This window comes from Rhipicephalus microplus, chromosome 6, assembly GCF_043290135.1.
Source record: "Rhipicephalus microplus isolate Deutch F79 chromosome 6, USDA_Rmic, whole genome shotgun sequence".
In the NCBI taxonomy this organism is placed as follows: Eukaryota; Metazoa; Arthropoda; class Arachnida; order Ixodida; family Ixodidae; genus Rhipicephalus; species Rhipicephalus microplus.
Window position 1 is genome coordinate 167,895,279 of NC_134705.1, and position 59,050 is coordinate 167,954,328.

General features: G+C 44.1%; 1 protein-coding gene across 2 annotated transcripts; it reads right to left on the reverse strand.

Moving 5' to 3' along the window:
* Nucleotides 1-26,363: 26,363 nt before the first annotated feature.
* On the reverse strand, nucleotides 26,364-54,925 carry LOC142765646 (uncharacterized). Of its 2 annotated transcripts, XM_075866986.1 has the most exons (8): nucleotides 54,756-54,925; nucleotides 44,272-44,408; nucleotides 44,163-44,212; nucleotides 43,434-43,514; nucleotides 41,883-41,915; nucleotides 33,102-33,125; nucleotides 27,457-27,489; nucleotides 26,366-26,631 (listed from the first exon to the last, which is right to left on the reverse strand). In XM_075866986.1, exons 1-8 carry the CDS (start codon nucleotides 54,894-54,896, stop codon nucleotides 26,459-26,461), a joined length of 672 nt encoding a protein of 223 aa, XP_075723101.1. In that variant the 5' UTR covers nucleotides 54,897-54,925; the 3' UTR covers nucleotides 26,366-26,458. The 2 variants fall into 2 exon arrangements, with proteins under 2 accessions (XP_075723102.1, XP_075723101.1); XM_075866987.1 differs by lacking the exon at nucleotides 33,102-33,125 and having other exon boundaries at nucleotides 26,364-26,631.
* Between the last annotated feature and the right edge of the window lie 4,125 nt (nucleotides 54,926-59,050).

The following is a 59,050-nucleotide window of genomic DNA, read 5'->3' on the forward strand; positions in this document are numbered from 1 at the left end:
TGAATTCTTAAACATTTTCACGCCGACTCAAGGAAGGATATTTTCGTTCAGCGTTTTCTGAGTAGCACAATCAGGGCTATAAAAAAGAAATCCCTTACTTTGACAGTGCCTATTTGCGAACAAGAACCTTACGCTCCATCAAGAGATTCTCAAACGTGCTAGTAAGATCACTCTTGATTTCTTTATTTACTGTCATTGTTATATTCAATGGCTTAGGTAAGATACACACCAGTCATCACACATCAAACACACCTTGCTCAAATGTCATGCCGCAAAATACGCCTCGTCAATTCATACTCAGTCTTGCTACTCGCCCATACATATGGATGCAATACAACTAAAAAAAAGTGGCTCTCTATTACCTGACAGTTTGCAAATTTTAAAGGTGACGTGCTCTACTTCATCAACATTTGAAAAAATGACAAATTCCGTGCTGACTGGCTAAACATGCATTCATGGCTTTTATTACTCTGAAGATTTTATAAAATGTGAAGCATTATTTAGCGAACTTCGGCGAGTTTGACCATATCTATCTATCTATCTATCTATCTATCTATCTATCTATCTATCTATCTATCTATCTATCTATCTATCTATCTATCTATCTATCTATCTATCTATCTATCTATCTATCTATCTATCTATCTATCTATCTGTCTGTCTGTCTATCTGTCTATCTATCTATCTATCTATCTATCTATCTATCTATCTATCTATCTATCTATATATCTATCTATCTATCTATCTATCTATCTATCTATCTATCTTGCTCGTTACGATAATCGTATTTATACCGAATTTGGTATGGCATAACATGACTGTATGAAAAGCATGGCTCACTAGTCCTAACATGAAGATCATCACATGTTTGTCATTATTGTCATGATTTGTATGTTAGGGTTTTGCCGCTCTTGCGGTGGTTTCGTCCATAGACTTATCGCAAAACTCGTATGGTTTGACATTACTTATGGCGAGATCGTCTGTAAGAATTCACGTCCAACCTAATTGGTACTTTTTCGAATTTTTCATCTCAAATTTGTTAAAAAAAACATTTTTTGCGTAACTATCGCAATAGGTTGTGAGAGCGTTTCAGACATTCTTTTAACAGTAAATATAAATAATACGGTTTATTAAAAGTCTGGGACTTTTTTTTCGGCTAGGCCATAATGTTGCGTTTTTCTAATGGTCAGTTTTTGAAAGTTTTCCAAAGTGTTTATACTTTTTGAAGCCATTCCATGGATTAAGATCAAATTTTCTCGAATACTCAAGCTTGAACATAAAACTCTAACACACACACACACACACACATATATATATATATATATATATATATATATATATATATATATATGAAGTATTCAGACTTTGAGATAACAAATCTCGATCAAGGATAACCCCATGGATAAAAACGGTCAGCACTGAACCTGGTACAGTGAGCAGGTATTGTTCAACAGGTAACACAGGAAAGAGCCCATATGATGCGAGTCAGTTCAAAAGGATCTGAAACGATGCACACCTTTTGGAAGAAATTGAGCTCAAGGCCAGACATTCCGAAAACAATATATACGGCGGTCATTGACCAATAAACTTTGTTGTGTGGTAGTTGTAGAGAACTAAAAAAACCTTGAAATTCTGAGGATGCTTTTCAAGATACCTCATCGGTGACCCTACCATCTCTTTTTCTTGTGAAAGTCTTTTTTTTTCCTTTTAATATTCCCAACGCTATGCACCATCCTGCCAAATGGCAGGGTAAGGTAAACGCAGAAAACCATCCAGGCTGTTGCGTGGCACAAGACCATTCCTACACTTTAAAAAGAGTTTCTACCACATGACAGCATGTGGTCACGTGGCTCTTCATGTATTTCGTGGCCTACAAATAAAGGGTGTTGAAAAGACTCCTGGCACACGTTATCCTGTAACCGCGTGGCTTCTCTATACTCGGAAGAAAAGAAATCATTCTAAGTAAATCGTACTTTTTGCTAAATCCTAAAAAAAATTATTACTTATGACTTGAAACTGTCACAATTGATAAAGTTATCCATACACTTCATATTTCGTAAACTCTGCAAATGCTTTGTTATATTTTTCAGCATCTACAATTGTGCTGTATTGAAATATGAGTTCGATTCTTGACAAGCGGTGAAGTTTTTAGTCGTTTCGGTGTTAACCACATTTAATGGTCAACAATATATACTGCAATGGAGCGTGCACCTACCACTAAAATATGAATTGTATTGGTATATATGAAAATTTACTTACTTGTGAAAGACAGCTTAAATCTCACTTTTGGCGCTAGACGAGAAATAAGAAAACAGGCGTGCTTAGACATTGAGAAGAAAACAAAAAATAAATATTTTATTGTCATAGTAACTATTGCTGTTACTCCTCATACATTACTTCCCTGTTGGACTACTGTGTCAAAAAACAAAAGACGCATTTTGTGCTACGCTTCTAATGTATGAATTTGGCCTTTCGGGAAGCAAGTGAGAGACACCAATTGACTTTAGATTACCAGCATGAATATTGGAAACAAAATAATTTATTTTTGATAACCTACATAAAAACTAAAATGCCTAAACAGATGCACAAGAGAGTTAGTAATATTATTTGAAAGTTTTAACTGTGAAGCAATTTTCTTCCCCTTCAGATTACGAGGCGTTTTCGTCATTACACTTTATGTGATCACGTTTCCGTTGCTTTCATTTGAGCCACAAAAAAACCTAATTTGAAAGCAATGAAACTAACGTGACTTCAGTGCGTTTTGATTGTTGCCTTTGGTTGTTCGCTTTTTTGTTCTCGTAAAGTAAATTATCTACGTAATATACAACATTAGAACATCGAATCGATGAATTATTATTCAATTAAGAAACCTCGTGATTCTGTTATTTTTTTTTACAGCACAAGTTGAAACCATTGATCAGCCTGTCCTGATCTCTACTGTATATGCATACTAGATGTTGACGTTTCCCATTATTCTTTTTTTATTTGTTTATTTTTATTTGTCGCAAAAAATATACACGCATTGAGGTAGTATATACAGAAGGAGGTCCCATAGCACAAGGCTGAAAGGGGATCTCCTGTTAGAAAATGACAAGCTGATAAGTACAACAAAATGGCAACAAAAAAGCGATTAAGTAATTATTGATAGTAACAAAAACAACGCAAACATGCAATAAAACATGCCAGTAAAAATGGTAACAAAACAATGTTCAGTAATTGTGCATAACTATGAAAACAACGAAACATACAATAAAAATGGCAGTAGAATCGGGAACGAAATGACGTTAATTAATTATATACAGCTACTAAAGGAACTCCAATGTGCATGGGTAATAAATGTGAAAATAACGTATACAGTAATAGCTGTAAATGTAAGAGAACGCCGATATAAAAATGAAGATGAGTTATGATTGCGAGATGAGATGTTTAAGTTCTTTTTAAAAGCAGCTAATGACAATTGTTTAGTGCTTAGTGGTACTGAATTCTAAAATTGGATAGCTGCAAATATGGTAGTATGCTTGCCGTAGTTAGTGCGTGCATGTGGTAGTAAAAAGTTGTTGTTTGAGGCAAACCTGGTAGGATTAGAGTTTAACAATTGAAATTTCTCTAAAACGTTGACTGTTATGGTACCGTTAAGACACCTAAATACAAGAATTCCCAATTTATATTTAAATAAATTACACACTGTTAGTACATTATGTTGCTGAAAAAGTGGGGATGCGCATGAGATCGGTGAACTGAATGTTAGGATGCGAATGGCTTGGTTTTGGAGACGTTGAAGTGGAAGGATATGAGATGGATAGGTATTCGCCTGTGACGTGATACAGTACGTGATATGACTGTGGATGAAGGCGTAGTACAGTTTAAGCAAAGTCTGCAAATTGAAGAATGGTCGTGCTTTAAATAGTGTTCTGATACCATGAGCAATCCTATGTCTTATAAGTGAAATGTGATGATGGTACTTGAGATGAGCATCTGGAACTACTCCCAAGAATGTGCACTTAGTAGTACTAAGATGTCTGTGGCCGTTGATAGTAATAGCGGGTGTAGGTGAAAGAGGATTATGACTAGAATGGAAGACAATGAACTGTGTTTTATTGGTATTAATAGTTAAACCATTAGCTGTGCACCAGTTCTGAATGTTATAGAAGTCAGAGGACAATTTATTAGTTAGCGCATCGATAGACTTGTCTTTAGTAACTATAGTTGTATCATCTGCGTACAAGAAAGGTTGACTGTGTGTTAAAACCGAGGTTAGATCATTAATATAGATTAAGAATAAAAGCGGGCCCAGTATGGATCCTTGCGGGACACCTTTGTCACTAGATTTAAAAGTGGAGAGGATGTTAGAGACACAAACAGCTTGCTGTCTATTAGATAAGTAGCTATTAATCAGCTCCTGCGCACTACCGACGACACCTATTCAGTTGAGTTTACCTAATAGTATGTTATGTACTATGGAGTGAAATGCCTTAGAGAGGTCAATCAACAGTGCTCCTGCAAAACATCCAGAGTCAAGCGCGTGTTTAATATAATCGGTAAAGAAGAGTAGTGCGAAATCTGTTGAATAGCCTGCCCGAAAACCAAATTGTTGAGTGGATAAAATACGAAACTTATTTAGATATTTAGATAATCGTTTTTCAATACACTTCTCTATGATTTTACTGTAAGATGAAAGAATGGCAATAGGTCGGTAGTTACTAATAGAAGTTCTATCACCTTTTTTAAAGACTGGAATTATCTTGGCCCTTTTAAGCTGTGATGGGAAGATGCCAGTTTTAAACATAAGGTTAATGATATAGGCTGAGGGGGTCGAGATCACGTGAGAGATGCATTTCAGGTGAATAGGCTGAATGTTATCGAGACCAGCACTTGTTATTTTCATGTGATTAATTATTTCCACCAACTCATCTGAGCCTGTTGGAAAGAGGTAAAAAGACTGAAGGCATTTCCTAATTGTTGGCTGGTAATCATGAGGCGAGAGGGAAGTGTTAGCACAGAAGTACTTGTTGAAGGCGTTCGCAATGTCGTCTGCATTTCTAAGAACACCCTCTGATGACCGTAATTCAGTTATAGCTGGCTCACTTACTGATCTGTTTAGAAATGAATTAATTGTTTTCCATTGATCTTTGCTGTTATTACCAGCGTTATGTATCCTGTGCGTATAATAATTTCTTTTAGCTTCTTCAAGGACTTTGTTAAGTAGGTTGCAGTACTTTTTATATCGCGATCGCAGGGCAGCATTGAAAGGCCGTTTCTTCAGCTTTTTATATAAATTGTCTTTTCTTCGCAAGCTCTTAATTAGGCCAGATGTGAGCTATTGGTTGTGAGGGGCCGCAAAGTTCTTGCGACATTTGACAAAGCTGGTAGAATCGTCTAAGCACTTTTTGACGGCAGATGAAAAAGAATTAAAAGCATCTTCAGGATCACTAAGCAGTTCTAAGAAAGACCATTCTATGGCTTCTACACACTTGACGAAATTTGTTTTATCCAATATAGTTTTTTGAAAAGAGCTTAACTGATTAGGTATGGCACATTCAAATCGGCAAACTACAGGGTAGTGGTCAGTTAAGCTGGCTTCGAGGACGCCACAGTCGTTTGATGGAATGAAATGAGATAAAATGTGATCGAATAAAGAACTGGACGCACCAAGTACGCATCTAGTAGGAACCGAGATTAGAGATTCGTAGCCGAATCCTAGAAAGCACGCAGTGTAATCAGAGTACGCTGAGGTGCTTGCATCGAGAAGATTGATGGTTATGTCACCTAGGATCACGACATTTTTGTTTTCAAGAGATAACTTGTTGAAAATGGATGAAAGTGATGAACAGAAATCGGGAACAGAGGATGACGGTGAACGATATATGCAGCCTATGATTGTCTTATTACCGCTCGATGGCAAAGATGGGTTATCAATTTCAATCCATACGGACTCGGTATTCTCAACAGAAAGGCTGAGATCATATCTTGTTTGATATGGAATTGATGCAGATACGAATATAGCTGCACCGCCAAAACTACCAGACAATCGATGACAATACTCGGGAACGTATGATGGGAAACAGAACATATTTTTATCGTGGGGCGATAGCCTTGTTTCAGTGACGCAAATGAAAGAAAAGTTCAATTGATATGACGACAAAAAGGCATGTATGCTATCGAAATTTTTTTAAGACTACGTGCATTAAAGTGAACAACAGGCAAATATTGATCGCAGCAAAACTGTAGTTGATCTGCGGTGAAATACATTGTGAAGAACCGGTAAAAGAGAAAAAGAGACGAAAAAAAATATGCGCTGAACTGTTCGGTAAATAAGCTATAGAAAAGGTTCAGCCGGTCAGCTGGAAAATAGGCAGGTCTTCTTCTGAAGAAATACGGAAAACACGGCTTTCATTCGACTTTCTGGCTTTAATCTGGCAATTGTCAGTCCATAGATGTTGCCAATGTTTTTCTTTCTTGAGTGATAGAGCCTTTGCGAAAAGCCGCTTGTTCTCTGGAGTGAGGTGGTCATTGACAAATACAGCGTTTGAATGAGAGCCAGAAAAGCCAAGGTCACGAGAAGTAAGCCGAGCCTTTCTCGCTTTGTTTACGAATTCTTGTTTTTTTGCCCGAGAACAAAATCTGGCGACAATGTTTTTGGTAGACTCAGCCTTTGTGGGCACTCGATGAACGATGTCAATATCGGAGTCAGAAATCGTGCAGAAAACTTTCGAGGCAATGGTTCTAATGATCGCAGAACAATCCTCACCCTGAAAGTAAGGAACTCCCTTCGATTCTACGTTGTTCGCCCTGGAATACTGTTTCATTTGGGCAACTTTTTTGCTCAGAATTTCGTTCTTACGCTCCAGATCCTTGTTGGCTGAAACAAGGGCTGAATTTTCTGATTTGATAGCCTCTATCACCGAATTTAGCCTGGTGATACTAGAAATGAGGCTCTCAATTTCAGCTTTAAGAGTCACTACATCCGGTTCAAAAGAACGCATCTTCTCTTGAAACTTTACAAGTAGCCTTTCAGATACCTCGTCCAGCTTGCTTTCGGATAAAGCCTAAACTTTTTCTAGCCCTTTGGCCAACTCGGCACAAGTAGGCATTGCGACTAATGTACAACAAAAGCACAGAACAACAACGCAGGTACACTGGCAGCAGCAGTTGCAAAATATAAAAAAAGCAGAGTGACAATGAGCAAAAAAACTAACCTGCGGGTACTACTAAAGTTCGGAAGCTCCTCAAAAACTGCACGCGCGTTTTGCGCTGAGAATTCTGTTGTGTATTGGGGCGATAACAAAACTTGAGAAATGGAACGTGGCATTGACCCCCTCTGAAACAGGCATCATCCCGATGATTCAACTAAAGAAGAAGGTACAATAATAATGCAAGAATGTACTATGAATAAATATGATACAATAATAATACAAAAAGAACACTGTTTCAGTTTGTTAACGCGCATGAAACGGATTGAGGGGCGCGACATGGACGACATCAGTTCGCGATCGGCGTCGTTGAGAGCTCGTTATGCCGTCGGGGACAACCTCGTAATCAAGTGGGCCGAGACGTCGAACCACCCTGTACTGTCCGAAGTACTGTCGCAGAAGCTTTTCACTTAGTCCACGTCGGCGTATCGGCGTCCATACCCAAACACGTTCACCGGGCCGGTATTCCACGAAGCGTCGTCGAAGATTGTAACGGCGGCTGTCGGTCGTGTGTTGGTTCTTGATACGGAGACGCGCGAGTTGTCGGGCTTCTTTGGCGCGTTGAAGGTACTACTCACATCGAAGTTTTCTTCGTCGCTGACGTTGGGTAAAATGGCATCGAGCGTCGTTGCCGGGCTCCTTCCGTAGACCAATTTGTATGGAGATATCTGCCTCGTCTCCTGCACCGCCGTGTTGTATGCTAAGGTCACGTACGGAAGAATGGCGTCCCACGTATTGTGTTTGACATCGACGTGCATTGCCAGCATGTCGGCGATCGTCTTGTTAAGCCACTCGGTGAGGCCGTTGGTTTGTGGGTGGTACGCTGTCGTCTGGCGGTGGTTTGTCTGGCTGTATGCCAAGATCGCTTGAGTTAATTCGGCAGTAAATGCAGTTCCTCTGTTGGTGATAAGGACCTCCGGGGCGCCGTGACGTAGGACGATATTCTTGACGAAGAACTTAGCTACCTTGGATGCACTGCCTTTGGGAAGGGCTTTTTCCCGGCGTAGCAGGTGAGGTAGTCGGTAGCGACCACGATCCACTTGTTTCCGAAAGACGACATCGGGAACGGCCCCAGTAGGTCCATACCAATCTGCTGGAAAGGTCGGCAAGGTGGTTTAATTGGCTGCAGAAGTCCCGCTGGCCTTGTCAGCGGTGTCTTGCGTCGCTGACAGTCCCGGCATGTCCTCGCATAACGACTGAAGTCGGATGTAAGACGTGGCCAGTAGTACCTTTCTTGTATCCTCGCGAGCGTGCGAGAAACACCGAGGTACCCTGCTGTCGGATCGTCGTGCGGGGCCTGCAGGAGTTCTGGTCGCAGAGCTGACGGCACCACAAGGAGGTACTTAGCTCGGAGCGGTGCGAGAGGTACGGGGATCGTTACCCCGCACCTCCACCAGATGTCACGGGTTCGCGACGTGGCCTAAGACAGGAGACTTTGAGTTGGAATTTAACTGTTTATTTGGGCGAACCTGTGCCCGGTAAACGGAAAGTCCGATTACAGTAGCAGTCTTGGACTGATAGCGATGAACGGAACGTCGGCCGTCGATCAACTACTGACAAGCGGCGAAGTGCGTCGGCATTTATACTCTTCCCATCGAATGTTCTAGCGTTATCGCTGGCGGTAGTGTAGGTTGCATAATAATCTGTACAGTTCACAGAGTGGGCATGATCTTATCGAAATGATCTACTAAAGTCCGGAAGCTTCTCGAAAACTGCACGCACGTTTTGCGCTGAGAATTGTGTAGTGTATTAGGGCGATAACAAAACTTGAGAAATGGAACGTGGCAATATCATGATTGCCGCGCCCGGGAGATCATTATGATTGAATTTTGCACTTTCATATGCTATTCTAGACGTATGCTGAGGGCCTGTATACGACAAACATGAGATGCGAGCACAGAGACCAAACTGTCCAAAGTATGGAATGTAAGAAGGCTGTCGTTACTTGTCTGTGTGTAACTTTTATGGCGTACTTGGTACCTATAATGTGTACTCCTATTAGAGGCCGCATGATAGTTTACACCAGTCTTTCGAAATGCCACTCTTACAGCTTTAGTTTCCGACTGTGCCGCACTTCCCGCACAGGCCTGACGTGCTTACTCCTTCAATATATTGATCGAAGATTCTACCAATGATTCAATACCAATTACAAGAATCACTCAAATCATGACTCGGAATCTGAAAACATTTTTTTGTCGTACGGTTACGTTTCAAACCTCAAGTGAACACATGAGATGCTTCACGAGAACAGTTCACTAAAGCCATCGATTGTGTTTAGCTCACGAACATACTTTTTAAAGAAACAAAAACAATGCGGAGCGAGAACAGTCATGCGTTGGCCACGGACCACGTGTGTTTCATCTTTGCTCGATCGGGCGCAGTGGTTGTCACAACTGGAATCGCCAATTTTATGTGTGACTGAGTAGCCGTCTGGCAAAAAAGGTGGTGTTTTTTTCAGAAACTTGTATTTAGCATCTGCTAAACATACTCTACTGACATACTGCACACTTTGTATGGTGGCAACTTGCGAAGGGAAAAGAATAATTACTTGAGCGGTCGAGCTATTGCCCCATTTCTCTGAAGCGGCTACTTTCACAACGGAGAAGTACTTATGGTCCGTGTCGTAATCTTGAATTTGGTTCATTGGGTAATGCAATATCTGAAGTGAATAATTTTCGACTATTCTTAGAAATAAAATGAGCCAAAATAATGATTGGTATAACAATCATTGCATAATTTTGGTATATAATTGGTCTTTACAGAGAAGAGTGACAAGTGTTATTTTATAGTGAAATTATCCTAGCTCGCCGTGTATTGTGGAGTATTGTGAAAAGCCGCAGCAATCTCAAAAGCCCCCTCGCGTGTACAGAATGTGTCAGCGTTAATTCTTTCAATCCTGGCGCCATCAACTGGTGACTCCACACAAAAATTATCCTAGCACATCAGAGCCCCTTTTCTTCCGCTCCCAAAAAAATGAGATAGGGGTTAACTTGTGTTGAATGAGTCGCAATGCAACGGGTACCATTATTGGGGCTCTTTTTAGAACTTAGAGCCGCAAAAAAAGTAAACTGGCGGTGGCTCAATTCAGTATTGCTCAGTTGTGTGTAGAAAGATGCGCATTTATTCATATTGCTTTGTTTGGCTGTGTGTACAGCCAAGATTTTCGAGGCATGCGGCTCGTTTTTTCTTTGTCTCTTTGCCTCTCTGCAGCTCACTCTTGGTCGTAATGCAACTGTACTAAAGAGCTCGTTTAGCAGAAACTGTGGCGTTGGTGCCGACGTCACAGGTTGCGAGTGAGAAATCATCATATTGTGCGTGACCGAGAAATCTAGGAATACGCGAATAAAGTAAATAACAAATGTTTTCGGGTCCAAATGAGGATCTAACTGTTGTCGTTTGCGTGCCAAGCGGGTTCCACACAGTCATGCCTCTGCATTTATATACTCTTAAAATCACTTCTTCTGTTGGACATGCAGTAAAAATAACGTTCGTGCTTTTCAAACCCTCGCATCTTCCAAACGGGCTTCGCAATGCAACATGCAAATTGCAGTAGTATTGAGTGATACAAGCATACTTTTCCATGAGGCGTCAAAAGATGTGGTGATCATAGTGACTTCCTGGTTTAAAGTTGGCCATTCATTAGAAAAGGTACATACGTTACTGTGTGTATTTCCTCAAGACCACGCAGTGTATGCATAGCAACATAGCGAAACTTCACGCGCATAATCATGCATGCTTTAAAGCATACCACCCATTAACAGAATGCCACCATATGCGAACGCTTTCACTTACACGAGCATGTATTAACTCCATTGGTTACATTGTGGTAATTCACAATTTAAGTTCTCGAGTAACATCGTAAAATAAAAAGTATGCTCTGCGTGGTTGAAGAAAGGAACGGGACAGGATATCGCTATTGCGTTGAACTCGTGAAAATGAAGATTAGGGCTCCCAAATGTTTATTTTCGACGACCAAGTCTGTTGTGGAATGGCTGCTTGCAAGTAAAATAGCTCCACTAATTGATCTTTATTTCTGAACGTCCATAGGTTGCATATTGTCATCTTTAGGTTTCAGTGTACACCTACGCGGTGGTTAGTTAGCACCACTCGTTGCGTTACAGTTCTTACCACCACCACATTCAGTTGTTCTGCAGCTAGTGGGCGCTGAAGGCAAAGATGTAAATGGCAGCAAAACCATTAGTAGAGCTGGTGGCCATTCATCAGGGAGGCCAATTTCTGTTCTTATGAAAGGTTGAATCATTCGAACGGAACAATGGCGTAGCTCTTCAAGTGGATTGTTTGCTGAAGAGGTCATTCAGAGGTCATCATTTCAGCGATGTAAGGAGTGCCGACGTATACGTTTGAATCCACTACGCTTTACTTCTCGGTATCGGGCTGTTTCTGCGACGCTACTCAAATGTGTTTTATACGGAAGGTATGCGTACTTTATTATTTGAGCCGTCGAATTACGAAGAAAACTTCGCGTTTCAAATAGAAAGGGCCAGTGAAAGCACCGCCATTGTTCCTAAAAACAAGTATATGAAAACCTCGTGCTTACGCATACATCTTTTTGTCCTCTTTACGCCATGAAATGAATAAATTAAGAAATCTATGAATGAACTAATCAATTTTTCATTGAAATTAATATTGATAAACTTCACTGAAGGCGAGTACAGCAGTTTCCTTCGGATGAGGCGTTGAGGCAAGCAGGGAGCTCAATATCTGTACCATTCAGCCAAAGAACTTTAACCATATTCTTTCATGTATTAGCCATGAAAATAGTCATCATTTATATCTTTCTAGGAATTTGATAATTTTATGAATATTGACGCGTTGGCTTAGCCACCACAGCACTTAAGTATTTTTGGTGCTTGGCTGCAGAACCGAAAGCCACGGAATGTACACTAGCCGCATACGTTCGGAGGAGCCACATTTTATGTAGGAAGCCGACGCATAGAGATGAACAAACTATGATTGCAGAGTGTTTTTCAGCTTCGACTACGAGTGAACGTCCTCACTGTGTAATGACTCTGGCCTCAAGAAAGACGACAGCAGAAAAACCGCACAAAAAATTTTCATCACACTGTTTTGCCAAAGCTATGCTGTGTCATCTAGCCATGTTTAAGCCACGTTGGAACGTGTGGCATGCGTGGCATAGCAACATCCTGTTTATGTTCATAAAGTTTCGTAGGCCTTCACCTGCTATTTCACCAGTATAGGCAGCTTTGCAGTCTTCCTATCACACTTAGCACAATAACGCAACCTGGCTGTCCGCAGGTGTGTATATTTGTGTTGCACGAGCTTGTCATTCATTATATACCGTGACTTAAAACGTGTTTTATGTACAGTGAAGACCAAACTCTCCGTAAAGGGTCTGATGCACCTTGAACACGTAGAATAGACACAAGAAACGTTGTCTTCACTCGTGAAACACTTCATGTTCCGTTTAGCATTTGCTTTTGCGAATTGGTAATAAATGGTCTTGTCTGGAGTTTTCCTGAAATAACATTTGTCCAAGTAGCCACTTTCTTAACCGATCTACAACTTTGTAACTGCTACAGTTTTCGCACTTTTCGGTGACAGCTCCCGCTTTACCCAGACACAGAGTTTCACTTCGTCCGCAGAGCTCTCAAGGGCTACCAACGATGCTAAATGACGTTCACAGTTCCGAACGCCTCTCCTTACAATTGTCACACTCTTCAGAGTGGTGACTAGACAAGTTTACATTGTCCCGCCATGGTGGCCTAGTGGCTAAGGTACTCGGCTGCTGACCCACAAGTCACTGGATGGAATCCCGGCTGCGGCGGCTACATTTTCGATGGAGGCGAAAAGGCTGTAGGCCCGTGAGCTTGAGCTTACGGACACGTTAAAGAACCCTAGGTGTGGTCTAAATTTCTGGATCCACTCACTACGGCGTTTCTCTAATCATATGCTGGTTTTGGGACGTTAAATCACACATATCAATCAATCATCGAGAAATTCACATTGCCTTGCATCTTTGTTAGGCAATCGCAAAGCACTCACGGAGCCGATAGCGGTAGTCTATAAATGAATTGGTGCTTCCGGCACCTCTATTTTTTACTGCGAGGCTGACAGCGCCAGGCAGCCCACTTTACTCAGTGCTACGTAACAGTAGCGGAAAGATAACAAGCACATGTCCTCCTTTCTTTGTATGTTCAAGTTACCATCCCTTCAAAGTGTAATTTTTGCCTTGTTCAAAGCCCACCCGAATAACTAGGAACTAGCTAGATTTTAAAAGCTTCCGATGAGATTAAGTACCTAATGCTAACATTATACTAAGTTATAAAACTTGCACGGCCTCTAGTGATAACGCTGGAGTCTTCTATGACGCATGTATAAAGCCGACGCATTTTGGTGACTTGTAAACTTTATTGCTATAACAAATATATGAACAATCTCGTCTGGAATTAGCAGCCGGCATCTGCGTCATTCCCTGTAAATGTAAACGTATGTAAATTCATGAAAACGCAAGAAAAAAATAATTCAGAAAAAGACTCCGGCGCGCTGAATCGAACGTCCGACCTCTTGCTTGCGAGTGCAAAGCGTCAGCCATTGACCTCCTTGAACGCTGAAACGGCATGCTATTTATATCTACTATTTACCGCTGGCGACACGCATCCCGGGGGAACCATGGCCTCCGAAATGGCGGGCGCGTGGCGTGCTTCTCTCCAGCCATTCCGATCACCCCACTGTCCAACAAAACCAACGAATGCTGACTTGTGCATTCGGCTACCGCGGCAGGGCCCATTAAGTGAGGGTTTCGGTGGTGGCGGAGACCATGGCATACAGTAGAGTGCACGGGATTCGAGTATGCACCTGGTTTTTCTTTTTTTTTCACCTACTAGCAAGAGTCACATCCGGGATCTTCTGGCTGAACTGGAGGAGGCGGAGAGAACTTTATTCAGAGTCCAGCGAGTAGATGGGGTGGGCGAGTGGCCCCCCCTAGGTTACGGCCAGGAGTCCTTGAATCCTGGCGGCTTCCTCGGCTCACTGGACGGCCCACATTTGGTCTTCAAGGATGGGGCTGAGCATTGCGGCTTCCCAGCGCGCGCGAAGGGTATCACCAGAGGCCGCATATTCGTTATGGGCATTAATCCCTCTACATTCCCATAACATAGGCTGCAGAGTGGCTCTGGAGTCACAACACTTGCACCTGTCCGTTTTGTATATATCAAGATAGATAATATGCGGGAGTGCAGGATTCGGATACCTCCTAGTTTGTAATTGCCGCCATTTTACAGTCTCGTTTTGTTCATTTTGAGTTAGGGGGCGGGAATCTCTGTAATCTGTAATGGTTTGTAATGTCATTGTATCAGGTCATTCTGTGTTCCCACTCCCACTCGTCTGCCACGCCGTAATAACTGGAGAATGATGTGGCGGCACTTGAGAGGGCAGCTCGGCCGGTGAGCCCTCGAGCTGCGTCATGTACAGCTCCGTTGTTGCTGTCCCCCGCGATGGCGTGATGGCGTGTGAGCTGGCGTCCATATAATGTATGTATATCTCGGGTTTGTTTGACACCCTCCTTGTAGAATACGTAGTGCCTGCGGGGAGATGCGGCCGTTGGCAAAGCTTCTCACTGCCGATTGAAAGTCACTGACTATCACGGTTGCGTTTGTCTGAGCTACTGCGAGTGCCATGGCTACCTCTTCCGCTGTCTCATTATTGTGGTGCGTATCGTCGCTCATGTTGTACAGCATTTGTTTCTATCGATTACGGCTGCCGTAAACCCTCGCTTGCACTTGTATCGAGCAGCGTCAATGAAAACTGCGTTCTTGTCGTTACCGAACTTTTTAGGGGCGAAGCTTCTTAAAGCGGCACCCGTTCGTCCCTCGTAGTCATAGTCGTAGTGTGTAACAATTGTTACATTTTGACCTGCAAGGTGGTGCCGGTGGGAAATTTTTCCTGTGCTTTGTTGAACAATAAATAGTTTGTGGCATGCGCGTTAACTAAAAGCCGAATGCTCCTGTCTCTCATTCCCCATTAGCAGCCATTGGCATGTACATTGAGCACTATCTGACAGGAAAAGGTTGATACGTTATACTCGCTGGGCGTAACCTTCTTGGTTTAAGAAAGGTTTAGCGAGCGTTGGGCCGCAGTGCCACGAATACAGTGAACTAGTATATGCCAGGAACTCGAGGTGGTTAAAGGGTGAAGTAGACCCGAAGCACAAGCCGTAAGAACGTGTGCGTGTGCCACCTCTCGTTTAGTCCTTGGAATGTCCGCTGGATGGTGGTGCTTCTATATGGGGAATATATGATGAAAAGATGTGAGATGGTGGTACTTGGAGTGTTGAATAGATGAACGAACGGACACACAGGCAGATGCATGGATAGACGCATGAACGGACGCAGGGGTGGATGCATGGATGAACGCAGGGACGGACGCACGAACAGACGCACGCACGGAGGGGCGGATGGACGCTTGGACAGTCACACAGTCGGACGCATGGACGGATGGAAGCAAGAACGAATGGACGGACGAATGCTTCGCCCCACTCTCCATCATCCACTCCGTAGATATGCTGCCAATTTTTTTGTATTTGCTTTGCTCTTATTTCTCGTCTGGCTTTATGGTGTTCATGGTGCATGTTTTCTTTAGCAAGGGGGGTATCATCATTGTTTCCCTGGTCTTTCTTGGGATGTCCACCTCGACGCCGTGCTGTGTATGATTCGTTATGCCTAGTCGCTCTCGGATATGTCTTCCTGCTCGTGTCTTAGAGAGACGTTCATATTGCGCCGTACGCTTTTCAATTTCAATTTCAATCTCAATTTCAAATTTCCTCCGAAACAAGGCCCCCTATCATGATCTTTGCCTTCCTTCCCGTCAGTAAATTACGCACGTAATTGACGTCCGTTGTCTCAGACCTATATCGTTTATCCTTTTTTAGCATCGTTGCATGGGTTACATTATCAAAGGCCTTCTTGAGGTCTAATCATTGAGTGGCCTTTGTCGCTTTTCCCGGATTATCTATAATCTGATGCTTTACCTGTAGCATTGCGTCTTGCGTTGAGAGGTTTCTCCTGAACCCTATCATTGTGGGTAGGAGCACATCGCGGTCCTCAAGATAGATCGTTATCCTCTCCAGAATCGCGTGCTCTGAGTTTCCCTACGCAAGATGTGAGTGATATAAATCTCAAGATCGTAATCTGCAGTCGCTTGTCTGGCTTGGGTATTAACATGATTTTTGCCATATTTCATTGTTGCAGAATCTGTCCTGCCTTCCATGATTTGTTAATGAATTCCGTTAACTTAGTTATGGACTCGTCATTTAAATTCGGTAGTGCTTTGTTAGTTATGCCACCTAGTCCAGGTGCTGATCTAGATTGAGTTTTTGCAAGGCAGTCTCACTTCTGCCTCGGTGATCTCGTTGTCGAAATTATCATTTGCCAGCCCTGTGTAATCAGGGTGTGTAACGGGAAGCGCTTGAGAGATGTATGTTTTCTTATTTCATTAAGGAAATTCTGCTCTGTAACTTGATAAGCTTGTATTAATTGAATAATCTTGTGCCTTTCTGCCAACTTGTTTCCGTCCGGGTTTAACAATTGTCTAAGGATGTTCCACGTTTTCGCCGTTTGTATCTGGTTGTCCATGTCAGTGCATTTTTCCTCCCAATGTTATCTGCTGAGCTTCTGGGCGTATTGCTCTATATCCCTGTTCAAATTAGCTATCCTTCTACGAACTTTCCGGTTGTGTTTTTGTTTTTTCCACCTCCGTTGTAAACCTTCTTCAACTTCCCACATGCGGAGAAGCTTATTGTCTGCACACTCTAGCTGCGCCTCCGGTGGCACCGTCTGCGTAGCTGCCTCCACGTCTCGTTTTAACTGTTCAGTCCATTCCTCAATACTCTGTATCATTTCGTCGGGCTCCTCTCTGCTGTTATGGAACTTGTCCTAGTCGACAAGTTTAAGTTGTCTGACTTTTGCCTTCCGCAGCCCTGCCCTCACCGTTATTTCAAGTATAGGACCATCCCTTCCCAAGTCATGTTGCGCATTGGCCCACTGCGTGTCCAGTATGTTTTTGGTGAACGTCAAATCTGGCGTGGTATACGCGCAAACGCTAATACCTGTTCTTGTAGGAATGGATGGATCGATCACGAGTGTCAGGCCCTCCTCCTGTTTTTCTAACCACAAGTTGCTGCCTTTCCTGGTTTAGATCCTGTATCCCCATGCACAGTGCGGGGCGTTGAAATTTTCTCCAATCACTTGCGCCGGGTTGCCTGCAATAGCGAAGGTTTTGTGAAACAGCGTGCGGAATTTGTGCTTTCTGCATTAGGACTGCTGTAAATATTCAATACAAAAAGACTGTCTTATGTTTTCCGCACGGTAATCAGTTCGGGGAGAATGTGAGTTATTGCCTTAATTTATGTGTCTTGTTGCACCACCGTGTTATTTCACTTAACCAACAATGCAACATTGTTCTGCCAATGCAACATTGTTCTGCCTGATCTGCACCCATTTGTTCTCTAGCACCTTAATCCTCCATTGAAGAGCAGCCACTGCCTCCACGTGCGCCCCGCAAGCTACATCAGCCCAGCTTACCTGGCAGGGTCCTGTGGTGCCACGGACGCCGCTCGGTCATTTTTGGGCTTTGGGATCCTCCTCCCTCCTGTGGTCGGGAAGACCCGGTATTGCCAGTCTTGGGTAGACCTCGATCTGCACCTCAATCTGGACCTTGATCTGGACCTCGATCTGAACCTCGATCTGGTTCTCGACATAGATGTGGTGGTAGTGAACGTAGAGCGGCTTTTGTCTTGTGCTTGAAGTTTAAGGAAGGCTTCTGGTCCGGATGCGTCCCACGTCCGATGTTCCGATTGTTAACCTGAGTCGCCCCATCCTTGCCTGTGAAGTGCTTTTGCTGTTATTGTTGTTGTTGTTTCCCTGTGAAAATGGCTCGTATCCAAAGAAAGGGATTGGCCGATTATAAGGTGAATTTGCCCTAAACTTTCAGCAATGCGTCATTCCTACAAATTTTTTGTAACTTAATTTTGATTTGAAATACCGATATCAAGTTTGCAGAAAAAAAAGAAGAAAAATAGTGAGACAGTTCCGTCTCGTAGTAAATCGTTTCTTTTTCCTCTCGTCGGGCTCGTTCTCGGCGGCGTCGTTTCACCAGGTATGGTACCTTGAATCTGGCCTTGCAATGGCGATCGGGCGCCGGTTGGTCTTTGCCACACAGCTGGCGCTTCACTTCGCACTCGTAGTTCTGCCATGGGTTCTCAGCCCCGCACTCTCTGAATATTCTGCTATTCGGCCTCGGGCATAAATCAGCTCTGAGGTGGGTTCTCAGCTCTCACCCTCTGCATATTCTGCTATTCGGGCTCGGGCAGACGTCACCTCTGTGACCAAGGCGTCCACACTGGTAGCACACGTCTATTTTCTTGCAGTATAGTGAGCATGACCAGTGCTCTTCTGTATCTCACATAACTTGGAACGCGATTCCCTTCAAAAAGGACGATGAAGATCGTGGTGTTTCCCATCTTCTTGGCTATGAGGACTGTCGGATTTCTCGGTGTTACTAGCATTTCCACTATCTCTCTTGGAGACGAATCCTGCGTTACTCCTCGGATCACCCCTTTAGATGTATCTTCCGGGGCTGACTCGCACGCATTGACCTCGCATTCCTTGTGCCCGATCTTCAGTTGAACGATGGTTCTGTATTTTTCGGCGCGCTCCTCTGATGGTGTGCTGACCACTAGAATGTTCTGTTTATAGTTCGCACATACCGTATCTTCTTCCGATTGATTCCCGGGTATTTCAGTGGCGTTGGCGACGCAGAATTGTAGACGATTGATCCTGTAAACAGCGACCTTGAAGCCGTCACGTGGGAGCACAATTATCTTGTAATCTTCCTTCGGCAGACGGGGCATCCTGCTCGCAGCCACAATTTGTCTTGCTCTCTGTCTATTCATCCACCTATTACTGACCGCGTTCTCGCTTGAGAAGTGAGTTTCTTGGTCCTTGGCTTCACGCGTTGTGGTTTCTTTGTTGGCTCGTCCTACACGAAATCTAGGCGAATTCGTGTACTACCCATTGCTCACAAGATCACTAAACAACCGCAGTGCGAGAGACACCTGTAGTTAATTTTAGCAAACACTAAGGGCGTGTGGGATGCAGGGTCGACAAAAACAGATCACCACATAAACGTAATGATTGTTTAATAATGTGGTTTAAATTGATTGTTTAATATTGCTCTAATGGTTAAATGCACCTTGTGTACCCTGCAAAGCTGAGGGAAGGATCACCGCTGCCGCGTTTAGTTGTAGAAAATCAGACACGTTACTGAAAGGCCACAGGTTCAGCGCCTGCCTTCGACAAGTTACTTTTCGTCCACTTTTCTTTCTTCAAATTTACATTACGATTACTTTTAATACTATCCCCTGTAGTTTCTCGAGCATTACTGATACATATATATATATATATATATATATATATATATATATATATATATATATATATATATATATATATATATATATATATATATATATATATATATATATATATATATACATGGTTTTTGCCATGTAGTTACATTATTAGGGAAAACTTTTATTACAATTTCTCGGTCGTACTTCGAGCTCCAGAAGTCAATTCAGCTTGAAGGAAAACTAGCTAGTCTCACTCCTAATTGAGCCTCCGTAGTGCTAAAACCCTGGTCTTTCTCCTTCACCCTGGTCCATTGGGTCAGGCTGCGGGGAAAAAGCTGAACTTCCGGCTGTAAGGTCACTGATTTATTCCTCACCACTTTCCAAACTGCCGCAATCACTCTAAGTTACTTTAAGCAAGGCGACTAGGTTTCCCGTAGACTAGAGCGGACCTTTTTTTTTTTTTTTTGCGCCGCCGGTACGGCAAAACTTCACATCAGCTCACAGCTCACAGCAGCTCACAGCATCATCAGCTCACAGCAGCTTCGGCAGAGTAGCAATGATGTGATTTATTTTCGATGGAAGAAAGTGATTTTTTTGGAGGAGCAACTGCTTTGACCTGTCCATTAAAAGGTAACTCGTTCACATACATAACTGTATCGGCCAGTCACAGCAAAATAAAAGCATGAACAAGTGAGGTAATGTTATGGCACACTAGTCCCATTGTGCCTGTACGGAGCTAGCCTGCTTTGCGATGCCACATTAAAAGGCACGGAAACGTCGCATAGGCAGCCCATACCACAAAGAGCCTTCAAAAAAAATTATCACAAGGGAAAATGTCGGAAAAATATTCCCAATAGGAAAACACTCCCTGGTAAGATTTTGATATCCTCGTAACAGTATAACTGTGTGATTACTGTGGTGCAGGAAAACTTCGGCTTAGCTGTTTTACCCAGCTTGCAGGTGACAGTGACCACTGTCGAAAGTGGGAGGGGGGAGTTGGGACTCAGCCAGCTCTCTTAACGTCTCAGTGGGGGGAGGGGGGATCATGCCCCTCTTGCTCCCTGTCTGATCTGCCTATGCACAGTTGCCATAACACAGAAAAAGTGCACGGGCCAGCGTACATGGTTCTTTAGCATTCTGGCATAAATGCTTGCGTCCAGCCCATTCGAGGATGAAGCGCTGGAGTGTAACACAGATATTCACGGAGTCATTCGCGTTACTTGTTGTTTATTACATAAAGCGGGGATGTCAGATGAGTACTCGAATACTGTATAACTGTGATGTGGTGTGAGCGCTGCTACCAGCGGCTCAATAATGTATTAAATGGACTGTCTACCGCTCGAAATATTTTTTCTGATTGTGGCTCAAATGAAAAGATCGCTCTTCACATCGGCGGCAACGAGCATGCTTTCGGGCCAGAAACAAGGAATTATAATTTTTACTTGACACTGAAAGTCGATAAAAAGTGACCACTAGCGTCACCCAACCGCGAATGTGGTGAATTTTGACAATCTATTTGTAGGACAATAAATTCTCGCAGGTGAACCTATTTTGCTTAAAAACAATCATGTTTAACTTTAAATTGTATTTTATGCACCTTAGGCAGCTTTAGGTGTCGCCAGAGACCAATTTTCGCTTTTCTTTTTTCTCGCGTGCTCAAATAGGCACCCGGTGGCACTGCCAGCAGTGGGTTCGCTTTCCTACATGCTGCCTGCAAGCGGTGGAGAAACACGACCACGTCGTCCGCCACCGCTCATCAGAACAACAAAAAAGTGTGTGTGCCTAAAACTACCACTAAGATATTTGTTTTTTAATAACCTGATGTATCCGTGACGTCACGCCAGCCGAAGCCGCCGTTATCACCACTGCTTCTTCTCCTTCCCTTCCCCTTAACCCCTCTCGCACAACGCTACATTAACCCGCGCTATCGCAATAAAGCTTTTGTCTTGGCCCAGCCACGGCCCTGGCGTGTTCGTTTCAGTGGCGACGAGGATGGGATAAAAGCAGTGCGGCAACTCCGTCCGTCATGACCGCCGCACCCACGGGAGGATACGCCAGCCCGCCGCAGTTCGACGAGGCGAGCGACAAGTGGCCCGCGTACCAGGTTCGGCTGGAAGCCTTCTTTGAGGGAAATGGCATCACGGAAGACAACAAGAAGCGGGCCCTGCTGGTGACTGCACTGTCCACCCACACCGTCGACGTACTGAGCGGACGTTGTGCTCCGGATAAGGTGAATGAACTTTCGTACCCACAAGTGATAGCCTTGCTTAAGCAGCACTTCTCGCCGCAACCGAACGAGATAGCACAGTCTTATAAGTTCTTCACCCGCAATCAGCTGCCCGGCGAACCGGTCAAGGATTTTGTCGTGGCGATTCGACAGATAGCGGACACCTGCAATTTTGGTGCTTCGTTGGACAGAATGCTACGAGATCGCATCGTGTGTGGTCTGCACAACGTCGGAGTGCGTCGGCAGCTACTCGCGAAACCACAGCTGACGAGGAGCGAAGCGGAAGAAATTGCGATATCTACCGAAATGGCCGAGGCCAACGCGCAAGAGATAGTAAGCCCCACCGCTGAGGCAAGTGTGCATGCGCTGGGAGGCCAGTCCTATCGCCCACGAAGCCGGCCACAGATTGTTGGGTGCTACCGCTGCGGAGCAAAAGGGCACGGACCCGAGGATTCCCGCTTCCGCTCGGCGTCATGCTTCAAGTGTAAACAACGAGGTCATATCGCTCGAGCCTGTTGCCGCCGTGAGAGTGGGTTCGGGGTGGTACCACCAGAACGCCAAGTACACGCCTTGTCGCGGGAGGAAGACACTGGCACGGACGGTATGTTCGCGCTGGAGGCAGCAGACAGTCACATCGGCCACGTCGGCATTACGCAACCCATCGTGCGCACCTTGGATTGTGGTGGGGTTCCAGTGAACATGCAGGTCGACACAGGCTCGCCGGTTTCGGTCATCACGTGGCCCACATATGAGCGGAACAAAACAGTGTGGCCGAAGCTGCGTGGTTCGCCATTGAAACTCACCTGCTTCCTGGGACGGCTTCCAGTGCGGGGACAACTTCAGCTCAAGGTTTCGTGCGGAAACAAGTCGATGGCTGGATCTTTGCAAGTCCTTGGTTGCTCCGGCCTAAACCTCTGCGGACGCGACCTGATTCAAGCGTTCCACATGCTCGAGGCACCGGTAATGAACGTGAACACGTCAGGTGAGCAACTGCCGTTACTCGGTGCTGACGACGTTAACGTGGACCGGTTGCTAGCAGAATTCGCTGATGTGTTCGCGCCAGGTTTAGGGCTCATAAAAGGGCCACCGGTACACTTCGAGACGCGAGAAAACGTGGTGCCGAAGTTTTGGAAAGCACGCGAAGTTCCGTATGCTTTTCGGCCAAAGGTCGACGCGGAACTGGACCGCCTTTCGGGCGCGGGTATTATTGTACCGGTGCCTCATGCGGAGTGGGCGGCGCCAGTGGTACCGGTAGTGAAACGGAATGGCTGCATCCGCCTTTGCGGCGATTTTAAGCTAACGGTCAACAAAGCCTGTCGCACTGAGCAATATCCGTTGCCACGGGTGGAGGATATCCTGGCTACATTAAATGGCGGTGAAGTTTTTACCACGATAGACTTGCGGGAGGCATACAACCAGCTTCCGTTGGATGAGGAAGCCATGCACCTCACGACCATAAACACGCATAAGGGACTGTTCAGCTTTACTCGCCTGCCTTTTGGAGTGGCGTCCGCGCCGGCCGTGTTCCAACGGCGTATGGAGACCATTTTGCAGGGACTTCCGGGTGTTCAGGTCTACCTAGACGACGTCATCGTGGCAGAGAAACGCAATGACTGCACCACCCTGCACGATGTATTCAAGCGTTTCCGGGAATACGGCGTGCGCCTGAACGCAGACAAGTGCAAGTTCCGCCAACTAAAGGTGGATTTTTTGGGGCATCGAATCAGCGCTCGAGGTCTTCAACCAAAGACGGAAAACATAGACGCCATCCTTAAGGTTCAGGCACCACGGAATTCCGCAGAATTAAGGTCCTACCTCGGCATGGTAACGTACTACCACAAGTTTCTTCCCAATGCATCGACCGCCATGGCACCCCTATATCAACTACTCCGGAAGGAAGCTAAGTGGAAGTGGGATACCGCTCAACAGCAGTCATTCAGCAGTGTGAAAGACCTTCTGAAATCCGCAGACTTTCTGGCGCATTTTGACCCACACAAGCCGCTAGTCCTGGAATGCGATGCCTCCCCGGACGGAATAGGCGCAGTGCTTTCACACGATGTCGGGGGCGGAGTACTTCGGCCCATAGGGTTCCGCTCTCGGTTATTGACTGGAGCTGAGAAAAATTACTCGCAGCTGGAGCGTGAAGCCTTGGCACTTGTGTTTGGTGCGTCGAAATTCCGACAATACTTGCTCGGCAATACTTTCACATTGATGACGGACCATAAGCCGCTTGTTGCACTTTTTCACCCAGACAGGCCAGTGCCCGTGATGGCCGCTGCGCGAATCCAGCGGTGGGCCCTGCTGCTGAGCGCCTACGATTACGTCATCAAACACCAGCCCGGGAAAGACAACATTCCAGCCGATGCCCTCAGCCGACTCCCCACGTCAGCAACTTCTCAGCCAGAGACGCAGGAAGAAACTGTGGACGGTGAGTATGTCCTGCTCACGGAGACCCTCAATGATGGTGTCATGTCTGCGAAGCAACTGGGCACTCTCACGGAGCTTGATGACGATTTAGCAAAGGTGCAAAAATGGGTGCAGGAGGGATGGCCAAGAAATTTGGGGCCTAAGGACCAGCACTTGATGCCATACTTCAACCGGAAAGCTGAGATAACGAGGAGTTATGGGCTTCTATACTGGGGCCATCGAGTGATCGTCCCTAAGAGTGCCCGAGCAGTGATGTTACGTCTGCTGCATGATACTCATCAAGGGATTTGCTCAATGAAGCGGCTAGGGCGCTCCTTGATGTGGTACCCCCGGATCGATAATGACATTGAGCACATGGTTAAGTCCTGCACCAGTTGCATCCAAGCTGCCCCTATGCCCCCAAAGAAACCCCCTGTTGCGTGGCCAGAAACGGATGAGCGTTGGTCGAGGCTGCATATCGATTTTGCGGGGCCGATCGATGGTCACATGCTACTGATTGTGGTGGATTCACATAGTAAGTGGATAGAAGCGATACCCATGAAGAGTTCCACCACACACGCCACCATAGAGGCTCTGCGCACCTTGTTCAGTACATTCGGGTTGCCCCGGACGCTGGTATCCGATAATGGCCCACAGTTTACGAGTTGGGAATTTAACACCTTCACGAAGCTGAATAACATAGTACACCTCCGAACAGCACCGTATCACCCCCAGTCCAATGGGCTCGCGGAGCGGGCGGTTCGTACGGTGAAGTATTCATTGAAGAAGAACGTACAAGGGTCACTGAAAACCCGCCTGGCTAGGATTTTGCACAGGTACCGCAGGACGCCGCAGGCCGGGGGCCGGACACCAGCGCAACTCCTAATGGGCTACGATCTTCGCTCCAGGCTGGACAACGCAGTGTCCATTCCGCCCTCACCAGTTGACCGTCCCCCCCTCGATGGGTGGCAGCCCGGGGAGCCAGTCTGGGTGAGGAACTTCGGGCGAGGCGAGCCGTGGACTCCAGCCAGCATTACATCGACAGACGGAGCCCGCCTGGTGAATGCCGATGGTCCGGAGGGGGAAACCATTAGGCGCCACAGCGACCAGGTGAAGCCACGGGAGTTGGAGCATGACCAGGGAGAAGTCGGTGACTCTCGGTGCCTCGAAACTGCCGGCGGGGCCCTAGCAGGAGGAACACCGAGGCGAGCGCCAACAAGGAGCGAGATCGCCGGGAGCCCCTCAACTCCGGTGTTGCGTCGCTCGGGCCGGCAACGCAAACCCCCAGACCGTTACTCACCGTAGGGGGAGCGGAATGATGTATCCGTGACGTCACGCCAGCCGAAGCCGCCGTTATCACCACTGCTTCTTCTCCTTCCCTTCCCCTTAACCCCTCTCGCACAACGCTACATTAACCCGCGCTATCGCAATAAAGCTTTTGTCTTGGCCCAGCCACGGCCCTGGCGTGTTCGTTTCATAACCAAACTTGATGAAGCTAGCCTGCAAAAACCAAACCCGGTTTCAGTTTTCGACTGTCACTGGCACCGACCAGTGTTGTGGGCATTCATCCCCCCGAAAGAAGGAGACAGAACGCGAACAGAAAAATTCTGTTTTCAAAATTTCTACGCAATTTTCAGAGAGACCACTGCTGCGTGAGACACTTCATATGGTACGTTTTTTAATGCGAGACAAAGCAGGAGAACATCGAGGAATAGTAGACAGTCCCTTTAAGGAAATTATATTTCGAGTTGGATTCTTATTTACTTTAACAGTGGAGAAGTTCCAATTTTACGGTCTCAGGAAAAGATGGTATATTCTTTCTGCACACAGTGTTATATTGCACGCAACACTTTTGATGTGCCTTCGTAAAACATCTGGGGGTCGTTTATGTGTTCTTGAAAAGTGTGTTCACAAGGCTGTTGGAAAGAGAGCGCACGCATTCTACCTAAGTAAGCCATTAAATACGGATATTTCAACCACATGACGTTTTTGTCAAGACCTCTATATTGAACATCTATTTTAAGATCTCTGCCACTTGGCCATGTTTGTAAGAAAATGGTGATGAAAGCGCGATCAGAACACAATTTTCGTAACGGTTGTGCTTTTGTCACTCCCAGCATCTGTTTGCTATTGAAGCTCTTCTTCGTGGTAGTATAAAAATTTCAACCTTCTTTTAATTTCCTGACTCACATTTTATTGTAAATACCCATGAGATAAAATGTGGCAGCTGTTATCATGAGAATGATGTTAGAAACCAACAGTGATAGTAAATGGATGCTTTTCAGCTTCGGTCTTTTTACAGGCCTTTTGATATATTCTGTAATTTGGTGCTGTCATTACCACTGTTCTGTATTTTTTTCTGCAGTCATTCGGCACATGTCCTCTTTTCGTGTCGTCAAACACCATTCTGTAATCAACACCTGAAAATATAACAAAGTAGTGCTCGCTCAAAGTAAACATCTCGTTATTCGAAAGTCAATAGGAAGAATGCTAAATAAACTGTGCGAGTTATGCTTGGAATCGAAAACACGTAATGAATCTCTCGACAGGGAACAATGCACGTTTCTAGCTCCATGTAACATTGTTCTGGAGCGACTAGCCTAGCTATATTATAAAACAATGAACCTAACTTTAATGCTAAAGGTAAAGATACGTTTTTACATCCTATCAGAATAGTATTAGTGTTATGAAGAATTTTCGCGGAAATTCTTGAATTTCTAAACATTTTCATGCCCACTCGAAGAGAAAAATTTTCGTTCAGCTCTCCGTAATGTGGCATAATCAGGGCTATGAAGAAATAAATGTAATACATTGACAAAGCCTGTTTCTATGATTAGAATACTACGCTCCAAGGAGAATGTCTAAACGGCTAAACTAAGCACTCATATTTTCTTCATTCACTATCATTGTTATATTCAACTTCTGCATCTTTTGCCACAAAATCAAGCCCCTTACTAAATATTAGGGATATTCAATAATAATAGCCTGAAAATGGCAACAGATTATGAAGTTATTCATGCGCTTCATATTTAGTAAACTCTGTCATAGCGGTGGTTTATTAGTGAGCACTTTAAATTCTCCTATAGAGGAAAATATAGGTAAGTGCAAGTTTTCATAAATGGCTATTTTTAGTCGCTTCTTTAAACACTTTGGGGTAATCAATATACCGACTACAAAAAAGCCTGCAACTACGACTAAACTACGACTATTATGATATTTAGTGGTATCTGAAAAGGTTTACTCACTTGTAAAAGCCAACTTAGTTTTCACTTTTGGCACTAAACGAAAAAGGAGAAAACAAACACATTTAAAGTTTGTGAAGAAACTGAATTTTTCTTATATTTACTTGTATTGTTAATGCTCGTACATTGCTTCCTAGTAGGAAGACAGCCTCAGAAAGCAAGCTACGCATTACGTACGCGCAGCCTTTGAAATGAATGAATTCGGTATTCTGCGTAGCCAAGGAAGTACACTTATTAACTTTAGAATACCAGCACGACCGAATATGCAAGACAGAATTACTGATTTTCAATAATATACATTGAAACAAAAACGTCTGCAATGAATGCTTGGGAAAGTTAGACATACTTTTAAAAAATTTGAACTGTGCAAAAATATTATTTATTTTCTCTCACAAGCCGTTTTCATCACTTAATTTCATGTGATCATCGTTCCGGTGCTTAATTTTGAGGCACAAAAGACCGTCATTCGGAAGTAACAAAACAACCACGACTTCAGTATGGTTAGGTTGTTGTGCTTGGTTGTTCTGTCTGTTCGCGCTGTTAAAACATTTTATCTATGTAATATACAGCATTATAATAAATATTTAAGAACAAAGCAATGAAATACACAATCCCCTAATTCTGTATTGTTCATGCCAGCACAGTTTAAACCCACTCTTCAGAATACTTTGGTCTCTGTTGTGTATACATATATGCGGACGTTTAAGGTTTCCTTTATGGGAAGTTTAAACAAAGTGGCACACTTTCAGAAGAGCCACAATGATTGTTCAAAGTATGTCAAGTAATCCCACCATTATCAACACGTTAGAGTGGTTGTTCTGATTTGCTCATATATGACATGAGAATACCGTCTTTTTTTCATTAGGCTCTCGCTCTGAATGAAAGATTGTTAGTAAACAATAATATGCGTCAAGGCTGCTATTATCTTGGTATATCTGTCCGTACAAGCGCACGAATAAACAAAAAGGAAGAGAGGAGAAGCGCTTTCAAGTTGTTGGGATAGTTGTATCCAACTAGCCCAACTTTCAATTCTGTTGCTATCGAACTAGCCCAACTTTCGATTCGGTTACAATCAACTAGCCCAACTTTCTATTCGGTTGCTATCCAACTAGCCCAACTTTCGATTTGGTTGTTATTCAACTAGCCCAACTTTCGATTCTGTTGCTATTAGTTTTATTAATCGGTTGGTATTAACTTCATACGTAATAACTGTTAGACTGTTCACCGATAAAATATAATTTAGATTGACAGGTTACATTTTGTTTCTTTTTGTTTTTTTCCCTAAGTAAAAAATTACCACATAATTAATGTTAGGTGTTTAGGGCAATACTATGCGTCTAACGTCCTTACGGATGTGCTGTTGGCTCACTGGTTTTGCATAAAACAAATTATGATGCAGTGGGCACTTTGCAACTACCTGTGCAGAATAAATTTTTTTCGATTTGTAACGACTTTCGACTATCACAATTAGATCAGCATCCCACACGTGTCACCTCGACTACATCATCACTTCTAGATCTCGTGTTGACGTCATCTCGAGATCTTGTGACCCCGATAACACTGCTGCCTTGGTTAAGTGATCACGAAGTAATTCATTTTTTTCTATCGTTTCCACGCTTGCGCTCATCCAACTGTTTTAAAATGATCAGAGATTATAACAGAGCTGACTTTAACACCATAAATACTAAATTATGCTCTTTCTTAGATACTTTTTCCCCTGCAAGTTTTGAACGCACTTCAGAAGATATCTGGAACCTATTTAGAAGTAAACTTTTGGAACTAACAAATAAATACATTCTGGTCAGAAAAGTGTACTGCAATACTAATTTTCCCTGGTACAACCGACACTTAAATAGACTGATTGATTGGTATGTGGGGTTTAACGTCCCAAAACCACTATATGATTATGAGAGACGCCGTAGTGGAGGGCTCCGGAAATTTGGACCACCCTTAAATAGACTCTCTAACCGCAAGAAAAGACTGTTTAGAGCTGCGAGGACATCCCAGTCTTCGGCTCGATGGCTAGCTTACAAATCTGCAGCTGCTACCTACTTAAGTGAACTCAAAGTAGCTAAATTTACCTTTTTTAACAGAACCTTACTATCAGTGCTGCAAAAAAAAATCCCAAACAATTTTGGAACATTGTATGAGGTAACAAGCATAGAAACTTGTCTTTAATATCCCAAGGTAATGTAATTCCGGATCATCAGTGTGCATGTTTACTTAACCGTACTTTTGCTGAAACTTTCTCTAAACCATCCAGTAGTAAAGACATACTTTCTGCAAAGCCGTTTAATTTTCCCTCAATGGACATCATTGTCATTAGCGCGGAAGGAATGCGGTCGATCATCAATAAACTAAAGATTTCATCTTCATGCGGCTGCGATGGTATAACCACAAAATTTTTAAAAAACACGGCAGAGTATTCTTCTCTAATCCTTGAACGAACATTCACAATGTCTCTTCTTACGGCAGTGCTTCCTAACGACTGGTTAATTAAAAGGGTGGTACCTTTACATAAGTCCGGAACAACCCACGATCCAGGTAACTTTCGTCCCATCGCTCTTACATCAGTATCATGTAAAATTTTAGAACATGTCATTTAATCTCACCTTATAAATTTCTTCAAGACAATGATTTCTTTACACCCACTCAGCATGGCTTCCGAAAACAGTATTCGTGTGAAAAACAGCTTCTACTTTTTACTAATGACTTACACATATCCCTTGACTCTGGAACAATAACTGACTGCATCTTTCTAGATTTCAGCAAAGCCTTTGATAATGTAACACACTCCCTACTACTACATAAACTAAGCCTATTAAACATTGATTCATATGTGCTCGCTTGGATCCGTAGCTTTCTTACTAACCGGTCCCAATGCGTATCGGCTAATAATTTCGACTCGTCTACTACACCAGTTCGCTCCGGAGTGCCACAGGGGTCTGTCCTTGGGCCATTGCTGTTCCTAATTTACATTAACGGCTTGCCTAACAATATTTCTCAACAATGCGCCTATTCGCGGATGATTGTGTAATTTATCGACAAATATCTAATAATAATGACATCACTACCTTCCGAACAGATTTGACTAACGTGCTTAACTGGTGTAAATTATGGCAAATGGAATTAAATGTTTCGAAGTGCAAGTCCATGCGCATATCACGTAATACTTCCACATGTCCAAAATTTCCTTAACAGCACCGTACTCGATCCCGTCACTTCTTATAAATACCTTGGTGTCCATAATACTAACAACTTATCTTGGAAACATCATATCAACTCTGTCACATGTAAGGCAAACCGGGTTCTAGGATTGATGCGAAGAAACTTTTACATGGCCCTTGTTGATTTAAAAAAGCTTCTTTACATTACGTACGTTCGTCCGCATTAGGAATACGCGTCATCGATATGGGACCCTGGTAATATCACTTTAGTTGATGAACTTGAGAGAAATCAGAATCGCGCTGTTAGATTCATATTATAGGATTATCGCCGTACCGCTAGCGTAACTAACATGAAATCAATTATTATCATTCCTTTACTCGCTACACGCCGGAAGATATCCCGTCTCGTACTCTTCCACAAAATTTACAACAACTTCCTTCTGCGTTCACTTTTAATAACCTCACCGTCATACATTTCAACTCGTACTGACCATGCGCAGAAAGTTGCTGTTCCTCGCTTCAAGACATCAACATATTCCCACTCATTCCTGCCTAAAACTTGCAACGATTGGAACTACCCCCCCCCCCCCCCACAATAAATTGCATCCATCACCTCGCCTTGCAGTTTTAAAACATCGCTCGATAACATACTTTGTGTTGGAAATGTAAACGTTTGATTTTGTTGTTAGTTTTCTTGTATAATCTACTGGCTGTATAACATAGTTGAAGTTGATAATAGTTGCTTTTCAGTGTTTAATATTGTTCTAGTGTTTTGTCTATGTATTCTTTTCTTTAACATTGTTCGTCAGTGCCCGCTCCCCTCTGCAATGCTGTAAAGCCTTGAGGGTACAATAAATAAATAAATAAATAAATAAATAAATAAATAAATAAATAAATAAGTGAGATCAACAGAGCTCTAAACTCGATAATCTGTACCCACGTATACGTTACTTTTCTCGCGGCATGGCTGAGGAGCGAAGCCAGCCTGAACAGCCCGTTCAAACTGTTCATTCAAGATATGTACATGTGCATGCACACACACACATACACATTTTTAGTCGCATATGTTTTATATAATGAGTTGTGCACACTTGCGTAAAATGCCAAAAGTAACAACATAGATGTTAGCAACACCAGAAGCGGCTAGCTGATACGAGGCGCTGGTGCTCGCGAGGGTGGTAACCCTGGACACTGCTTTATAAATAACTTCAGCAAATGGCGCTTAGCTATAATTGACGTTAAACGGATGCAGTGCCTGTATCATTGGAGCACAACTGTAAGGCTAATAAAAATAGATTGGCAGCACTGCAACAACAGTTAAAGTTTCCCCAATATTATACCTTCATAAGATCTTTTTCCAAAACGGTTTCAAAACCTCGCATGGCTCTCTGGTAGAATACTTTATTGCGACACATAATGCTTGAAATTTATTCCTGCTGGGGCCCAGACATTTATTTTCGGCATCGGTCGGGTCAACATTGCCAATCTCCGTCTTTATACACGCTCTCGCATTTACATTACCAAAGTCGGTTTTCACCATTGCTGGATAGATATAAACTGTCAATCACTTGTGCGGTGTACCCGCATACCGAGGCCGGTGGTACACGGGTATGTGCCATGTGCGTAAAGGAAACGTATTACAAAGTGTGGTATAGGATTTTGAAGCCATGTATATTGTGAACAGGTCATCGTATTCGTAAAAGTCTCTTACCTTACCATACTAAATATAGTCTATCCGAAGTTAAGAAGATCACCACAGTAGCCGGACGAAGGCGCCTAGACAGACAGACAGACAGGCAGACAGACAGACAGACAGACAGATAGACAGACAGACAGACAGACCGATATATATATACATATATATATATATATATATATATATATATATATATATATATATATATATATATATATATATATATATATATATATATATATATATATATATATATAGATAGATAGATAGATAGATAGATAGATAGATAGATAGATAGATAGATACACATTGTCGTAGTGCCTGTACTTCTCTAAATAATTCTTCACAATTAACATGTTAAGTAATTACAGCTGAATGAATGCATTGAATTGGTCTTCCTAATATTTTTGTTATCAAACACAAAGGTTACCAGTACGTTATGTTGGACTAGTTAGTACATATTAGGCTGAAATACGTGGCACAAGGTTGCCAAAGAGAAGAATGAGAAGAGACAGAAAGAACGCCAGCCTCTTTTTGTCTGTTCTTGTTCTTCTCTTTGGCAACCTTGCGCTGCGTATTTCAGCCGAACACATTGGTAACATTGTAAAAATGCCTTTGGCAAAAATATTCAGCCCTTTTTGTTCAGTTCTTTCTCTAGGAGGAAAAATATCGGTAACCTTATGAAATTTATTAAGGTAACTATATGGATCCTTTCTTAAGAGCCGGGGGTGTAAACTGTATACAGAGTGTTCACCGACAAAGAGTCCTTTAGGTCGATTGCTTACCTTTTTTCTTCTTCTTCTTGTTCTCTAAAGTAAAGAAATATAAGATTCACAGTTTGGTCACTAGAGAGACGCAAAAAATGCTTTAGCAATAACTTAATTATCACACGAGAAATGACAAGCAGTGCACTACTGTGAGCACGCCGATTAAGCATAAATCATAACGCTCTAAACGTACGCATAGAACAAGCGTGGACTAATAATAGTCATAGTTGTTACGTGTTTGTTTTTAAGAAGCGCTTTGCTAATATCAATTGAGAAGCTCCTTATGCTGTGGGTCGTGCATTCACGTTGTAGGTAGTAGTCGTAGTAGTAGTAGTAGTAGTAGTAGTAGTAGTAGTAGTAGTAGTAGTAGTAGTAGTAGTGGTAGTAGTAGTAGTAGTAGTAGTAGTAGTAGTAGTAGTAGTAGCAGTAGTACGTAGCCACCTCTCGTTGATACCTTGAAATGTCCTCTGGGTAGATGTACACGTAATGATCAATATCTGATGAAAAGATGCGAGATGGCGGTACTTGGAGTGCTCACTAGATAGGCGAACGGCCCCGCCGCGGTGGACTAGTGGCTAAGGTACTCGGCTGCTGACCCGCACGTTTCGGAATTGAATCCCGGCTGCGGCAGCTGCATTTGCAATGGAGGCGGCAATGTTGTAGGTCCGTCTGATCAGATTTGGGTGCACATTAAAGAGCCCCAGGCGGTCGAAATTTCCACTACGGCGTCTCCACTACAGCGTCTCCACTACGGCGTCTCTCCACTACGGCGTCTCTTATCATCATGTCATGCTTTTGGGACGTTAAACCCCATAAATCAATCACTCAGATAGGAGAACGGACAGATGACAGCCGGATAGGCGCACAGACTGACAGACAGATAGACAGATGCGTGGACGAACGGACGGATGGATGGATGGACGCACCGACAGACTGACTAGTTCACGGAGGACTGACAGAGAGATGCACGGAAGGATGGCTGGACAGACAGACAGAGGCACGAACGGGTGAACAGACGCGTGCGCGGACCGACTGACAGACAGACAGACAGACGGGCGCATGGACACCACGCATAGATGGATGAACGCATGGACAGACGCACGAATGAACTGACGGACAGACAGAGAGACGCATGGACGGATGGACGCATGGATTGGCGCCCAGATGAACGGACGCATGGATTGTTGGAAGTAGGAATGGACGGACGGATGGAAGCACTGATGAACGCATGAACGGACTGATGGACGCTTCGCCCCACTCATCATCATTCATTCAGTGGATATGCTGTAATTTTTTTCCTTTCAGAGGTAAAGCTCCTTAAGCCATCCGTCGCACGTAAGCAATGTATGTAGCATTACTAGTAGTCGTCGTCGTCGTCATTTGGGCTGAGAGAGAGAGAGAGAGAGAAGAAACTATTGAAGTGTCCCTGCTGGGATCAAAGGTGGCGGTGGGCCGGGAGAAGGGCCCCTGTGTAACCCCTTCCCTCAGGCGGCGGCCAGGCCTTGAATCCTGGCGGCGTCTTCGGCCAGCCGGACAGCCCAGAGCTGGTCCTCCAGGCACGTGCTGAGCAGCAAAGCCTCCTACTGCTCGGCCGTGGTGATTGTGAATGTAGGGTTCGTGCTGTGTTTAATTGAGTGAGTAGCTGTGGGGCAGGCCCATATAATATGGTCGAGTTGGGCATTAGGTGCACGGCACACTTTTCATTGGGTCGTGTGAACAGCGGGATAAATACGGCTGTACAGTGGCGGACAGGGGAAAGTGCGTGTCTGCAATAGACGCCAGGTAGTGAACTGCTGCTTGCTAAGGCACTTGTCTGGTGGTGGGTATTTGAATGTGGCCTTGAGGTAATACATTAAGATTTCTCCAAAGGTAACCATTCTGTCCCTCTCATTGTCGCGAAACGAGGAAACCATCATCTCTCGCTCAGCCGGGTCAGGTCGCGAGGGGTGGTGCTCTGTTGGATGACGCTACCGGTGGACGAGAGCTCGGGTGGTGTCATGAGCATGTTCGTTCCCCGCGACGCGAGCCCCGAACCCAGAGTCCAGATGATCTCAACGTGGTGATGACGTAATAGAGGTGTACTTGTGAGAATTCAGAGCGCCGGTTGGGAGATCAAACTTTGGTAAAGTTGCGGATGGTAGTCTTGGAGTCGCTGATGATGCAGGATGCTTGGGATAAAGTGTAGGCGAGAGCAATAGCTGCTTCTTCGCCTTCTTCGGGTTTGTTTGCGCGAATGGTGCTAGTTGCGGTAATTATGTACTGTGGCCCGGTGGCGACAGAGAGGGCCACGGCCCGATGCTTAGGATATTCCGCTGCGTCTACATACGCCAGGTGCGTAGCTTTCGCGTAGCGCTTACGTAGTTGCTTGGCGCGGTCTACTCGTCGTTACGCGTTATATTCAGGGTGCATATTGCGTGGCATGGGGGGAATAACGAAAGTGTCGCGAATGTCCGAAATAATTGGGAGTTTCTGGCCAAACTGGGAGACGCAAGGTATGCCAAAAGCGCACATGAGATGACGTCCTGTAGGAGTTTCTCCTAATCGTTCGTAGTGCGATATATATTTGGCTTCAATGAATTCGTCTATAGTATTGTGAAGTCCTAGGTCATTGAGTTTCGCATTGGGCGAAGACATGGGGAGATGCAGCGTGCACTTGTAGCAGCGCCTGATCACTATGTGTAGTTTTTTTTTCTCGGCGAGCGTAAGTTTCATAAATGGAGCAACGTAAAGGATTCTGCTTACGGAGAAGGTGGTCACCAGTCATATGAGATCGGCCTCTTTCATGCCGTGCTGTTTATTGGCGATGCGGGAGATGAGCCTAGAAGTCTGATAGACATGATGGTGTAGTAGATGCATTGTTTCCGAATTGCCGCCGTTCTGGTGAATGCGGAAGTGCAATACGCGAATGGTAGGGACTGTTCGTACAGGGTGATGTTGCACATGCAGATTTATCGTGGGAAGGTCTTTGTTGTAGGCAGATCTAGGTCGATAGACGAGTAACTCTGAATTTTGGGGCGAGTAGGACAATCCTCGTTGTTCAGCGTAAGTTGTGATTGTATCAATCGCCAGGTGAAGTGCATCTTGTATCTCTCCGTCGCTACCTCTGGCAATCCACAAAGTGATCTCGTCCGCGTATATGCTGTGGTGGATGTGGGGGATATCTTCTAGAAGTGGCGCAAGGTGAAGCATGGCCAGGTTGAAAAGGAATGGAGAGAAGACTGACCCCTGTGGTGTCTCTTTCTTTCCGAGAGTGATGGAAGGTGCAGGCAAACCGTTGACCGAGAGTGTGACTGCCCTGTCCGTTAAAAAGTTGTGGATGTAGTGGTAGGAACGGGCGCCAACGTTGAGTGTGGCGAGGGCGTCAAGGATCTATGAATGTAGCACATTGTCAAATGCCTTGGTAAGGTCTAGCCCCAGAAGAGCACGTGTCTCATACCTATAGCCGTCTTCACCGTCGATAATGTGACTCTTAAAATGGTCTGAAATCATTACCTTTCGCCATAACCAAACGTCAGTTGTGCACACAATTCCAAAATTCGTGCCAGCGAAACTGACACAGGAAGCGCAGGTCAGTTACTTTGAACCAACACCAAGAGCGCCAAGGTCGATTTTGCCACCAGGGTCCATGGGATTGTCCACTCTTTAGTTTTTTTGTCTCTGTGATCTATTGATTGAGGTAACCTGTGAAAGTTTAAGCCTTTGCTTACACTCAGTCACTTTGATCTGGGGACAGCGTTCATACTTGTGAAAATTGTCGATCAAAAAGCAAATAATACGCGTATTTGAGGTGCAGCATCAATACATAAGTAATAGGTAGTTGGTTTCTTTGTTTATAAATTGCAGAGATGCACAATTTTGAAAGAATGCTATGTTTATTTCACTGGAGAGCACAGCGATCGGGAGAGCCAAAAAAAAAACCCCGACGAAAAGCGCTCATCTTAGACGCCATGGGCGTCAGCTCCTGTTTCATGGCAGTACTGCCAGATGGCATCCATATCTCATGCAGCGCCTCCTCTAATTCATCATCATCATCATCATCATCATCTCAAGCCTGACTAGGTCCACTGCAGGACAAATGCCTCTCCTATGTTCTGTCAGTCAACTGGGTCCTGTGCTTGCTACTGACATTTTTACACCCGCAAACTTCTCAATCTCCTCTGCCCACCTACATTAAAGTGGTGTACTCCTCCTTCTCATCTGCCCACCTAACCTTCTGTCTCTTTTTAACCCACTTGCCTTCTCTGGCAATCCAGTCAGTTACCCTCAATGACCAGCGGTTATCCTGTCTACTCGCTACATTCCCGGCCCCTGTCCTTTTCCTCTTCTTGATTTCAACAATGATATCCTTCACCCCGGTTTGTTCCCAGATCCACTCTGCTCTCTTCTTGTCTCTTAAGGTTACACCTTCCATTTTACTTACCGTTGCTCACTGCGTCGTCCTCAATTTAAGCTTAACCCGCTTTGTTGGTTTTCAGGTTTCAGCTCCATAGCTAAGTACCAGCAAGATTCAGCTGTTATATACCTTCCTCTTGAGGGTTAGTGGCAATCTACCTGTCATCATTTAAGAGTGCTTGCCAAATGTGCTTCACCCTATTTTTATTCTCCAAGTTACTTCAGTCTCCTGGTTTACCTCTTTGTTTATTACCTGTCCTAAGTAGACATAGTCTTTTACAACTTCAAGTGCCCTCTTACCTATCTCGAAGCACTTTTCACTTTCGAGATCGTTGTAAATCACTTTCGTTCGCTGCAGATTATTTTAAGAACTACCTTTCTGCTCTCTTTGTCTAACTCCGTAGCCATGAGTTGCAATTCGTCCCCTGAGTTACTCAGCAATGCAATGTCATCGGCGTAGCGCAGATTATCAAGCTACTCTCCAATAACTCCTATCCCTAACTCTTCCCAATCTAGGCCTCTGAAAACCTCCTGTAAGCACGCGGTAAGTAGCATTGGAAGATGGTATCCCCCTGACGTATGCTTTTTTTGATTGGTATTTTGTTGCTTTCTTTGTGGAGCACAATGGTGGCAGTAGATTCCCGGTGGATTTATTCCAGAATGTTAATGTATGCTACGTCAAAGCCCTGATTCCGCAGCGTCCGCATGACTGCTGATATTTCTACTAAATCAAACGCCTTCTCATAATCTATGAAGGCTGGAAAGGAAAACTACTGATTGGCGAAGAAACCAGACCGAATGCCGTTTCTCGTTTTCAACTTCTTCTTCTTCTTTCTTGCAGTACTAGCCTGCACACGTTTATTCCTTTTCTTTTCCAACATACCCCTCGCCCCCCAGTCGCGTCGCTCAATTCCAGTTTGTACAATCTCTGCACTGGTTTTCTGAAAAACTTCCCGTCTTGAGCTTTCACTCAACAAGGATAGACTGTTTGGAAAGAGCGTGTGCAAGCTACAGTTCGACATCCTTCGCGAATACTTCCAGCTGAACATATCGGACCCAAAACATTTCATACTTGCTTAGCTCCCGTGCCAAAATTGTTTTTCTGAGCAAAGTTTGAAGTCTATTGCATCAATTCACAAAGCGAAAGACCCAGGCGGTGACACGCAGGAGCTTCTGCAGGTCTTTATGCTTCCTTATATCGATCACCGGGTGTAAGTATCTGGACGACACTTGAAGAAATACATGTTGCGTCTCAATCTCTGCCTCTTCGTTTATCAGTTTGTACTGGTTAGGTTCTGGTGGCCAGCCTGATTTTTGCTGGGGCAACCATTCAGGTCCATACCACCAATAGTGACATGCACGTAGAGTTCTTTTCGGTATACCTCTAGTCAGTACATCCACCGGGTTGTCTTCGCCAGGGCAGTAGCGCCATAACGCTGTTTCCGTAACTTGCGTTATTTCAGTCACTCTGTGCTTTACAAACTGACTCCACTTGCTATGGTTTCCGCGGATTCAGCTCAGTGTTATCATGGAGTCAGTCCACATGACGCAATGGAAATGCTTGAAAGCCCACGAGAAGCAAATGTAATTTAGCAATCTGGCTCCCACTACCATGGCCATAAGCTCGAGCTTTGAAAGCATTATGTCTTAATAGGTGCCACTCTTGACTTCGCTACTATCAGAGAGGTAGCGGAGTTTCCACCTTCATCAAATGCTCTCAAATAGGCACATGCTCCATAAGCCTTCAGGCTGGCGTCGACTAATATATGCAGTTTAGCCTCTTTAAGTGCTCCATGCAGTCCGTCTCTCACGCAACGCGGAATCTTTATGTGGCCGAGCTGTATTACATCTGCACACCAGGCTGCTCACTGCGTGTTGATCTTCGCGGGCAGTTCGTTATCCCAGAAATGGCCTAAAACTCGAAGGCGTTCAAGCAAAAGTTTCGCAGTTTCGCAGTGATTGTGAAAGGCGATAGAATACCAAGTGGGTCATAAATTTGGGAAGCAACCTTCAGTAGGGTACGTTTCGTGTCGAGCTGGCTAGCCACTAAATACTGGGCTACGGACTTGGAAGAAAATTTGAAGTAATCATTTTCTATATCCCATTGCATTCCCAAGACTGCGGCTGCTTCTCCGGATGCTCCTTCTACTTGCTCATCCTGGTTGTCAAAAATGTTCTGCAGCTGATGCTCATTGGTCTTCCACTTGCTGAGCTTCATGCCAGCATCTTTCATAATTTCTTCGACTACTCATAGATGCGCCGATCTTCACGGAATCTCAAGGTCCCTGGTTCGTTCCCGGGTTTCGGCACTACGTTGTAAAGGAAAACTGCCGATCGGCGAAGAAACCAGACCATATGTCGTTTCTCGTTTTCAACTTCTTCTTCTTCTTTCTTGCAGTACTAGCCTGCACAAGTTTATTCCTTTTCTTTTCCAACAAAGGCTATGTATAGTGGTTGGTGTGATGGTTAAGGACGTTCGTCACTGTGTTTGTTGATAGCGGACGAAAAAGGATTAACATCAACAATGGATGCGAACAAAAGAAGCGTTATATTATACACTAGAGAACGAAGTGGCAGGTGAAAATAAAACTAAATGTCCAACCCTACACGCCACGCGTCACGCAACATGTACGAGAGTCAGACCTCTAGCATGCGGAGAGCTCGCGGCTACGCTTACTCCGAGTCCAGCGCGTAGAGTTCTCAGTTCGCAAGAGAAAAACGCTGCCTCACAGTTTGGGTCCCCGTCGTCCCGACATGATGCGATCGTCGACGTGCGCGAGGGCAAAGGTGGCACGGCTGGAGCGGCTGGAACGGCTTACGGCACACGGATGCGCTACCGTGTGCAGCGCCGTTTAGTCAGACGTCGCGGCCAGCAGTCAGGGTCGCAACTGCTGAGGTTCAGGGTCAGGCCCCGGCTCACGAGGACCACACCCGGTAGGCCTCGCCACGAACCTGCTCCCGGCCACTGCACCCAGGCAGGAGCCGTTCAGCAGGCCCCGTCCTTGCACCTTGTACCGGCCGGTGGACTCGACCCCGAGCGAACACGCCGGAGCTCGACCTGGCCGACACGTACGGGTCCCACGTCCGGCTCAGGAACGCTCCCAGGAACTCGTCCTCTCGAGCGGCGCACTCCTTCGTCTGCCTTCGTGGCCTCCACGCTCGAGCTCCCTTTCGCACGTTCCTTCTTCTCCTCTTCTTTTTCCTTTCTTGTTATCGCCTTCGTGCCACCTGCCCTCCGCTCGTCTTCTTCAGTTTCGGTTTGGCGTCCCTCGGCGCTTTTAAGTCCTTTTTGCCACAAATCGTACCTAAGCACAGCACTTTTGTGTCCTTTCCTTACAGTTGGTTGTAGTCTGAGCATTTCTATATTACCTGATTGATAGTATGAATATGGCCTATCGTGGAGCAGCCTGTTCGAAATCCTGCTTGTTGTTTGGTTGATTGAATTTATTGTTGTCCTAATTCTGTTATCGATTACCTTTCTAAATAGCTTGTGTACGATGGAGAGCAAGATGATCGGCCTGTAATCCTTGTGGTTCTTGTCATCTCCTTTTCTATGTATTATGATTATGTATCTTATGTATTCTTATGTATTCTAATTTTTTAATACCAGCTATATGCGGCCAATCCTATATAGAGGAGGCGTTGTATGAGGCGTGGTGATTGTTTGCGCATGACACGAGGAATTATGCTGTACTAGCGGAAGAACACTATCGTTTTCAGACAATATTTGCAATGGATCACGAAGATCAGTGGCCATTTTCTATCTATCTATCTATCTATCTATCTATCTATCTATCTATCTATCTATCTATCTATCTATCTATCTATCTATCTATCTATCTATCTATCTATCTATCTATCTATCTATCTATCTATCTATCTATCTATCTATCTATGTGGCTTTTTCTGTGGTTCTTTATGTTTCGCTCTCCGTATTTTTCAGTTTTATCTCTTGTTTCTTATTCTGTCTTTTCCTTGTTTCACGTGGTTCTCATAAGTGTCTGTTCTCCTAGTAGACTCATACTGCCGGGTGCTTTGAACACTAACTTTGGGACCATTGGTACGTGGTTTCGCCAAGCCATTTAATTTACTTTTCCAGTTTGTTCTACTCCTTTTTCTGGTATGAATTTCTTCTAGCTTTTACTCAAAAAAATTTGCCGTAACAATCGCTTCCTAAACATCCACGTGACACCACAGCTTGGTCCTACTGTTTAAGCTTCCCACCTGAGGGAATTTCAATCGAGTAAAACCTAGCTCTGATGCGAAATTTTAATAAATGGCGATATTTTCTTGGCTTTTTTTCTCAACAATTTGGCATGACCAACAACTTATCGTCTACGAAAAAAAATCAATAGCCAGAATGGCGATATATACAAATTACGGTGATATTTCACAAGTTCTACTCACTTTTCTCAGTTGACGGGTCTTTCGTTTCTTCCGCTAAATGAAAAATACGATTTCAAACTATGCAATGAGTACACTAATATGTTTGCAGTTTGCAACAGAATGATATATTCATTGTTTGAATAATGTATTATTCTTTCCAGCCGCTGGAGATATCTAGTATGACAACAGCGGGGAAAAGAATATGCGCGTCACGTGTGGCACTTGAAACCAGAGTTATTCAATCATACCAATAGTGATCTCCGTTTAGGCTCGATATATCGAAATCCGAACACGCCATTGACCGAATGAAGAACCCACCATTGAAGTGGGCAGATATTCACGCATACTGATGATCAGCACACCAACTATAAGATGCAATTAGTGTTTTTGTTGCCAATCCAAGATGATGCGACAGTCAGTTAATTCCCGCAAAATTGGCCAATAGCGTCTCCCAGTTTTCAACGCCATTTCGCAAATAGTATCATTGGATAATTCTTCTTGAAACAAATATATGCCACATATAAATGAACATGTACGGCCTACCTTTAAGCCGACAAGTTCAAACTTTATTTGACTGAATGTTCACTTTCAGAAGAACGATACTTTCCTCAAACATGGTTCATGGCGAAATTGTGCATAGTGTACGCATGGCAAACAAACATAACCAGTAGTACAGCATTTAAATGTGCTATGCCGCAAGTTTGAACAAATAAAAGCTAATATACCCTACTGCAACCTTCAATCCTCGAGAGACAGAAAGCATGGAGATTTACATCTTGTTTAAAGTCTATTGCGTTCCATTCAGCACTTCTAGACGTACTAAAAAGCTCCCGCAGCAATTCGATATGATAGGTATACAATGAAAACAAGGCAGCATTGAACATTGAATCAAACATTGCTAACCATTGTCATCATTCCAAAATTATCAGTTTTAACAGTAACTTACATAGAAAATGCATGAATCAATGAAGTTCCCCACACTTTCTACCTTATCACGAAATAGTAAAACGACACAAGACGCATGCTACTGTTTCTGTCAGCGTTTTATTTCCTATATTGATGTGTTCGTGCTGTATTTATACAATTCCTCATGGCATCTTATTTGACTACTCATTCCTGCCTCTTCTTTGACCCAAAGCCTTTCACGATTGCCTTGAAATCTGCCAACTTAACGTTTGTATGTCTAGGCTTCCTCCTAAAAAACACTAAGGAGGGCTGGTGCTGTCGTGAACACAGCACATCTTGTCTAAACATGGGCTCGAGCAGCAACTGTCCTCCCCTCCGCCTCCAAGGATTTTCCATTTCTTGAAACATGAGTTTCAGCAAGGAGCTCTGCTTATTGTAATCATAAGCAACAAAATTGAAGCCTCTGAGGGCATTTACAAAGCCAATTTTTTGGTGAACCAAAGAAAATTCGGTGGATATTTGAAATGTGAAGAAATGATTTTGGGTATACGAGAGAATTATTATACTGAATTGGGAGATTCCGACACCACCCCATTGACAACATTTTAGTAGTACCCCTAACTTTAAAATATAGAGCAGGAAACATGGAAGTGTTTTGATACTCACGAGTTACTATTCTCCAAAATTCATCCTTGAAAACCGCACACGTCCCGTTTTGATACTCCATGTAGCGTCGGAATACACCTTCTGTGCTAACCAGATCAAGAAAGTATCAATTTAGGCTAGAATGTTCTCAGTGCAAAATATAAAATACTTTCTACATTCTCGGTTGCGTATTGCGAGCGTAACGTATCAAATAAACATTAGGAAGCAAAGTATAAAATAGTCTCATTACTCTCACCTCGCTCACTCACCTCTTCATTCGCGGCGGCCTGAGGCACTCTCGACCTCATTTGCCACGTGCTACGCTACACGGGCCTTCAGCACCATCGAAATTGCGACAAAGTGGCTGAAGGCGACACCGAACTAAACGTGGTCGAAGGAACGAAGCTTAGACAAATCCCTGTACAACCAACCCATCATTTTCATGCTGGCCGAATAAATGCGCAGCAGCCTCTAGATACCTGGGCCCATTCGCCCTCTAATCTATTATTTGAAAAGTGTGTAACGTAAACCAGTTGCATAATCTATCTATCTATCTATCTATCTATCTATCTATCTATCTATCTATCTATCTATCTATCTATCTATCTATCTATCTATCTATCTATCTATCTATCTATCTATCTGTCTATCTGTCTGTCTGTCTGTCTGTCTGTCTGTCTGTCTGTCTGTCTGTCTGTCTGTCTGTCTGTCTGTCTGTCTGTCTGTCTGTAATCATAAAAATTCTACAACCTTGCAAAATGCTCTTCATGGAGTTGTTTCCCGCAAACGTCCAGTTCAATCTGAAAAAAAAAAACAATAACTTATTCTTGAGCAACATTAGGTGCGCCACGTGTTTTACTTGAATGAATTTGTAGTATCGAAATGTGTTATTATTTGCAAGCCATTTTCCGTCACGTCGGTAGGCTCTTGCCATTCGCAATTATAAAATGGAACAGTTGAATTGGCTGTCCATACTTTTTTGTATTTGGTCCAAAACTGCAAAATGAAAAAGAAATGATATATTTTTTTACCATTTTTACATAAATGTTTTACTGCATAAAACAATTTGGACTATTTGTGGTCCTGGGAAATTTATGACGATTCTAAATGGCTGTGCATACAAATGCGACAGTTCTATGATGTTTTTGAACCCAAAGTGCAAGAGTATAACAGTAGCATATAGGTCTATGTGGTAACAAACGTCATAAGATTAAAACTAGATCTAGTGCAACCCTGTTTCACGGAATCGCCACGGCGAGTAACATATTCCTACTCCATGCTAGGTGCGTCTTTTGTTAATTGATGTCATCAATCCACGTTAATAATCTCTACTTCGTCACCACCTTTCATTTGAAAATTTTTTCTAGAATAAATGAGAAAAAAAGGCAATCTGCCTATAGTTTTCACGTCAGTGGAATTTTGAACCACCTGCTATAGTAACAATATCACGTAAGTTCTTGTAGAGCTGCAAGCGTGGTCGATTTCTAAGTTGTATAAAATATACTGGCTGGTTACTTGGCAGGTCATATTCACAAGCAGCGCACACCGGGTTATGACACAAACACGAAATCCCAAAGCGGACGACACAGCACTTTTGTCGTAATGTTAGGGTTTTTGTGTTTGTGTCTTGACTCAGTGTGCGCTTCTCCATATCTACTCCGAGAAGTCTGCATTCCATGACTATGCTGGATGAAACAGACTTGACAGACAGTAGTGTTCTCATATACACGATGGGTTATCTGCGAAGCTGGCTACTTCTCTTATTACTGGTTGATTGGCCAGATCAACTGATCGTCTTCTGGTAACTTTCTCGCTTGAGCTACACCTTAAATCACTGCATTCACATTCCAGATATTTAAATATTAGAAGCCTGTCATGCCTTCACGATACGACCTGCCTGACCCACATCGCCTCGACTCGGGGGCCTTCTAAAAAATATTCCCCTAGAATTTCAACACACTCTGGCGCGGGTGAGCACTTATTGAAATGCTGTGGATACTTTTTGGTGCCATAGTGCTTCCTGCGGAAGGTACTGGGTGAGGACCCGCCTACTCAAACCTGATACGGCAGCCTATCCTAGTACTAACCTTGGCACTTGTTGAGTGGCCTCACCGAGATGGCAGTAACTAAAAGCTTGACCTTAGCTGAGGCCTACCAAGGTGCTGTTAACGTGAGTCATCTCTGAGCTGCTCGTTGTTTTCGTGAGTTCTGATCAGTCATTGTGCACACCACATCAGGCTATCTTGAAGGAAGGAGTCGAACATTTCTAGCGCAGATACGTGCTGGTGACTGTTCTAGCCGCATCAACTGTCCTTCTATTCAGGGCATTTTACGTTGCACACCACATCAATTAACTAATCAATGAACGACTACCCCCATATAGAAACAGAGCATGTCAGATTTTAATAACAAGAATGTACCGACAGGCCAAGGCGTGCCTGCGTTGTTTCCGGCATTTTGATTGTTCCGAAGTGTTTTTTCTCAGAACGCGAAAATGTTTTAGAAGCATGTAATACATGAATATATCAGGACTTTACAAACGGTGAGAACCGGTTGGGTTAGTTGAATTTCACATTCTAATAGCGACGTATTTCATACTGTTCTGCAGGAACAATGCGCGTTCATATATTTGTATCTATGTAGCCTCTACGTCTGGGTGCTCTCGCGATTGCCTGCTTAAATATGAATAGACCAAAATTAGCACTAGAGGGTAAAAGCGTTTGACAAATGATTTCGTGGACATGACAATAATAACAATAAAAATTATGTCGTGTGTGCCTTCCAACTCTTTCCTGTATTCAAGTGTTACACATACCCGCACACGATGGGCTAAGGTTTGTGGATAAGCACTACACGAGATTGAAAATTTATATGTACGCATGAGTGGTGAGAACAGGTTTTGTAATTTTGTATGTGAGCGCACTAAAAAAAAATTGGCGCCATATCTGCATGTGACCCCGCAAATGTCGTCGAAAGACGATAGTCTTGCATCTGGAAAGACTGAAGAAAACGTTTATTTGATGCTCTGCGCAAGAAAATCGGTGAATGGTATTCAAGAGGCGCTGTGTTAGAGCGCTTCGAGTGTGCAGCGGAGGCGAACGAGAGCATAAATTCACGTCACGCATGAGACATGAGCGCTATCTGGCAGTTAGCCTGGAAAACGAGACGCGCGCCGTGCGCGCTAGTCTCTTAAGTGATAAGGTGTAGAACGCAATGCGACGGGTAAGTGCCACCATCATGTCGTCTTAGCAAACCGTTCAAAACACTTGCCATTTCGTGCGAACGTTGCATGACCAGCGCAGTGTTATAAAGGCTGCGATCCTTAAAATCACTTATGTATTCGTTTTTTATAGTAAAAAATACACATACGTAATATTGATGTGTTGTTATGGCGCCTCAGATATGCGCAATAATTGCTTTTTAATTGACAATCACACTAGTATGAACGCTGAAATTTAGGCAATATAGGTGGGCGCTGCGGATGGGGTCGGCCGTTTGGAATATCGTTTGGTCACTTAGGTGCCATTTAGGGTACTGTGAAGGTCACCCCAGGTGGTCTAAATTTCCGGAGCCCTCCACTACGGCGTCTCTCATAATCATATAGTGGTTTTGGAACGTTAAACCCCACATATCAATCAATCAGGGTACTGTGAAGGATGAACGAACAGACAAATGACAGACCGACAGACATACAGAACAAAATTTTTGTGTCGAAGGTCCCCAGGAAAGGCTATCGTCTTCAAAAACTGATATGGGCAGCGTTGTCCCAAGAAAGGCAAAGAACAGATATCCCAGGGGAAAAAGAACCCAGGCTTTCCACGTGGCAGTCAAGTGTTCTACCAGATAGCTACGTCAAGTCTCGAAACTGCTTTGAGAAAAAAGACGCAAATGCAAGCGTAATGTTGGCGCAACGTCAAATGAGGTTTCAGTACTCTGTAGCCTATCAAATTTCAAAGTATCACATATGTGCTCCTCCACTGTTAAAAACACGAAGCTGTACTTATTAATTTTGGGGTAGTAATGGTTTGATACACACTTTACAACTCTGGTATTAAGTGAAAGTTAGTAATCATGACAGTAGTAACGGTTACAACATGAGCTGGTACTACTTGTCCCGTAACTGAATTTAGTAACTGTTACTACCTTAGCTGTAACTAACCATAGGAAGTGACTCCTAGAGGTTTCGAGAATGAAAGTAGTGAACGACACTACCATATTCCTTGTGCCGCATCATTACTTTATTGGTATTACTAGTCAAGTAATGTCTTAATACTATACAACTTTATTCGGGTAACGTTGTGTGGCGTGTGATAAACGCGAACAATGCACAGCCGTAATAAGTATACACTACGCTACAGCACTAAATAAACGACTCTCGTAGTACTTTTATTCAGCCATACCTATAAATATAATATGCCACATTTATTTGTTATAAAATTCTAAAAGAAAAGAAATCAATATTTACAGAGGCCGACACAAGGTCCCGAACTCATTAGCAGAGTCTCAGTGCCATGTAATGATACGCTTCGATAATATATAGGTGGTTAGAGGGTAATAATAGTTTCTGGGGTTTTATATACCAAAATCATGATATCATTACGGGACTCGCTGTTATGAGATTCATCCATCGATTCATTCATCCGTCTGGTTATTGTGATCCACCTGTCATGGTAGTTAGAATTATTTACTATGTTTCTTGATTGTATTCACAACACGTCCGTCACTTGCTTATAGTTCCTTGACTAGTACTTCTCAGTTTTCATAATATCAAAATGACGCTTACGTATTTCAGTTGTGCATTTTCAAATAAATGTTAATTTTATCTGTGGATATGAAATGCGTCAGTTTTCCGCTTAAGTGTATTACATCGAGATATTTTGTTCTATATAATAATATTTTTGTATTACTTATTATTTCAGATTATTTATAGTTCATGGCCGGTGTGCAAACAGGTAAACAGGTATTAACGCTGGAAAGAATCCAACGGCGGCAGTTACTGCCAATTTTATTCCGGTTACTGTGTACTAGTATAAGTAGTAAATAGGAAGGAAAAAGTTTGTAAGAGTTGCAGCTAGTAACTGTTTACTAACATAGAAAGTAAAGAGGCTGCTAAAGGTTATTAACAGTACAAGAAAGGCAGTAGCTGTTACAGTTACGACTTATTTGCTTGCTGTTGCTACCTTTTTACCAACTTCTTTTTAAGAGCGTACGCTACAGCCATCACGTCAGGCTAACGTCAGTTGCAGTGATGCGCCATCCACTGAATGTTTTCTGCGTAGCACTCTCAGGGCTACTATCCTCGAAAGGAATAGTGCTGCATACCAGTTTACCGCTGCTGCAGTAGTATCCATTTCGATAAAGGCATCGATACGCAACTGTCAACAAGTGATTATGTAGAACATATGCGACTGTTCATCGCATGTCTGAGCGTAGAGAATTTCTACATCTATTTATCCTCATTTAGCAGTGTTTCACTCAATATGAAATTTGAGCACAGTCATCTTCTTTCCGTATGCTTTACATGGCATTGATTCCCTAGGTATCTACCGAACCTTTTTGACAAAACATGCGATCAGATGAAATATACATGCTTAACCAGTAATATTGATGATGTAGAGAAGAAGATGAGTGCTACTCGGATAGGCAGGGGGTATCACTCAGTCTGTGAAGATGATGACGTTTGGTTGGCTGGGTACACAGACTAGTTCCGCCATTACCACTTGACTTGTCTTGACCGCTCTCTTGTTTTATGAAAGAGTGCCGCTCTAAAACGCCTCATTTTAATTGGTGGAGGTGCGGGGTAAAGCGAAATCCTGGAATTGCAAAACCATAAGTTGCCACCAGTTGCTACGATGTCCACGGACGACGATCAGCAGGCGGCCGCCTCGGCTCCAACTACGGCAGCTCCTGTCAGTCTCGGCTCCTTTAAGCAACGCGATCCGCCTGCCTTCTGTGAAACCGATGACAAGGACGTGAAAGACTGGCTCGACAAATACGACCGGGTGAGCAAGCACAACAAGTGGGACGACGCGCACAAGCTCACTGTCATCCAATTTTATTTGACCGATGTCGGCAGTTTGTGGTACCGTAATCACGAGAGAGACCTTCCCACCTGGTCGGTCTTCCAAACGGCATTTGCGGACTTGTTTGGCCGTCCAGCGCTTCGCAAAGTACGTGCCGAACAGCGCTTGCGTACTAGGACTCAGCATAATTGCGATTACACCAGTTCTATTGAAGATGTGGTCGACCTTTGCCGGCGTGTCAACTCAGCTATGACAAAAGCCGAGAAGATCAAACATATCTTGAAAGGCGTGACTGCCGACGCATTTCGGATGCTTGTCGCCAAGAGCGCGCAAACGGTAGCGGAAGTGATCCAACTTTGTCAGAGTTATGACGAGCTCTAGAAACAGCGTGACACCACCCGTCGTGCCAGCGCGCCATGTGCAACAATCTCCACGTTAACGTCGGCTGGCACTGCTATAGACCACACCAGTTTGCTTCTCGAGATCAAGCAATTTGTACGAGAAGAGGTCGCACGCCAGTTGTCCCTCGTGCCTTATACCTCCGAAGGTGCCCCATCTACTTTAGCGCCATCAATACAGCGAGTACTTCAGAAGCAAATGTCCGAGGTGCTACCAACAGCTCACGCACCACTTGTGGCTGCTCCACTGTCCTATGCCGAAGCACTGAACGGAACCCGACGTCCGCCTGTCGCGAACGCCCACGTTTCTTTGCCGCGAACGCCGACGTCGACACGCCCCTTTGTCGTACCGACTGAGCATATGTACCAGGCTGCCCGTCCTCTCCCCAGGCCACCACCACCACGCTTTCAGAACCCTTGGCGTACTCAAGGCAGCCGCCCCATTTGCTTCACCTGTGGAATTGTGGGTCACGTGGCTCAATTTTGTCGACGTTGTGAGTTTTTCCTGCGTGACGACGTCCGGCCCAACAATTATGATTTCTCGCCACGACCGGAGCCTGCTGTATCTGGCGAGCCTGCCACCATGGACGCATTTTCACCTCGCCGGAACATCAACAGACACCGGTCGCCTTCACCTCAACGCCGTTCCCTTTCCCCTATGCCACGTCAACCTCGCCCTGTCCCTGAGCAAAACTAGGAGCCGCAGTTCCGGGGGCAAGAACTGATGATCTTTTGAACTCAACAAGACCTTGTTTTTTGCCGTCCCACGTCGTCGCAGTCTCCGTTGAAGGTTTACCTGTCGATACTGGCGCCGCAGTGTCTGTAATGACTGAAAAACTTTGCCGTCGACAAAAAAAGTCACAATGCTTCATCACGGCTTCGTTTTGGGCACTGCGAGCGAGCAACGAATTCGCCCTTTTGCTGCATGAATGGCACGTGTCACTATTGCTGACTATACTTATGTCGTCGAGTTTGTAGTGCTCCCCCAGTGCTCCCATGACATTATACTAGGCTGGGACTTTCTCTGCACTCATCATGCCGTCATCGACTGTGCTCGCGCCGAAGTGGAGTTCGCGCCGTTATGCGACGCTGCCTCACTCGACTCGCCCCTTTCACCTGCAAACGTTTTCGTTGCCGCCGACACTTCGATATCCCCGTTTTCATCCGCCCTAGTTCCGCTTTCCTGTGAGGTCTATAGTGGCTCAACTGTTCTTTTTACGCCTTTTGAAACCGATGTTCACCGCAAGTGTTTCATGATCCCTTTCACCGTTCTGAACATTCACGATGAATCAAGTGCAATTTATGTTTCCAATCCGTTTCCCTCGTCTTCCAATAGACTGTGCGGAAAGTGCCTGGGGTTCGCCGATGACATTGATTCCTCGAGTGCACGTGTAGTTCATGACCACTCGACTAATCTACCTATTGACGCTGTTGATTGCTGCGCGTCACGCTCTTCCCCATCATTCACCGACGCTATTTCACGCTGCATCGACACCAACCTTACGGCCCAGCAGTGCGCCGACATCATCGCCCTCCTCGAGCGCTTCCACGCCAGCTTCGATCACCAGCAACTGGCTTTGGGCCGTGCTTCTACAGTATCTCACCAAATCGACACTGGCCTTCACGCTCCTTTACGTCAGCCTCCGTATCGGGTATCGGCATCTGAGCGTCGTATAATCGCGGAGAAAGTTGACGAGAAGTCGAAGCGCGGCGTTATTCAGCCTTCTAACTACCCGTGGGCCTCTCCAATCGTTCTAGTCAAGAAAAAGGATGGCTCAATAAGATTCTGCGTCGACTACCGCCGGTTGAATGCGATCACGCGCAAAGATGATTATCCGATACCTCGCATAGACGATGCCCTTGACGGCTGACAAGGCACGGAGTTCTCCTCGTCACTAGATTTGCGCTCAGGTTATTGGCCGGTTCCTATGGCGGAGGCTGATCACCCCAAGATGGCTTTCGTTACCACCGATGGATTATGCGAATTTCATGCCATTCGGGCCCTGCAATGCGTTTGCCACTTTCAAGCGCATGATCGACAACATCCTCCGTGGCCTGAAATGGCAGACATGTCTGTGTTATTTAGACGACGTCGTGATATTTTCAAGCGACTTTTCAACGCATCTTCAGCGCCTCGAAACAGTGCTTACTTGCCTCACCTCCACCGGTCTACAGCGCAACTTGAACAAGTGCTACTTCGACACTCGAAAACTTCTAATTTTGGGCCATGTTGTATCTAGAGATGCCATTCTTCCGGGTCCGACGAAACTTCGTGCTGTTGCCGGAATTCTAAGACAAACACCTTAAAAGAACTTCGCAGCTTCCTCGGTTTATGTTCATATTTTTGTCGTTTTATTCTCAACTTCGCCTCCCTCATATCGCTCTTGCCTGACTTTTTTGCTGGCAACAGCAACCTTTCTAGTTGGTCGTCAGCTTGTGATGATGCATTCGCCACACTCTGCCACCTTTTTACGTCACCTCCTATACTTCGACATTTTGATCCTCTTTCCCCAACGGAAATACACACGGATGCTAGCGGAGTTCGTCTCGGTGCTGTGCTCGCCCAACATAAACCCGTATTCAATGAGTACGTCATCTCAAACGCCAGCCGTGCACTCACAAAAGCAGAAGCCAACTATTCAGTCACAAAAAAAGTGTCTAACCATCATATGGGTCACAGGCAAGTTTGGACCCTATCTTTACGGGCGCCCATTCAGCATGGTTACAGGTCATCATGCATTATGTTGGCTCTCTTCGTTAAAAGATCCCACCGGCAGGCTCGCCCGTTGGGCGCTTCGGCTACAAGAGTACGACATTCACGTCGTTTACTGATCTGGGCGAAAACATTTCTACGCAGACGCTTTGTCCCAATCACCTCTACGATGTAGTGACAAATCGCCGACCTCGCCTGCCCCCGATCTATCTCCACTTAGTGTCAGCGACAAGCTACAGGAGCAACAAAAAGATCTTTGGATGGCTTTACTTATCAACTTGTTGAGTCGAACTCCCTCACAAAATATCCCTAGAGGTACGCGCCATCAAATACAGCACTTTGTTATCAGATATGGTTTGTTATACAGACAGAATTATCTTTCCGAAGGACGCGAATGGCTCCTAGTTATTCCCAGACGTCTCCGCTCAGACATATGCGCCTGCTTTCACGCCGACCCACAATGTGCCCATGCTGGAGTGTTAAAAACCTACACCCGCCTGTCCCACCGCTACTACTGGCATAAATGTATCGCTTCGTTCGTCGCTACGTACTTTCCTGTCTCGCTTGCCAGCGCCGGAAGAATCCCACTGCAAGTTCTCCAGCTCCACTACAACCCATGCCTTGTCCTGCCCGACCCTTTAACTGTGTTGGTATCGATCTGTATGGACCTCTTCCGATTACACCGGCTGGAAATCGCTGGCTAATCGTCGCAATCGGTCACCTTACGCACAACGGAAAAACGTCACCACCCTCTTCTGCGTCAGCGAGTGACGTTGGTTGTTTCATATTGCATCACATCATTTTACGTCACGGTGCACCACGTGAACTCCTGAGTGACCAAGGGCGTGTGTTTTTGTCGGACGCCGTCGAATCCCTTCTCAAGGAATGCCAAGTCATTCATCGCACCACCACCGCATATCATCCTAAAACTTATGGCATTACAGAACGATTCAATCGTACATTAGGAAATATGCTGTCAATGTACGTCGCAACCGGTCACTCCAACTGGGACAGTATTCTCCCTTTTGTAACATACGCGCATAATACTGCTGTCCAGACAACTACTGGTTTCTCTCCGTACTTTATCCTTAATAGTTCTGAGCCCTCTTGCACGCTAGACACCATCCTTCCTTACCGCCCAGATGTTGCTGAGTCGACGACGATGTCACAAGCTGCTAAATACGCGGAAGAGTGTCGTCAGCTTGCCCGCTCCCTAACAAATGCTGAACAGCAACGCCAGAAACACCACCGCGACAGCCCGACGCCTCCAGCATCTTATGCATCGGATGACCTTGTCTGGCTTCGCATCCCTTCAACCAGCCCTGGTCTCTAGACGAACCTGATGTGCAAGTATAACGGCCCTTGCCGTGTAGGTAAACAAACTTCACCCGTCAATTAAATCGTGGAACCGCTTGAGCGAACCCATGATCAACGACGCTGTGGACGTGAGGCCGTCCACATAGACCGCCTAAAACCGTATTACCATCCCTCTATTATCTCCTGCCCATCACCCGCCAGGATGGCTTTTTTCCGGAGGGGAGGAAAATGTAGTGCAGAAGATGAGTGCTACTCGGATAGGCCGGGGGTATCACTCAGTCTGTGAAGAGGACGACGTTTGGTTGGCTGGGTACACAGGCTGGTTCCGCTATTACAACTTAACTTGTCGTGACCACTCTCCTGTTTTGAAAAGAGTGCTGCTCTAAAATGCCTCATTTTATTGAATTTTTCGCAAAAAATCGAAGGCACGTGCAACATCTGATTCGGCTTACGTTTGCTATCTTTAAACTCGAGCATCGAGAAACGTCGCTTTACTGTTTCTCACCATATAAAACTAGTTTTAGGCCTTAGACAAAAGTAGGCAAGTTACTTTTACAATACGAACAGGAAGGATAAGAAAGAAAAAAAATGGTAGAGAAGGAGAAGCTGTGAGGTTATTCATTTTAGGAAAGTCAGTTTGCTATCCTACATAGCCGGACGGGGATGAGAAAAAGTGGGAGGAGCGAAACAAATAGCACATAAAAGCACACACACACAAACATTCTGTCAGCCACACATTTATCATAGTGTTTTGCATGCAGTATTATTCAGAATGTTGGACCCGCTAGTTGGTCCGACGGGTAAATTATGGATTGTTCGCTGACAGGAAATTTAGCCGCGATCCATGATATTCCTCATCGTCTTCTCCAATAATGCATACAAAACCATTTACCTCTTTAAACACGTTCGATACAATTGTTCCATAGGTAGAGCGAATAGTTTTTGGATCATTTGCTTCAGCTGCATTACAAAATCTTGCGATGGCGGTAAAAACCAGTGCAAGTGCAGTAACCTTGAGCATACCAGTCGTCATTTGACTTTAGAGAAGCATCAGTCCTGCTCTGAAGTCCACGAGCACGGATCCTATATACCGCTTGCTCGTGTTCTCTGCTCGTACTGTATAACTTTTTATGTTGAGGTCAGAGAAGCCGTGGTTAAGTGCATTGCTGTCAGGCTTCTAATCAATCAATTTTTGCAGGTGTTATGAGGACATTAACAACGCTCATTGCTTTGAGAAATAAAATTAAGTTTCAAGTCTAAATCCCTGCCCTAGAATCCCACAAATTACGTGGTCCTGGAAAAAGATAATCATATGAATGGAGATCCAGTAAGTCTGGTGCTTGTTCACCACTCACTACTTATTGAAATTCAGTGAATGACATTATTTAAAAATTCTTGCACTTCATTCGGTTTCAGGATGCTATGGCTACTTGTTATCTTCCAAACCTCTTCTTTGTGTAATAGCAGGCTATGTGCTGAAATATGTGCTGTTTAATGAGCGTTTGATATATCAAATGGTAAATCGTTCACGTGCTCGGCATTTTAGTTGCTTCAAGTTTGAGTAAAGAAGCATAGAATTGAAAGAGCATATGTTAATGTAGTAAAATGCGACATTCATTAGAACACCAGGGTTTATTAAGGAAATTTGTGAAAACGCTTACTCCTAAACTGTTTTTCTTACCACGATTCATTTTCAGTAGTAGTTGAAGGACTGACCACGGCTCAGCATCCTAATGCGTGGAAGTCATGTTAGAAAAGAACTGTTGGCTTTCGAAATTGAAACAAAAGCTGAATTCCAATTCAATGTGTATTCATTCTGTTGATTTGTCAAGAAAAATTACATTTACATCATTTGTGAGAAGTGAAAGGAAAAATACGATCATCAGTAGTATGGCCTTTGAATACCTCTTCTCCTTGTCTTTTATTCATGCAATCGATTTCGTGCACATCATTTTTTATTACGTTTACGTAAACTATATGCTGATTATTTCGTAGTATCACATAATTAGCAATAGACTCTTCATTTGTTTTGAGTACAAACTTGACGCTGTCTTGACGCTGTTCTGAATAACGTGACAGGTACGTTAATAAAGCCAACATTTCCGCAAGTGGATTTTCTTTTGAAAAGGACAATTTTTGTCCTGAGTAAATCAAACTGAAGTGATAGCTCCAGTGCCTTAGTCCAATATATTGCAATCGTCTTCAGATAATTCACCCTGAATCCTACAGTTAACGCTTTGTTTTTTCCCAGTATTAGTCTTTTGTTTTGAAAATTCACTGCCATCCTTATTCACAACTGCAGCGTCAGCCCAGGCTCTGATTCACAGTTCATTCATGTTCTCATTTCTTTCTATTCTAGTCATTTAGACACGTATGAGAAAGCAGTCGCGCTCACTGGAGAACTGGCTTTTTATTCGGGGCATTTGTTTTTCATCGCACTTTTCATTATTGGCTTTTGCACTACCAGATAAGCTTAGCTCTTTGTAAGTGGTGCCTGTGGCATTCACGTCTGTGAAGTGCTTCCTGCCTCGCGCTACACATTTCTTTGAAGAACTAAATGTCTTGGAGGAGTATATGAAAGCCATACGAGCTTATTGCGCTCAGCTGATTTCTCAATTTCATGATTGATCCCAAGGCTGCAGGCGATGGTGCATTATACCTCCCTAAAGCCAGCTTGCTGTTTGCATAAATATGGTAACGTACTTATGTTGTATTGCAAAATATTTTCCTGACCACTTTTCACAGTATTTCAATTAAGTGTATCAATTATACAAATTATCCCAGCTTTATGTGTTTTTGGCACGTTATTTACATACTGGCGTTTTTCTAGCTCAGGAAATTTCAAACATTCAAACATTCTCTGTAGATTGTAGCTCTTCTATGAAGAAAATGCTCTTATGCGTAGTCAAGTCTACTGTTATGCAGAAATTGTCAGCCACTTGGCAGCGGGAAAGGTCTCTTACGACCATAGTTACCTCATTAGTTGGCAGACCTGGCACTAATTGTTTCTTCCGGATGAAAACACTTATTGTTTCATAACTTAAGCGGGAACAGGACAATGTAAAAAATTGTTTTGAGGAATTCTCTTTTTTATAAACACAGAAATGAATAACACCAATGATTAGGCCATGAAAAGCGCAAGGGCTAGTAATGGTCGTTTACTGAAACAGTGTATTGTTGACAAGAATATGAATTATCACGAAAGCAAATTCTCCCTTTCAGCCACTTCGAACTGAATCAATAAAGGAAGGTGCTTTCCAGTTCCTTTCGATAGCCATTTGTTTGCGTGAGATCCCTGCGACTGTTAACCTGAGCAACTTGTCGGGGAGGCGAGGATGGAGCACTCTTTCTGCCAGAGGGCACCACGGGGTGTGTGATCTTGCTCGAGGAAGCTTATAACGAATAAACGTCGCCGTGCTGCCTGATGGCACTAAGTGTGTCGTGAATAGAAGACCTTGGTGCCTTTACTGTTGTATTGAAAATGCTAATAATACCGCCCTGGTGACTCTTAATGCGTACGTTTTGGTCCTACAACTCGGTCGTTTATTTTAATAAAAGAATTTCTTACTATCAAGGTTGCGTGCTTTTGGGTTCGCAGCAGTCTTGCCAACAGTAGAGTAATCTCAGGGTTTTTCGGTCTTCGTACGGTAGTAAGGTGGTAGTGCGATTTTCTTAAAAACGTAGGGTACTTTCCATATTTCGCTCTTCGTTGATCAGGTAGAAATATAGATCATCCGCGTGACCTTTCCCAGGGTTACCGTTTTGAGAAGATTACAAATTTTTCTTTGAATCAAATTGGGACTTTCTTTATTTACATATCACCAGTATAGGGCAAAGAATAAATATGTTATACTACCCTGTGTTCCCATTCCTTTGCTCGTTTATGGTTTTTTTTTGTCCGTCACCTATTATTTCGATGCGTGAAGGGACATTTCAATTTTGCGATGAAAGTTGACTCCAGTTATTAGGGCGAAAATGCTAGCGGCATCCTCAAACTCGGAAAGTGACCATGAGCGTCAATGCGAGTTATTTCGAAAATCAACGCAATGTGGAGATATTGACTCATAATGCCGCAGTGACGTCAAAGACTGGGAAAGTGTGAGACGTCAGCATGACATTGCACTAAGGCAACTGACACGTCACAATGAGGAGCCAAATGACGCCATCACAATAATTCATCATTTGGTAAAACCCAATTGACAATTGGGAACCGGGAGGCATGGAAGGTACAGAATGTCGGTGATGTCTCCGGTCACGGAGGCCTTGCAAAACCACAAAAGGTGCAGAAACCTTTCAAGGGCGGGGGAATCAGCACAGTGCAATGCGAAGAAAAGAACTGGGAATTCACTTTGCAGTCATCTTAGGCGAATGCATAAGGGACCATATGAGTTTCATTGATTGCAGATAAATCGAGGAAAAAAATTTCTTTTGTAACCGTTAAGTGAGCTCATGATTTTGTTGGTGTTATTATTGTTTTGAAATGGCATAATCTGTCCAGCTGAATTAAGGTTGGTATTTAATAAAAACTCTTCATAAACGCACAGACCAAACTAGGGTATCTTATTGCTGACTAATCTTAGTTTTCTTGCTCTTTTTTTATTTCTGCCTTATTCAACTGCAATCCTCCAGGACAGATTTATTTTTTATCGCTGCTGTGTTCACTTTTTTTATGCCCGTCCCAAAGCCCTCGGTATCACGTAGAAGTGTCTCATCACACACGTGGTGGTTACACAGACCGCTTTTTTATAACTGCTATTCAATACATATTTTTTACCTCAATTATGTTTCGCTTAGCGCTCTTTGTTACCATTTCGCTTACACTGCAAGTTGTGCACTTGCATCTGAGTTTCCCAGTTCTTTTTGCTGTCTTAGGTTGCCTGTTTCCGAACAAATACCGGAACGCTTTTTTTTATCAGCTGTCTTTAATTTCATTAGTCTGTGTTCGATACTAAAGATGAAAGTACTAAAGTTGCCACAAAATTCAGTGCCATCAATCGTCTGCACACCTTCATTTGAAATATATTATAACCTTTAATATTGTTACACTGCACTATTCTGGGGCGTAGGGTAAAAGTCAGGGCAATAAAGAAGTGTGTGTCGGGTAAAGTAGGATAAGCAATGACCATGGCGTAGGGTAGTTTGCAAAACGTAGTCGGTAACATTGCTCCGCAGATGCTATGATCGCCT

Coding starts and splice junctions, on each gene's coding strand:
- LOC142765646 (XM_075866986.1), bottom strand. CDS start 54,896: ATGACGACTGGTATGCTCAAGGTTACTGCACTTGCACTGGTTTTTACC. Junction 41,916..43,433: donor ATTTTGGAGAATAGTAACTC/GTGAGTATCAAA, acceptor TTTTTCATTTAG/CGGAAGAAACGAAAGACCCG. Junction 33,126..41,882: donor AGACCCGTCAACTGAGAAAA/GTGAGTAGAACT, acceptor TCTTTACTTTAG/AGAACAAGAAGAAGAAGAAA.